This window comes from Oncorhynchus gorbuscha, linkage group LG09 (assembly GCF_021184085.1).
Source record: "Oncorhynchus gorbuscha isolate QuinsamMale2020 ecotype Even-year linkage group LG09, OgorEven_v1.0, whole genome shotgun sequence".
In the NCBI taxonomy this organism is placed as follows: Eukaryota; Metazoa; Chordata; class Actinopteri; order Salmoniformes; family Salmonidae; genus Oncorhynchus; species Oncorhynchus gorbuscha.
Genome location: NC_060181.1, coordinates 41,345,582 through 41,417,324, shown reverse-complemented (window position 1 = coordinate 41,417,324; position 71,743 = coordinate 41,345,582). Strand labels below are relative to the sequence as shown.

The 71,743-nt window shown below is 44.9% G+C and overlaps 3 protein-coding genes, 1 long non-coding RNA gene and 1 pseudogene across 6 annotated transcripts in view; 3 read left to right on the top strand and 2 right to left on the bottom strand.

Moving 5' to 3' along the window:
- The window catches only part of LOC124043635 (exostosin-1c), a 103,641-nt gene extending 93,425 nt beyond the window's left edge, over positions 1-10,216 (top strand). The window contains exons 3-11 of one of the 2 annotated variants that reach the window (XM_046362422.1): positions 2,289-2,396; positions 4,857-4,976; positions 6,234-6,366; positions 6,915-7,033; positions 7,160-7,255; positions 7,691-7,777; positions 7,868-8,028; positions 8,380-8,605; positions 9,522-10,216. In XM_046362422.1, coding sequence (XP_046218378.1) covers positions 2,289-2,396; positions 4,857-4,976; positions 6,234-6,366; positions 6,915-7,033; positions 7,160-7,255; positions 7,691-7,777; positions 7,868-8,028; positions 8,380-8,605; positions 9,522-9,710 — 1,239 coding nt within the window. In that variant the 3' untranslated portion in view covers positions 9,711-10,216. The remainder of the gene's footprint in view (positions 1-2,288; positions 2,397-4,856; positions 4,977-6,233; positions 6,367-6,914; positions 7,034-7,159; positions 7,256-7,690; positions 7,778-7,867; positions 8,029-8,379; positions 8,606-9,521) is intronic. The other variant, XM_046362423.1, reaches the window with a different exon arrangement.
- Positions 10,217-11,428: 1,212 nt separating this feature from the next.
- Positions 11,429-12,751, bottom strand: LOC124043054 (annotated as a pseudogene).
- A 13,982-nt stretch (positions 12,752-26,733) lies between these two features.
- On the bottom strand, positions 26,734-32,594 carry LOC124042819. Of its 2 annotated transcripts, none has more exons than XR_006840205.1 (4): positions 32,456-32,594; positions 31,638-31,914; positions 28,109-29,285; positions 26,734-27,925 (listed from the first exon to the last, which is right to left on the bottom strand). It is a non-coding gene; the product is annotated as an uncharacterized LOC124042819 (long non-coding RNA). The 2 variants fall into 2 exon arrangements; XR_006840206.1 differs by having other exon boundaries at positions 28,109-29,215.
- Positions 32,595-50,662: 18,068 nt separating this feature from the next.
- Positions 50,663-56,187, top strand: LOC124042818 (cell wall integrity and stress response component 2-like). The gene is made up of 2 exons (XM_046360943.1): positions 50,663-50,754; positions 55,165-56,187. The coding sequence occupies exons 1-2, from the start codon at positions 50,698-50,700 to the stop codon at positions 55,627-55,629; spliced, it is 522 nt and encodes a 173-aa protein (XP_046216899.1). The 5' UTR covers positions 50,663-50,697; the 3' UTR covers positions 55,630-56,187.
- Positions 56,188-62,589: 6,402 nt separating this feature from the next.
- LOC124044382 (TBC1 domain family member 5 homolog A-like) lies at positions 62,590-68,843 on the top strand. Its single transcript, XM_046364034.1, has 4 exons — positions 62,590-62,601; positions 65,156-65,291; positions 67,450-67,545; positions 67,650-68,843. The coding sequence occupies exons 1-4, from the start codon at positions 62,590-62,592 to the stop codon at positions 68,111-68,113; spliced, it is 708 nt and encodes a 235-aa protein (XP_046219990.1). The 3' UTR covers positions 68,114-68,843.
- Positions 68,844-71,743: the final 2,900 nt, after the last annotated feature.

Sequence of the window (71,743 nt, the reverse complement as noted above, 5' to 3'; positions counted from 1 at the left end):
CAATGCACTAGCATGGTCCTAGAAGAATGCCAAATACTGCACCCAATACGCTAGCCTGGTCCCAGAGATATGTAACCTGCTTGTGCTGTCTTGTCAACTCCTATGACCAACTCCTGGGACCAGGCTACGAGTACGAATCCACCTCTGAACTATCAAGATGATGGATTTGACGTGGATCGTGTTAGCTATTAGCAGTCATAGCCACACCCTGCCCAACTATCGGATGAATATCCTTATGTTCTGTTCCAACGTGTACAATTTAAGGTTAACACTTAGGATGGTGTTGACTGATTTGCGATAAGAAAAAATATATATATATATTTGGAAAGTATAACATTGAAAGGGTTTACCTTTCATCAAACTCTGCTTCAATAAACCATGTAGTTCATGAAATAATGGTCTTGGACAGACTGTGTGGAATTACCACCCACGTTGGTGTTTTGGCGAAGGAGCTGTCTTCATGGTTTTTACCTACCAATAAACCTCACAGACTCTTGTGTTCCCTGCCCATCTCTCTCTCGGAGTCTCTCAATGGTCCGGAAGCTTCCATAGGGTTGCCAGCCTGCCACACTGCTGATCTGAGCTGAATGGGCAAATCCACTGAACGCGGGGCTTGGCAGGGAAGCTCACTCTCACACAGCTAACTCACTCCTCCTCCGCACTCACTCCCCCGCTCTCTCCCTCCTTCTCCCTCTGTTTCTCTTCCCTCTCTTCCTCTTGTCTCCTTTGCTTTTCCATTTAGGCCAGTCTGAGATTTGTAAGATCTCCTTTTCTCGTTGTGCCAGCCCAAGCCCACAAAAGAATGTGCAATTACCCGTGTGGTATGAAACTTACTGCCAGCGTTCCAACTCTCGGTGCATACACTCCTGCGGGGGCACACACACACGGACAAATGCCTGAGTACACACACACATACACACAGACACACACACAGACAGACACACACACACACACACACACACACACACACACACACACACACACACACACACACACACACACACACACACACACACACACACACACACACACACACACACACACACACACACACACACACACACACACACACACACACACACACACACACTACCCCTGATGCTCCTCTCTTCATCTCCCAATGCAAACAACCAAAAAACAACAACACACATATTCCCACATGCTGAGCACTGGGATGCAGTCAGAGGAATACTTATTAGTCAGTCCGCCTCAAAGCACCCCATCTTTGGGGAAGTGGCTCAGGCGAGCCCCAGGCTTCACGTCAACTCTGGAGGCCTCAACCCTGTTACCTGGAGCGTAGCCTAGTGTATCTTAGTGTTGTCTACATGGCTGCCTGAGTAAGGGCCAGTCTCTGGTGAGGCAACTAGTGAAGCTTCAGACCGCCAGAGGGGGAAGTCATCTGATATCAGTCTGAAGCTGGTTCTGGCTGCTCTCCTGTGATTTAATTAGAAAAAGAAATAAAACCAACAGCCAGGACCGCAGCAGAGAGAGAAGGAGAGAGCTGAAAAAAGAAAAGTACAACAACATCAAAAACCCGGCTGTCAGTAAACAAGGGGATATGGCAACATCAAACTGTTATCCCCCCTCCTCTCCCCATTTCTCTCCTACTCCCTCCCTCTCACCATCCTCCCTGTGGAGTGTACTTAATTAGCAGACTAGGAGTTTGTTAAATCGGTGTGTGTGTGTGTGAAGGAGTGAGTGATGCAGCAGAAGTTTTGTCTCTTTCTCTCTAGGGCCACAAAGGGCTCCTGGGAATGGCAAGATAGTAGCTGTGCCCCATGCAACCTCCCCAAGAGAGTGTCTCACACACACACTGCGTCATTGATTTCATTATCTTCTTAGACTGCCTTATTGAAGTACCACCTGCTAGTATACGGTGCTATGTGTCAGAGACGGAGACTGGAAATCTAGACTACATTTTTTTTTTCTGAACGTCTACCACATGCAGAGCACATGGACAACAGTATAGCATTACCAATTACCCTGTCCGTTTGCCTGTCTTTGTCCACTTGTCACACTGACTCAGCCTTTCTCCTTCTGTTTCCACTCGCTCGCTCGCTCTTTCTCTCTCTCTCTCTCTCTCTCTCTCTCTCTCTCTCTCTCTCTCTCTCTCTCTCTCTCTCTCGCTCTTTATCTCTCTCTCTCTCGCTCTTTATCTCTCTCTCTCGCTCTTTATCTCTCTCTCTCTCTCTTTATCTCTCTCTCTCTCTCTTTCTCTCTCTCTCTCTCTCTCTCTCTCTCTCTCTCTCTCTCTCTCTCTCTCTCTCTCTCTCTCTCTCTCCGTCTAGGCGGCATGTATTCCAGTGTTGCTCAGTAATGGTTGGGAGCTGCCCTTCTCTGATGTCATCCAGTGGAACCAGGCTGTCATAGAGGGAGATGAGAGATTGCTACTGCAGGTAACACCCGATGCACCGCACCGACCCACCGCACCGCACCGACGCACCGCACGTTTCCAGCAGGCCTGGAAGCAATACTGTTTGAACCCAGTTGATACAGGAAATAACGTGACATCCAGCTAGCTAATGAACTGAGAGACAAAATAACATTTTTGGAAAGGACGAATTATGAAATTGAAATTCAAAATGGATTTGACCCAAAACAACGTTAGGCCGCAATGTGCACACACACACACACACACACACACACACACACACACACACACACACACACACACACACACACACACACACACACACACACACACACACACACACACACACACACACACACACACACACACACACACACACACACACACACACACACGCTCGCATGTACGCACGCGCGCACACACTCTTTCCTCTCCCTCACACACTCTGACCACCCACAAGTATACACACACACACGCCCCGGGGTTAGGGATGTGGAAATTGAGTTTTGAGGGAATAAAGCTGGTGACAGGAGGTTGAACGAGGCCAAGCACATCAGAGAGACAGGATATCATTGAGGGGTGAATCTCTCGTTCAGAAATAGAGATGTGAGAGAGAGAGAGAGAGAGAGAGAGAGAGAGAGAGAGAGAGAGAGAGAGAGAGAGAGAGAGAGAGAGAGAGAGAGAGAGAGAGAGAGAGAGAGAAAGAGAGAGAGAGTGAGAGAGAGTGAGAGAGAGAGAGAGAGAGAGAGAGAGAGAGAGAGAGAGAGAGAGAGAGAGAGAGAGAGAGAGAGAGAGAGAGAGAGAGACGGGAAAGGAAAGGAGGAGGGAGGCCCTTTGCTTCCTCAGATTCCAATCATTAGAAGACCTGCTATAGACTAGGTTCTAGGGGAGTCAACCGGCTACCCGACTGGCCTTTAAACATCACTGTAGAAGATGCAGACTTCCCTGCTAGGCTAACTTGATTTAATCATAATCAAATCACATGGCCATTTAGCAGATGTTTTTATCGAAAGTAATCGCCAGTTGTAGACTTACAGGCTAGGTGAGTCAACTGGGTATATATTTAGTCCTTCTCTAGCTAGCTGACACATTCATGGTATTTAGTTTAGGAGAGTGAACGGGGTGAGTGTGGGCTATTTTCATTTGGTGCCAAGGGCGTGACCCCACCCCCCCCTTTATTTTCCTCCAGTACAGCGTAGTGTCATCACGTAACTAGCCTGAAATGTTGGGTTCATGTAAACCGTGTGTGAAGTAAGAGTCCTACCTCTGATGGAAGTAGTCTGCACTATAGACCCAGCTAGGTGAGCTAGGATAGCTGCTGGGCACCTGTCCTGAACCCTAGCTCTCCCTCTGACAAAATAATACCCTTTGTAGTGGATTTTCCTCTGGCTGGGATGAAATAATGTAGCTAGTGTCAGACCTGTCTTCGTCAATAGTACGGGTTATTGACTGTCAGAGCGGGTTGAGTCGAAAATAAACTGTTAGAGGCTGTTTCGGTGGTTCAAAGGGTTTACAAACTTTCAGGTAAAAATGGAGCATTATACTGTAGGAAACAGCTACATTTCATCCTGATGGTTTTATCCTGTTAAATATGTGATTGACCTTGTCTGCTATTCCCTCCCTTTTCTTTATCTCTCGCCCTTGCTCTCTCTACCCTCCTATCCTCTCTCTCACCTTCCACCTTCCCTCTCTCCCTCCTTCCCTCGCTCTCAACTTCCACCCTCGCTCTCTCTACCCTCCTATCCTCTCTCTCACCTTCCACCTTCCCTCTCTCCCTCCTTCCCTCGCTCTCAACTTCCACCCTCGCTCTCTCCTACCCTCCTATCCTCTCTCTCACCTTCCACCTTCCCTCTCTCCCTCCTTCCCTCGCTCTCAACTTCCACCCTCGCTCTCTCTACCCTCCTATCCTCTCTCTCACGTTCCACCACTTCCCTCTCTCCCTCCTTCCCTCGCTCTCAACTTCCACCCTCGCTCTCTCTACCCTCCTATCCTCTCTCTCACCTTCCACCTTCCCTCTCTCCCTCCTTCCCTCGCTCTCAACTTCCACCCTCGCTCTCTCTACCCTCCTATCCTCTCTCTCACCTTCCACCTTCCCTCGCTCTCAACTTCCACCCTCGCTCTCTCTACCCTCCTATCCTCTCTCTCACCTTCCACCTTCCCTCTCTCCCTCCTTCCCTCGCTCCCAACTTCCACCCTCGCTCTCTCTACCCTCCTATCCTCTCTCTCACGTTCCACCTTCCCTCTCTCCCTCCTTCCCTCGCTCTCAACTTCCACCCTCGCTCTCTCTACCCTCCTATCCTCTCTCTCACCTTCCACCTTCCCTCTCTCCCTCCTTCCCTCGCTCTCAACTTCCACCCTCGCTCTCTCTACCCTCCTATCCTCTCTCTCACCTTCCACCTTCCCTCTCTCTCTCCTCCCCTCGCTCTCAACTTCCACCCTCCCTCTCGACCTCCCTCCCTTCTCCTCCTCCTCCTCTCTCTCCCAGGTCCCCTCTACAGTGCATGCGGTGGGAAATGAGCGAGTCCTAGCTCTGAGGCAGCGGACCCAGATGCTATGGGATGCCTACTTCTCCTCCGTGGACAAGATAGTCCTCACCACACTGGAGGTAGCTGATAAGGAGTGTAGGGTCATTAGGCACCAAACGGGAGGAAACGTACTGAAACAGGGAAGGACTATCTGGACCTTGTCCAATAAGAAATGCCTGTTTTTAGTTTTCTGTTGAAAAATGTTTTGCTACCTGGTGTGCTCTAATGAACGCCTCAGAAACTGAGGGAGAGATGGATTCACCTCACGTTCAATTGTATGGGATTGGATTGGATGTTTTGTTCTTGTACTGACGCCAGCTGGTCAAAGTGAGGAAGTGCATGTACTTAAGCAACAGATAACTGCATTTGTATTCTTGAGGTGATTACTTCAGTTTTACACACACACACTTGGCCAGCCCACATGATCATAGATAATTATGGTTTGAACATATGGGTACTTCAGGGTGTTCTAACAGATTAAAATACGTAGCTCCCCTAAATACTCACCTTGTCATATCTCTCTCTCTCCCCTCTCTCTCTCTCTCTCTCTCTCTCTCTCTCTCTCTCTCTCTCTCTCTCTCTCTCTCTTTCTCTCTTTCTCTCTCACTATCTCCCCCCTCTCTCTCTCTCTCCCCCTCTCTCTCTCTCGTTCTCTCTCTCCCCCTCTCTCTATCCCCCTCTCTCTCTCACTCTTGTTCTCTCTCTCCCCTCTCTCTATCTCCCCCTCTCTCGCTCTCTCTCGTTCTCTCTCCCTCCCCTCTCTCTACCCCCCCTCTCTCTCTCTCTCTCTCTCTCTCTCTCTCTCTCTCTCTCTCTCTCTCTCTCTCTCTTCTCTCTCTCACTATCTCCCCTCTCGCTCTCTCTCTTTCTCTCTCACTATCTCCCCCTCTCTCTCTCTTTCTCTCTCACTATCTCCCTCTCTCTCTCTCTCTCTCTCTCTCTCTCTCTCTCTCTCTCTCTCTCTCTCTCTCTCTCTCTCTCTCTCTCTCTCTCACTATCTCCCCCTCTCTCTCTCTCTCTCTCTCTCTTTCTCTCTCTCTCACTATCTCCCCCTCTCTCTCCCCTCTCTCCCCCTCTCTCTATCCCCCTCTCTCTATCCCCCTCTCTCTCTCACTCTCGTTCTCAATCTCTCCCCTCTCTCTATCCCCCCTCTCTCTCTCTCTATCCCCCTCTCTCTCTCGTTCTCTCTCCTCTCTCTCTCACTATCCCCCTCTCTCTATCTCTCTCTCTCTCTCTCTTCTCTCTCTCCTCTCCCCTCTCTCTTCTCTCCTCCCCCTCTCTCTCTACCCCCCCCCTCTCTCTCTCTCTCTCTCTCTCTCTCTCTCTCTCTCTCTCAGATAATTAAGGACCGGGTTTTCTCTCACGTCTCCAGAAATAAGTACATGTGGAACGCCCTGCCAGGGGGCCTACTGGTCCTGCCAGAGTACTCCACACACCTGGCCCACTTCCCCTTCTATTACCTGAGCCTAGGTAAGGAACCACACCAAACTGGACTCGACCGGTTCTGACTAGTTCATACCTACCTCACTAGACTGGCTCATCCATATATCCTCTATAGGGTCTCCTCTGATAAAACAAAAATAGACATTTCATAAAGTTTTTAATTATCTAATATTTGTCTGCTTCAGTAATATGTTACTACTTTCATACTGTATATGCAACGCTGTACTGTGCAAGGTAGATCGTAAAAGTGTTGTTTCCCTGATACATAGCCGGTTGGGATAACTAACTTGGCAGGTTAGGATAAGTAACGTGGCAGGTTAGGTGAATTACGTGGCAGGTTAGGTGAATTTAGCGTGACACGTTATTAGACTGAGGTTAAGGGTAGGAGAAGGGTTAGGGTTAGGCTTACCTACAATGATACAGCTACGGACCAATAGCGAGCATCAATGGGTAGAACTTGACATCAAGAGAGGCCAATATCAGAAAACACACCTAATTGCGGTCGGCAATTACACCCTTGTAAAAGTAGAAATTATTCTCTTTACCTTCTCCTCTCTCCTCATTCCTTCCTGCAGGGGTCAGTCCAGGTCAAGAGTTCACCGCCATCATCCATGCCGTCTCCCCATTGGTCTCCCAGTCTCAGCCAATCATGAAGCTGCTCCAGGTGGTCTCCAAGTCCAAATACTGTTCACAGGTGAGTGTGTTTTAGCGTGTTGGTGAATAAGAGGTCATAGGTAGCAAACAGATTGCTCTACATTGCTTCATTAAGCCTAATAACCCTTATGCTTACTGTGTCACACTCTATTCCCTCCCCCTCTAGATCATCATCCTGTGGAACAGTGAGAAACCACTGCCCCCCAGGAGTAAATGGCCCCCCATGCCTGTCCCCCTCACTGTGACAGACGGTAGGAGGAAGGTGAGTGACAATGACGAGTCACCAAATCCAGGCCACGAGTGTCAAAATGACACACTGTCATTCCTGTCTGCCTCTCTCTGTCTGTTTAGCTCTCTGCCACCACCCTCTGACCGTGAATCTTTGTCACTGCTTGTCATTGACTCGTCCTCTCTCTCCCCATACCAGACCTCAGGGGAGCAGACAGTGTCCCCTGTCATTCCTTCATTCTCCCAACGCACAAACCAACCACATGCAAACTTAACAAGGAATGGAAATGACCATCTCTCTCTCTCTCTCTCTCTCTCTCTCTCTCTCTCTCTCTCTCTCTCTCTCTCTCTCTCTCTCTCTCTCTCTCTCTCTCTCTCTCTCTCTCTCTCTCTCTCTCTCTCTCTCTCTCTCTCTCTCTCTCTCTCTCTCTCTCTCTCTCTCTCTCTCTCTCTCTCTCTCTCTCTGCAGACGAGCAGTCGTTTCCTGCCCAACGTGGCCATAGAGACAGAGGCAGTGCTGAGTCTGGATGAAGATACAGTCCTGCTGACCAGTGAGGTATGACCTTCCTATGCAACGACACACTGTGGTAGAAAACACACACAGACACACGCTTAACCCATCTAACTGTACTCACTCTTCCCGCAGGTGAACTTTGCCTTCTTGGTGTGGATGAGTTTTCCTGAGCGCATCGTGGGCTACCCCCCCAGGAGTCACTTCTGGGACCCAGTGAAGAACGCGTGGGGGTACACCTCCAAGTGGACTAACGAGTACTCCATCGTTCTGACAGGGGCAGCCTTCTACCACAGGTGCTGTAGCCATAGAATCGGCCTCCCCATTCAAGTCACCCGGTCAAATTGCCAGGGTTAGAGGTTCCAAGCCCTTTCTATGCATTCTGTTTCTATGGCTGCAACCTCATGTAGAGCTGAGCAGTAGATCTACTGACCCACAATAGAACCTAGTCAACAAACTAAGAACATTCAACAGATGGTCTATGGGCTGTGACTACTGCATGGGGACCCATAACCCCCATGCTTCGTGTACAGTTCAATATCAATACCCCCAACCGACGACATCTGACAAGTAGATACATACATTGTCTACATCACCTATTTACATCACCTTTGCTGTCTCTCAACCTTCCATTTCCTCTCCATCAGGTACTACCACTACCTGTTCTCCCACTACCTGCCCCCTTCCCTGCGGGCGCTGGTGGACCGCACCTCCAACTGTGAGGACATCCTCATGAACTTCCTGGTTTCCGCCGTCACCCACCTGCCGCCAATCAAAGTGGCCCAGAGGAAACAGTACAAGGAGCTTCCCAGCCCACAGGTGAGGCCACACCCATCAACGGTGAATCTGACCAATGAGCTGCCCAGCCCACAGGTGAGGCCACACCCATAGATGGTGAATCTGATCAATGAGTGCTCATTATGAGTTTTTTTTTCTTTCTTTTCGATATCAAAGCATGACCAGTTGTATTGGTGTCCAAAACAAAGACAGTTAAATCACATTTTAACGAGGGTTAGACAGAGTTACATCACCTTTCCTGCGCTCTCAGGCACAGAATGAAGTTGAATGTTATTGCAGCGAGAACACACAATACTAATCAAGAGCAAACCTTTATGTTCAGATGACCTCGGCTGAAAGTCAGCCCGTTGAACAGCCTCAACAAAACCCTTTCCTGTAAATGTCTGCTGCCAATAATTGACAGTTGCTGATAAGAATGACAACTCTCTTTAAAACGTGACAATACCTTTACTCCAGTCTATTTTAGTGAAGATGAGATTGTCCCAGAAAGACAGACAGTGCATGTCAGCCTGTACGTCACAGACTCAAGGTTATTCCTTCCTACTCTATCAGACTGTCAGACTGTTATTCCTTCCTACTCTATCAGACTGTCAGACTGTTATTCCTTCCTACTCTATCAGACTGAACGACCCTATCTGTCCGACGTGAGATTGACTAGCCATGCTAATTGTAACAGTTCCCTAGTTTTCTGACCGGCAATATACGCATCAGCCACATATCTTTATCAGCCTATAGATAAGATTGAGTTATGACGCCGCCAGTAATTATCTATGGTATACATTCCCACGGTATACAGAACCATAATTCCATTTGTTCATCCCGTCTGTACATTGATGTGATGTGCCATTTTGCGTGCGACGGCGACCTTGGTTTCAAACTCTCCCTCTTTCTCTCTCTCTCTCTCTCTCTCTCTCTCTCTCTCTCTCTCTCTCTCTCTCTCTCTCTCTCTCTCTCTCTCTCTTCCATGTCCTCTTTTCCAATCTCCTCCTAGGGTACGAAGATGAGTGCTCCGTGGGCCAACCCGGAGCACTTTGCCCAGAGGCAGGAGTGTGTGAACAGCTTCGCCAGCTGGTTCGGATACATGCCCCTGGTCCACTCCCAGTTCCGCCTGGACCCCCTGCTCTTCAAGGACCAGGTGTCTGTCCTGCGAAAGAAGTACAAGGACCTGGAGCGTGCCTGACGGACCAACAGACGGATAGAGGAATACAGTGTGGAGGCCTGGTCTGGCGGTTAAATGTAGACAGACAGACAGACCCTGGTGGACTGATCTGATGACGAACGAGGGAGAAAGGGGACCTAAAGCCAAGAGCTAGACTCCACCTCCAGGGGTCTGAGACAGCGCGCTATTTGAGGAGGAATATATGGAGGAGGCCTTATGTCTCTTGTGACTGGTTCTCCGTTGGTAATGGACAATGAACACTTGTTGAAGATGTCAACCACTCCCATTGTAGTCTGAATGGAGGCGGACAGTATTTCACGTCGAAGGAAGGCGCCAAACGGACAGTTGCTGGTGCAGTGCACTGCAGCCGGTGTATTTCTGCAGTACATCTGGGAGTTGGGACAGTCGTAAAGCAATTGATTCATTTCGCATCACGTAACTGTAAGACCAATAAAAACATTTCCCAAGTGCAATTGGTGGTATTCAACTCGCATGTAGACCTTTTCACGTCACAAAGCATTACTCCGACTGCATTCACCCAACCCTCCAAGGTATCAAAGGCAAAGCAAACATTTCTCACAAAATCAGTGTGTTTACAATGTGTTTATTTTGCGGGAAAAGTCTCACCTATTGCTTGTGGTTTCTTTCGAGATCCTGCGCAGTGTTCAAAAATGGACTCCTCAGCAGTCAGCATGCAAGGTTCTCAACCCTTAAGGTAAACAGGTGTGTTGCCCAGCACTCAGGAAGTGAATCGCATTAATGATGCTAAGACACGCACACCTGAGATAAATAGCTGCCATGAGCTAATTTACGATGAGATCCCATTGTCTTCTACTCAGGTCACAGGTGACACTCACTAGTGTTGGAACACGAAGAATAAGGGTAGATGTTAAGCACTGACACTAGATCAGCCTCTTGTTCACTGAGTGGACTTCATAACACTGAATTCAAGTTTATTTAGCTGGTCCTGAGTCAGTGATTATCACCCCCAAAAAAGGCTGAGGAAAACATATGTAGTTAAAAAGATAAGTTAACTCAGTTCGGCCTCCCGGGTGGCGCAGTGGTTAAGGGCGCTGTACTGCAGCGCCAGCTGTGCCACCAGAGTCTCTGGGTTTGCTCCCAGGCTCTGTCGTAACCGGCCGTGACAGGGAGGTCCGTGGGGCGACGCACAATTGGGCTAGCGTCGTCCGGATTAGGGAGGGTTTGGTCAGTAGGGATATCCTTGTCTCATCGCGCACCAGCGACTCCTGTGGCGGGCAGGGCGCAGTGCACGCTAACCAAGGTTGCCAGGTGCACAGTGTTTTCCTCCGACACATTGGTGTGGCTGGCTTCCGGGTTGGATGCGCACTGTGTTAAGAAGCAGTGCGGCTTGGTTGGGTTGTGTATCGGAGTACGCGTGACTTTCAACCTTAGTCTCTCCCGAGCCCGTACGGGAGTTGTAGTGATGAGACAAGATAGTAGCAACTAACAATTGGATACCGCGAAATTAGGGAGAAAAGGGGGTAAAAAATTCAACAAAAACTTTTAAAAAGTTAACTCAGTTCGTTCAATGTCTCTGAAAGCACCACGCTCTAAAGGTAGAAGTTTTGGGTGATCTATCTCACACCAGAACAACAATGGTTGGAAGTACTAGGGCCTAGAGTTTTCTGGGTCAGGAAAAACTCATGGCCCCTAGTGGGAGGGCATTGTGAAGTGCAGTGAGAGAGGGTTGGCGGGAGGGGTTGAGGTCATCTGTGATGTTATTTCCTGAGTGTCAGCAAGGCATTGACGTCCCATAGCAAGTTCCTCATCTGGTCCAGAATCTTAATATCCTAGTTCTTCTGCCTTACCTCCTGTGGGTGGGACCAAGACACACAGAACCCAATTAGAATCAATGAAATGTGCTAGCTGTTGGTTTTCATTCCACAAACAATATTGAAATCAGTGACATAGAGGGGGAGTGGACTTGTCACAAACCTCCAGCACTTCTTGTCTCTCCGGGTTTACAGCTGGACTGCAGGGCTCCACTCTCACAGGGCTCCTCTCCTCTCCTACATATGGCACCAGCTGGAAAGAAGATGCGTTATACACTAAGTTCCTCACGTCACTGACACACGTCAAAACAACTGCACAACAAGTAATATTGTCAAATGTGACATAGACAGAAAAACAGATAGAGCTTGTGTATAGACAGAAAGACAAACCTGTGCTTGATTCACACTAGAGGGCTGACCCGAATCGTACTGTACTGGCTAGGATATTTTATTTTGACATGATCCATTCCAGCATGGTTCCAGCAACTATGGTGAATGCATAACCACGCCAGCCCAGTACAGCTTGGACAGGGTTAATGGAGTGAAAGGGTAATGGAGGGATGCTGTACATAGACCAAAATTGAATTGAGCCCTACCTCTGGGAGTTCTTCCTGCAGGTCAGAGGTCATCTCCACACAGAGCTCATAGAGGAGGCGGAGCTTGCGGAGGAGCAGGGCCAGCGGATGGAGGTGCTCCTGGAGTTTCCCGAAGCGGTCCTGATACACAGCCTGGCTCTGGGTCACCCCGTTAGGCAGCTGACAGACAGGGGGGACAACCACAGAATGAGGCTAAATACTATATTGTATAAACAGTATTACTGTATATTGAATCTCTATGGGGAAACGCTTGATGAGACCGACAGACAGCACAACTCAGTACATCATTCTTTAATGAACCCCCCCCCCCCACACTCAAGACAGATATGGTGGTCAATTTAACAGCAGACATTTAAATGTGACAAGGATTAATACAGATCATATGAAAGCATCATGTATATAATTGATGTGTCCGTCCTTTGGTGAACACGCTATTATATTACCTGTGTGGCTCTTGTGATCTGGAAGATCTTCCATAGTGAGTGTGATGACGTCCTGGACGGTCTCCTCGCTGATGCGACAGAGTAACATGGGGGATCTCTCTCAGGGCTCTCTGAGGGGGCATAGGGAGCTGGATGGGGCCTGAGACGGCACCTAGGGGCAGGTGGTACTGCTGCTGCTGGGGGAGTATCCCAGCCAGACCAAGCCCCTTCTGAAGTAAGGGTGTAGCCATATCGGATCTAGGGAGAGAAAAGGGGAGGTCAAAGGGCAAGAGGGGGTGTGGCACAGGTAAGCACTCTTTTTTTTTGTGTATTTTACCCCCTGTTTCGATCTTGTCTCATCGCTGCAACTCCCCAATGGGCTCGGGAGGCAAAGGTTGAGTAATGCGTCCTCCGAAACATGACCAGCCAAACCACGCTTCTTAACACCCGCCCGCTTAACCCGGAAGCCAGCCGCACCAATGTGTCGGAGGAAACACTATTCACCTGACAACCGAAGTCAGCCAGCAGGCGCCCGAACCGCCACAAAGAGTTGCTAAGACGCGATGAGCTTATTAAAGCCCCCCCCCCGGGCCAAACCCTCCCCTAACCGGGGCAATTGTGAGCAAGCCTACAGGACTCCTAATCATGGCAGGTTGTGATACAGCCTGGGATCAAACCCGGGTATGTAGTGACGCCTGTAAGTCGCTCTGGATAAGAGCGTCTGCTAAATGACTTAAATGTAAATGTATTAGACTGCTGCGCCACTCTGGAGGACTCGCACAAGAAGCTTTTATCAAACATGAAAATCAAAGTAATACTGCTTACTTAACTAACCAAAGATTTGTTAAACCAAGCTAAAGATATTTGGAGAGGCATTTATACTCGTGTGGCTCAGTTGGTAGATAATGGTGCCTGCAACACCAGGGTTGTGGGTTCGATTCCCACGGGGGACCAGTACGAAAAAGTATAAGTCTATGCACTTACTACTGTATAAGGATAAGAGTGTCTAAATTACTAAAATGTAAATAATAACAACAGCGCCCTTGTTATGCTAGCTACCCCAATAATGGACTAATGGAACCTAACGTTACTCCTTATAGCCAAATAGTCCATCTAAACACGAATCGATTGTCAATTGCGGTACGGTTCTAGAAACATATATCCTTCTACTTTCATATCACATTAAAATAATCTCACAAATGTAAAATATAGACTTACCATTTTAACCGATTTTAACAGTGGCAGCCGACAGTCTTTTGTCAGTGACATGTTTGTGGCGTTCTTTTGTTTACACACAAGTGTGTAATTCTATATGGTTATTCTATATTATAAACTGGGTGGTTCGAGCCCTGAATGCTGATTGGCTGACAGCCGTGGTATATCAGACAGTATACTGTACCACGGGGATGACAAAACATGTATATTTATTCCTCTAGTTACATTGGTAACCAGTTTATAATAGCAATAAGGCACCCCAGGATTTGTGATATATGGCCAATATACCGAGGCCAAGGGCTGTGTCTCGGCACTCCGTGTTGTGTCGGATGCCACACCTCATCGAGACTTATTGCTTTATTATAGCATGGCATTGTTGAATAATCCTTTTTGATTGGCTTGAAGGGCATTCTAGAGCCTGCATTATTTCACTATAACGCACGGTATATTTGCGAGATAGAATTCAATGGCTAGTTCATTTTTACATGCATTGTTTGAGCTGCTTTTGAAAGCAAAAGTCAAATTGAAAACAAAATTGGTATTGTTGAATATGATTTTCATAATAGCAAGCTTGGACTGATGGTTTGTTTAGCTAAACTAGCAAGTCTGTTAGCTTCAGTTTGGTAACCACAGCAACTACTATCTATTAAGCTTATCATCTACTTCAGTGGATGTTGAACACATAGTGGCCAATGTGTTAAATTATTGCCATGGCAGAAAAGAGAGAGTCCTCTCTCGTGGCTGTATGTGTTCTCTGGAGAATAATGCAACTCCGTGGAAGGTCAACTTTAACAACTGACAACAGGGTCCAAGGAGTGACGGAGAAGAGCCAGTGGGACCTGAAGCACCATCTATCTTCCAAGGCGTTTTACAAGCCTGGATGACTGTAATGGCATACCAGGAAACACACACAGCTCTTCAGAGAGAATACAAGGGCCCCTCAAAAATAACACAGAGTTTTCATTGCGTATAGCGTACCTGAGTCGTAGATGAAAACACACGTTGTAACGTATTTGTGAAATAAGGCATTTATCTAGTCAATTTTAAGATTTGTTTTTATTCTTTCACAACAATAATAAACATATATATGTTGACATAACTGTAATGTTTTTATATAATTATTTGAAATGTGTTTTTATGGCACAAATAGGGACCAAAGATACTATACTGAACAAATGTATAAAATGCAACATGTAAAGTCTTGGTAACATGTTTCATGAGCTGAAATAAAAGATCCCAGAAATGTTCCATATGCACACAAAAAACTAATATTTCTCTCAAATTTGGTGCACAAATTTGTTTACTTCCCTGTTTGTGAGCATTTGTCCTTTGCCAAGATAATCCATCCACCTGAAAGGTGGCATATCAAGAAGCTGATTAAACAGCATGATCATTACACAGGTGCACCTTCTCCTGGGGACAACAAAAGGCCATGAGCAGTTTTGTCACACAACACAATTCTACAGATGTTGAGGGAGCGTGCAATTGGCATGCTGACTGCAGGAATGTCCACCAGAGCTGTTGCCAGGGACCTGATTGTTCATTTTTCTACCATAAACCACCTCCAATGTCTTTTTAGAGAATTTGGCAGTACGTCCAACCAGCCTCACAACCGCAGACCACGCGCCAGCCCAGGACCTCCACTGAGGATTATTTCTGTCTGTAATAAAGTCCCTTTTGTGGGGAAAAATTCATTCTGATTGGCTGGGCCTGGCTCCCAGCTAGGTGAGACCATGCCCTCCCAGGCCCACCCATGGCTGCTCCTCTGCCCAGTCATGTGAAATCCATAGATTAGAGCAGAATACTTTTTTTTTCAAGTTACTCATTTCCTTATATGAACTGTAACTCAGTAAAATCGTTGAAATTGTTGCATGTTCCGTTTATATTTATGTTCAGTATAGTAAAACAACAAAGGCTAGGGTCTATTTTACTCAATTTCCGCCTAACTGACATGCCCAAAGTAAACTGCATGTTGCTCAGGCCCTGATGCCAGGATATGCATATAATGGAACATTGGAAAGAAAACACTCTGACGTTAGTAGAAATGTTAAAATAATGTAGGAGACTATAACACAATAGATATGGTAGGAGAACATCTGAAGAAAAACCAACCAGATATTGTTTTTGAGAGACCATGCTCTTCCATTGGAACATATAGGGAAATAATTCAATCTAGCTCCCAGTATGCAATTCCTAAGGCTTCCGCTGGGCGTCAGTAGTCTTTGTTCAAGGTTTCAGGCTTGTTTCTTCCAAAACTAGTAAGAAATATGAGTTTTACTATAGGGACACAGACTTGGAAATTCGACGAAGAGGATACGCAGCTGCTAATATCATTTTCCTATTGAACATACTTCTTTCCTTATTTAATATTATAGTTTAATTACATTTTAGGGTATCAGAGGATTAAATAGAAACGTATTTTGACTTGTTGAAACAAAGTTTAGGGGTACATTTTCAGATTCTTATCTTGGCATGTGGAATGAGTGGATTACTCAAATCGTGGGCGCCAACAAAACAGACTTTTTGGGGTACAAAGAAGGATTTTATCTAACAAAACAACACTACATGGTATATCTGGGACCCTTTGGATGACAAATCAGAGGAACATTTTTAAAAAGTAAGTGAATATTTAATCGCTATTTGTGAATTTATGAAAACAGTGCCTGTGGAAAAGTATTTTGATATGGGGCGCCGTCCTCAAACAATTGCATGGCATGCTTTAGCTGTAAAGTCTACTGTAAATCGGACAGTGCAGATAGATTAACAAGAATGTAAGCTTTTAACCGATATAAGACACTTGTGTCATGACTGTCCTGATCAGGTCAGGTTACAGGAGATCATAACCCTACAGATTATCTCTCACCCCAACAGAGGAGGAGAGATCTAGGGGTCTGAAGATGTGGTGGTTTTATGACCCCTCACACCCTTGGTAAATCTTAGGCCACAGACAACATTCCATTGTCCTGTTACTATGGAGAACCAACCTCAGAACATTAAACATGAAATAAAGGGACTTTGGAACAATGCTTTCCGTCAGCCACAATGGTGGTCATGACGATAGATGGAATATGGAAATGTATGTCATTTTTGTTTTGTTATTAAAAGTTAATAGATGACGTTATTACGAAAACATTGTAACTGTAAGAGCTTTCCTAGGATATATTTGATGTTTATATATTGTACTTTGTGTGGAAAATTTCCAAATCAATCAGGACTCCTGGACATGGGAGGAGATTCTGAACGGTAAGGGACCCTGGGCACAGGCTGGAGAATATCGCCGCCCCAAGGCTGAGCTGGAGGCAGGAAATCCGAGAGGCGGTGGTATGAGGAGGCAGCCCCAAAAATGGCGTGGCGAAGTCAGGTAGGAGACCTGCGCCAACTCCCCGTGCTTACCGTGGAGAGAGAGGGACCGGGCAGGCACCGTGTTATGCCGTGAGGCGCACACTCATAGCCCGGTGCAGAACATAGCAGAGCCTCGTATCGGCTGGGCTAGAGTGGGCATCGAGCCAGGTGCCATGAAGCCGACTCAGCGCATCTGGTCTCCAGTGCGTCTCCTCGGGCCAGGGGACATGGCACCAGCCTTACGCATGGTGTCCCCGGTTCGCCAGCACAGCCCAGTGCGGACTATTCCACCACGCCACACTGGCCTGGCTACGGGGAGCATTCAGCCAGGTAGGGTTGGGCAGGCTCGGTGCTCGAGACCTGCAGTGCGCTTCCACGGTCCGGTCTATCCGGTGCCGCCTCCACACACCAGCCCTCCGGTGGCAGCCCCCCGCACCAGGCTGTCTCTCCGTCTCCTCCCTATAGGTGCTCCCGTCTGTCCTGAGCTGCCAGAGTCGCCCGTCTGTCCTGAGCTGCCAGATTCGCCCATCTGTCCTGAGCTTGCCAGATTCGCCCGTCTGTCCTGAGCTGCCAGAGTCGCCTGTCTGTCCTGAGCTGCCAGAGTCGCCCGTCTGTCCTGAGCTGCCAGAGTCTCCCCTCGGTCCTGAGCTGCCAGAGTCTCCCGTCTGTCCTGAGCTGCCAGAGTCTCCCGTCTGTCCTGAGCTGCCAGAGTTGCCCATCTGTCCTGAGCTGCCAGAGTCGCCCGTCTGTCCTGAGCTGCCAGAGTCGCCCATCACGCCGGCGCTGCCGGAGTCTCCCGCCTGTCCGGTGCTGCCGGAATCTCCCGTCCAGTCGGGACCCATGGCTTGGGTCCCCAGTCCGAGGTCGGCGGCGTGTGTCGCCGCTCTTAACACCCACACAGAGCCTCCCCTATAGGTTCAGCTTTTGCGGCCGGAGTCCGCACCTTTGGGGGGGGGGGTTGTACTGTCATGTTCTGACCTTAGTTCTTTTGCTATGTCTTTGTTTTTGTATGGTCAGGGCGTGAGTTGGGTGGGTGGTCTATGTTCAGTTTTCTATGTTGTATTTGCGTTTGGCCTGGTATGGTTCTCAATCAGAGGTAGGTGTCGTTAATTGTCTCTGATTGAGAATCATACTTAGGTAGCCTTTTCCCACTTGTGTTTCGTGGGTGTTTATTTTCTGTGTCTGTGTGTTCCACACGGAACAGTTTCGGTTGGTTATTTCACGTGTCGTTTATTGTTTTGTTTCAGTGTTCGATTGTTTTAATAAAGAGCATGAACACGTACCACGCTGCGCATTGGTCCTCCGATCCTTCCTACACCTCCTCGTCAGAGGAGGAGGAAGACAGCCGTTACACAGAGAATTGCCCTAAAGGCGGTTACGCCCGCTTCTGACCCGAGGGTATAAGACCTGTGAGATAAGAATGAACATATCAGACAAAGTGACCCAAGCCGCAGCCAAGGTCTAAAAAGTCAACAAACCCAAAACGCAACACAAGGTTGAAAACAAAGAAATCTTTTTTTCTATCCAAGCTACGGATGAGTAGCTGTGTCTAAGCGGGTGAATTCAAGCCGGACCATCTAGCCTCCACTCGCCATGGAATCGTGGTATCTACACTGTTTCATTCCTACGCTGTGAGCTCTGCGCTACAGAGCTGTCTGTCCTCAGAAGAGCCCTTCCAGAACAAGGGCGAGGAAACAGAAGCCAAAAGGACACTGACATCATGAGGACAACCAGAGAGTTGCGCCGGAGAAGTGCGTCATTGAGAAGCCTAAACGACCCACGCGGAGCTTCCCATCTGAGACCTCCCACACGTAATTACATCATTATATTCTGACCCATAAGAGCGGCAGCTTGGGGCAAGGCTAGGGTTAAAATAAGCATAGCTGACAAATGCATCCAAATGTACTGTATATTTATCTTGTGTACTTTCTCTTTTTCTCTCTCTTTTAAATCCCCATTTTGGGTGACACGCGCCATAGTGTGTTGGCCCGTTATACTAAGTTCTAACTAATAGCATAGACTGTGTTTTGTGTATGTATATCTTTTTATCATCATTTTGGCTTTCTAGTAAATAAATAATCAACTAAGATTGGTGTGGTACGAACTCATTGGTGGGACCCGGGTCCGTGCAGTTTCCCGGATTATGCGACGTTCAGAATGAGATTGTAGAGGAAACTGATTAATTAGCGACTGTTGTAAAATCGATATTCTGATATTCTTTGAGTTGGTTTGGGAAATAGAAACTCAATAAAACTATTTTTCCCATGGTGCCCCAGGTTAATGAGGTAATAATTGCTCGATTCATTTAATCACGCAATTAGAAACCTTTAATCATTCGATGAGCAACAGTCGTCACATTTACTAATACAACGTCACGGCACTTGTATGTACTTAGATGTTTAATATCCATCATTTGTTTGATTATTTATTTGAATTGCGCGCCCTCCAGATTCCCCCGGAAGTTGCCCCGCCAGCGGGACGCCTAGCCTTATGCAACAGAATATCTGAACTTCATCGTCTGATCTGATTGGCAACGACGTTCAGATATTCTGCGGCATTCAAACGTTTATCTACCAGTATCACTGGGGCCCATGTCTACAACTAAAACACACCCTACAACCTCAAACTGCCACCACAGTAAGTACGTTAGGTTTCAGCAGGTCACTCTATTTCATGGAACTGCCACCACAGTAAGTATGTTAGATTTCAGCAGGTCACTCTGTTTCATGGAACTGCCACCACAGTAATTATGTTAGATTTCAGCAAGACACTCTGTTTCATGGAACTGCCACCACAGTAATTATGTTAGATTTCAGCAAGTCACTCTGTTTCATGGAACTGCCACCACAGTAATTACTTAGATTTCAGCAAGTCACTCTGTTTCATGGAACTGCCACCACAGTAATTACTTAGATTTCAGCAGGTCACTCTGTTTCATGGAACTGCCACCACAGTAATTATGTTAGATTTCAGCAAGTCACTCTGTTTCATGGAACTGCCACCACATTAATTACGTTAGGTTTCAGCAGGTCACTCTATTTCATGGAATTGGAGGTCTACCACGTGAAGTGGCCACTCATTTATTGAAATGTTTTTACTCCAAACACACAGGCTCCCAGTGGAGAAATGGAAACAGTGCCAACGAAAGAGGAGAGGTGTTAATGTTACCTTGATTAAGCAACTCTTTGTGTTTAAACACAAAATGAGACTGAAGGTGACAACTATATTGACATGTACTTTAGCGGGCAAATTGTTCGAAAACAATATTCTGACTGAAGTAGTTATCTTGAAAGAAGTAGCCATCTTTCAGCTAGCATAATATGGACATGTTACGCTTTGCAATGTTAGTGACAATGGATCTAATAGCGCCAGACGTGACAAAATGTTTAGCATTCAATTTTACTAAGTTAACATGTAATTACATTAGGTCAAAGTTCACTGTAATATCCTGTAAACTAGTGTTTTCCATAACTCGTAGCTGGTGTAATATGGACATGTTTTGCATTGTTACTGACAATGTATTTTTCAGATTTTTCAGGGGGGTGCTCAGCACCCCTACTTCCCACGGCTATGTGCTGATCTGAAAGATGAGGTCATTATGCTTCCATAATGTACTGCTAGCGATGAGTGTTAATGTTCTGACTGAGAGTTGGGTCTCTTAAAACTCTCCAGAAGACGCCTTTGTACAATTACTTGTGTTTCTCAAAGTCGGATTTAGCGTTTACTTGTGTAAATTACAGTTAAAAAACAAAGAAAATCAGGAATTCTGTCTAGATATGGATAGCGTTGAATTAGCAAAATAAACCAAGTTGAGTGAATGATTGTTTGTTAGCCATACTGTTACATAGCTAGCTAGGTTAGTTAACGTTGGCTTGCTAAATAATGAATGAAATACTATGAAGCAAGTTAGGTAGTGAAATAAAAACATACATTTCTTTGTTTTTTTAAACTAATTTAAATGTGTTTAGAGTCAACACACTTGCCGTGTTCCAAACGACTGGGATCTCGGAAAACGAGCTCCAACTGGGAAAAAATCGATTTGATACGGTCATCCAACTCAGAATTCCAATATGGCTGCCAATGCAATGCCATATATGGGTATATTTGTGTGAGACTTCTGAACTCAGTAGCTCTACTCTCATTGCGCCTAATGATTTGTTTACATTTTTTGCATCCTCACCCATCTAGTTATTTGTAGCTAGCTAGCTAGTGTTAGCTAGTTAGTGTTAGCTAGCTAGTGTTAGCTAGCTAGTGTTAGCTAAACAATTGCCAGCAGATCGTTTTGTGAATAGAACTTGTGTGTATCGCAATCAGATTAAATTGTATTAAATCTTTTTTGTTGCAAACTAGCTAAGTAGCTATCTATACCTATTTCTAACGAGACATATCTCTTGACTGTGTTGCAGGCTACATGCATATTTATGGTGTTAAACAGGTGTTAGACTAGGTTTTATATTACATTTACCTGCACATGTACCTAGCTACCAGCCTGTAACTATATTGCAGAGTCTTTCAGAGTCAATATCAGAGATTCAACAAGGTTGTTTTGAGACCTAACAAACATTGTTTACCAAAACCAATTTAAAATACAAAAACAACAAACCACAAGATGGAACCACCAGCAAATTGCTTTAGTCACAGTAATTAGCCTTCTCCAAGCTCTGATGCTGCTGCTGGTCATTAGTAGCCTACAATACTTGCTAACTGCCTGGTACTCAGCACTCTATTGTCCCTCTAGTCACTCTGACATCAATGCAAATGTAATCGAAAATCTAATAAAACATTTAACATGAGCCCATGAGCTCATGTTGAGCGACATTTCTATAGGCCTCTATTAAAAAGAGGAGGATCTCATCAGCTTTCTATGGGCTAGGCCTACTATATTTATTTCTCAACTTTCCTGATATTAAGCACATTGCTTATCTTGTAAACAGGAGTATAGCCTACATGTCTGGCATGGAAATGGAAAAGCGTTCTCCGTTCACTAATTACAATTATAATACTAGTGGTAGTTACAGATCGCTGCAACTCCCCACAGACTCAGAAGAGCCATGCGTCCTCCGAAACACAACCCCGCCAAGCCGCACTGCTGCTTGACACACTGCTCGCTTAACTCGGAAGCCAGCCTCACCAGAAAACACTGTACACCTGGTGACCGTGTCAGAGTGCATGCGATCGGCCCACCACAGGAGTCGCTAGAGCGTGATGGGACAAGGACATCCCGGCCGGCCAAACCCTCCCCTAACCGGAAAGACGCTGGGCCAATTGTGCGTTGCCTCATGGGTCTCCCGGTTGAGGCCTGCAGCGGCAAAGCAATGGATCGAACCCAGATCTGTAGTGATGCCTCAAGCACTGCAGTGGCTTAGACTGTTGCTCCACTCACTATTTAAGTGCACAGATGGCATGCATTTTCTCCCGCTGGCCCCGTTTCCAGACAGGTGCATGATAATGGTCCACTCTAAATCAAAACAGATTTCACTCATATTATTTAGTATATGTAAAGACAAGATTAAATCAAGAATAGTCTGAAGGGTAACGATATCACTTGTGAATTATATATTACCACTCGTTGTCACGTTCTGATATTAGTTCTTTGATTTATGTCTTTGTTTTAGAGCGATCGGACCAATATGCAGCGTGGTAAGTGTCCATGTTAATTTATTAGAACAAAATAACTGTCAGGAATTACTAAGGTGGGTGGAATCAGGCGCAGAGAGCAGGTTTCAGTTATCAGACAGTTTATTCTCCATCGCACAAAACAACGGTCAACCCAATACACAGGGTGAATAATCCAATGCAGGACCAAAATAATCCGGAGAATAAAACTCATGAACACCACCAAATAACAGGAATACAAAAACAATCCCACACAAAACAAGGGCGGGACAACCTGCTAAATATGAGGACGCTAATTAAACTAAAATACACACAGGTGAAACTAATAAGACAAAACCAACAGACAAACGAAAAAGGGATCGGTAGTGGCTAGTAGGACGATGACGACGACCGCCGAGCACCGCCCGAACAGGCAGGGGAGCCAACTTCGGCGGAAGTCGTGACAATAGCAAAGTGAATGAAAGAAACGAAACAGTCCTGTCAGGTGAAACAGAAAATAACTACCCACAAATCATAGTGGGAAAACAGGCTACCTAAGTATGGTTCTCAATCAGAGACAACGATCAACAGCTGCCTCTGATTGGGAACCATACCAGACCAAACACAGAAATACAAAACCTAGAACAAAAACATAGAATGCCCACCCCAACTCACGCCCTGACCAAACTAAACCAGAGACATAAAAAAGGAACTAAGGTCAGGACGTGACAGTACCCCCCCCCCCCCCAAAAAAAAAATCTAAACCCATAGGGGAGGGTCTAGGTGGGCGTCCCGGCTCTGCGTACTGGCTCTGGCGCGGGATGTGGACCCCACCATAGTCTTGGCCCACTTAAGTGGCGCCTTTGGGGCGGCCGCCGACCTCGGTCTGGGGACCCTTGCAGCGGGCCAGGAATAGACGGGAGACTCTGGCAGCGCTGGAGTAAAGGAGGACTCTGGCAGCGCCGGAGTGACGGGCGGCTCTGGCAGCACCGGAGTGACAGGCGACTCTGGCAGCGCCGGAGTGACGGGCGGCTCTGGCAGCTCCTGGCTGACAGGAGGAAGACTCTTGCAGCTCCTGACTGACAGGAGGGAAACTATGGTCAGGGTGTGAGTTGGTCAGGGCGTGAGTATGGTCAGGGCGTGAGTTGGGTGGGTTGTCTATGTTCCTTTTTGCTATGTTGTGTTTTGAGTTTGGCCTGGTATCTCAATCAGAGGCAGGTGTCGTTAGTTGTCTCTGATTGAGAATCATACTTAGGTAGCCTTTTCCCACCTGTGTAGCGTGGGTGTTTGTTTTCTGTCTCCGTGTCTTCACCAGAGAGATCTGTTTAGTTTTCGTTCGTTCTACATGTCATTTTGTTTTTGGTGTTCAATGTTAATAAATTATAAACATGGACACATACCACGCTGCATATTGGTCCGATCCTTCATACTCCTCGTCAGAGGAAGACAAATATTGCTACACTCGTGAATGATGCCCAGCATAAGGCACGAAACAATGCCTTTTTTGTGTGACTTTTTCTAATCATAATCGCACACCTCATGTAGCCTAGCCCGTAGGCCTATATGTTTTGATAAGTGGTCAACTAAAATGGCCAAATAATTTCTTAAAATATAGCACATTGATCCGTTTCAATGTTTCAAGTTTGGGGAAGTTAATTTTCACCATAAAGAATGTACCTTTATAATAAAAGCATTACATGCAATATTCTGTCTGCGGTCACTTTTGATAATGGTGTTTTACGCTAATGGAACATTCGCGTTTAGAAGGGCACAACGCAGCACTCCGCAAAAGGCATGGATTTTTTTAGGGTGCATTACAGTCACACGAAGGGGATGCCACCGTGAAATTTGAGGCATTATGAAGTGCTTGTCACATTTTTTCCGATCATCATTGGAGTCGCATCTTGCAGCCTTACAATGTATCAAAAATCGAATCATATAGCCCAACGTTTGTAGCACAACATTAATAACACTAAATGAAGCTTATAGGATGGAGTCAGTTCCCTGTTTCTTTGTTTTAACCGCTCAACACACAATAGCCACGCACGCACTCCATCAAATCATTTTGAGTAAAAATCCTTTCTATTTTATTCAGCTTTGTTCAATTCTATATACTAAAAAATCATATAAAATAAGCAAATATTGTCTGTTAAATGGTTGGGATGATGGGTTGTAGGAAGCTCCTGTTTTCTGATTGGAGACGATGGGCAAAATGATGGGGGGGGGGAGGTCAACGTTATTATGACCGTTTCTATTCCACAGTAGCCTGTCAAGTACAATATTATTATGTTATTTGACAGATATAGTGACAATATAGGTCTGTAAAGAAAAAGGATAAATTAAGGCTAACGTATAATTTGACTTTATCGAACTGAGAATATGTTCAAATAGAATATTGCCTATATTTGTGACTTTATAAGTGTATAAGTGTATTCACAGTGATAAAAGGACTGGATATCTTGTGGTTAACCGGGTCTGTGAAGTCTACAGTGTGCAACCCTTTTGGGTAATGTAGAACAGAAAAGCATTCACACATTTCTACAAATTCTCCAAAATAAGCCATGATCATCTTTGGGGTAAGGGTTTAGTGTGTAATAATTATGCAATAAGGCCCGAGGGAGCGTGGTGTATGACCAATATTCCACAGCTAAGGGTTGGTCTTACTACAACACAACGCGGAGTGCCTGGACACAGCCCTTAGCCGTGGTATATTGGCCATATATCACAATCCCCGAGGTGCCTTGTTGCTATTATAAACTGTTTACCAATGGAATTAGAGCAATAAAAATGAGTGTTTTGTCATACTCGTGGTATACGGTCTGATATACCACAGCTGTCAGCCAATCAACATTCAGGGCTCGAACCGCCACGTTTACAATGGAGAATATACTACATTTGCATTACATTTAGTCTTCATTTCAGCTACCTCTCTTACTAGCCCCTGGGCTTGTTGAGTTGTACTCATTCCACAACCTCTTCTGCAAAATGTTATGATTTAGCTCCTTACCCAAAACCATCTCACCAGGTGCATAATGCCTGCAATCTTTCTGGACTTGCGAGAGGCAGAGTGACCTGATAATGGTGTTCTGGTTCCGCAACCAGAAAAGACCGTGCTTATCTGCTACGATTGCCTCATCCGAGCTCAACAATCTGTATAAGGTTTATCAACATACCGGGCACAAAAATGTTTTTTTAACCTTACTGGAGTCAGGTCCAAAATTATTGGCACCCTTGATTTAAAAAAATGAGCAAAAAAGACTGAATAAAATGAATAATAAAAAACTGAGCTATATTGAATGCTAGAAAAATATGGGGGAAATGATATTCTTTTCGATATTTGCTTAGAGAAAAATATTGATTTTCGATACCTTTCAATACCTCACCTTGCGAGGATAACGGCACTGAGCCTTTACCTAAAATGTTTTATGAGATTGGAGAACACATTGGGAGGGATCTTAGACCATTTCTCCATACAGAATCTTTCCAGATCTTTGATATCCTTCATCTGCGTTTATGGACTGCCCTCTTCAATTTAAAACCACAGCTTTTCAATGGGGTTCAAGTCCAGAGACTGAGATGGCCATTGCAAAATGTACATTTTTTTGTGGTCAATTAACTATTTCTTTGTGGATTTTGAGGTATGCTTGGGGATATTGTCTTGCGGAAAAGTGCCTCCTGGCAGAGGCAACTAGGTTTTTTGGCTAAAATGTCCTGGTACTGGGTAAAGTTCATGATGCCATTGAGCACATCTTGATCAAGGGTGTCAATCATTTTGGACCTGGCTGTCGTGGTGGGGCAGCATGCGTCACGTGTCTCCATGACCCTGTTGGCCGAACCCTCAGTGTTGTCGAGGTCATATGCTCCCCCTTAAGAGTTCAAATGAAAGCAAGTCATATGTCTCCACCAGCCTATATATGATTTTACAAATTTCAAGCTTATTGAAATTACATCTTGAATACTCAGTGTCTCTCTCCCCCCCCCCTTAATGGCCCCCTTACTCACTCAGGTTGTACCACTGATGAACAAAGATTTTAGACAACAGTTTTGTAAATATTTTGTGCCTAACAACTGTTGTGTTAAATGTGTTGTAGAACCTAAGCGTGATTGTGTTTGTTTTTCAGGTTGAAGATGCCCTACATCCAGCCCTCCTCAAGAGTAGAGTGTGTGTATATTTACAGGTATGTTATTTCCTGTGGCTGTAGACCCCTGCTGAATTGGGGTTAGGTTAGGATATTGTGGTAGAAAATACATTTTTCACAGGTTTAGGTGAGGCAGACTCTTCAATGCCACTTTTCTCAACATCTTAGAACCCAAATGTTGTTTAATAAACAATTTGGCTTTGTATTCGCACACATCTATTCCCTGCTCTTAAGCAAGAGGACTGAGCTCATTACATCCCACATGGTCATAATAACTCAAATGAATTCAGCTTTGGCCCGTTCAAAGCCAGGCTGAAACTCTCCTCCAAAATAGTCTTTATCAACAGGGTCATATTGCCCTTTGAGGGTAGAATGTGGTTTATTAAACATCAAGGAGTAAAACTGTGGGTTAACTGAGACCTCTATGGGTTAACCTACTCTTTGGTTTTTGGAGGAACGGTTCTGCATGTAAGTCCATCTCTCGTGAGTTATTAGCTACAATATCTGCTGTACAGAGACTGTTCCACAATGGGGGGGGGGGACTAAAAACACCTGTTGCCAGTCAACGTATATAAGGACCGGTCTAATGGGAGCCCTCTGATCATGCAGGTAACATCAGTGGATCAATTCTCTATATGTTGTCAAGGGGGAAGGATACTGACGATCAAAAAACAACATGTACAGAAATACTGAGATTTTTAAAAAGTACATTTTTAAAAAGCACGAGTGAAAAACACTGACCAAGCTCTGTCCCACTCTCAAAATAATATCACCCAGTAATAAACTGGGTAAGTACAACACCGCTCATTCCGCTCTCCTCTCCTTCTTTCCAGCTCATCCTCCACTCTCACCCCAATCTAGGTCAAGTTAACTTCAACCATTGGCAATGGCATCATCAAGTCCTTCTTCCCTTCTCCAAACATAGGTTCTTAATATGACTGCCCCATCTGGTGGCGGAGTGCTGGAACAACAACTCTTTTTTTCCCGGGCCAGACTGGGGAGTTTCTCTTGAATCCACAGGTAAATTGTGGGAAGGTCATTGGTTGGCCACACTCCAGGTGGCCGGGGGGATCAAATGCAGCTGGTTGGATGGCAGGGGTGGGTACAGTTGGTAGCCCCCCTCAAATGGAGACTCTGAAACAGAAGAGACGGAAAGAGTTTAGGACGAGACACACTGTGATCTTGGAAGTCAAAGCTCTTTACTAAAACTTACTTGTTTTAGTGAGTGAGAACGATCAAGTTTTAGTCCGGGGTAAGACACTTGTTTTGCTGTTCCACTACATGCCATTCTAATATGTCGTGCTGTGAGCCACTGACCTGTGTCTTCCTCAAGCAGCAACAGGTGTCTTCTACAGGGGCAGGGTGGTCTGGCTGGGAGTCTCATGACCTGTGTGTTCCTCCTCAGCCAGCAGCAGGTGTCTTCTACAGGGGCAGGGGGGTCTGGCTGGGAGCCTCCTGACCGGTGTGTTCCTCAGGCAGCAGAAGGTGTCTTCTACAGGGGCAGGGTGGTCTGGCTGGGAGCCTCCTGACTTGTGTGTTCCTCAGGCAGCAACAGGTGTCTTCTACAGGGGCAGGGGGGTCTGGCTGGGAGCCTCCTGACTTGTGTGTTCCTCAGGCAGCAACAGGTGTCTTATACAGGGGCAGGGTGGTCTGGCTGGGAGCCTCCTGACCTGTGTGTTCCTCAGGCAGCAGCAGGTGTCTTCTACAGGGGCAGGGGGGTCTGGCTGGGAGCCTCCTGACTTGTGTGTTCCTCAGGCAGCAACAGGTGTCTTCTACAGGGGCAGGGTGGTCTGGCTGGGAGCCTCCTGACTTGTGTGTTCCTCAGGCAGCAACAGGTGTCTTCTACAGGGCAGGGTGGTCTGGCTGGGAGCCTCCTGACCTGTGTGTTCCTCAGGCAGCAGCAGGTGTCTTCTACAGGGGCAGGGGGGTCTGGCTGGGAGCCTCCTGACCTGTGTGTTCCTCAGGCAGCAGCAGGTGTCTTCTACAGGGGCAGGGGGGTCTGTCTGGGAGCCTCCTGACTTGTGTGTTCCTCAGGCAGCAGCAGGTGTCTTCTACAGGGGCAGGGGGGTCTGGCTGGGAGCCTCCTGACCTGTATGTTCCTCAGCCAGCAGCAGGTGTCTTCTACAGGGGCAGGGGGTCTGGCTGGGAGTCTCATGACCTGTGTGTTCTTCCTCAGGCAGCAGCAGGTGTCTTCTACAGGGGCAGGGGGGTCTGGCTGGGAGCCTCCTGACTTGTGTGTTCCTCAGGCAGCAGCAGGTGTCTTCTACAGGGGCAGGGGGGTCTGGCTGGAAGCCTCATGACCAGTGTGTTCCTCCTCAGCCAGCAGCAGGTGTCTTCTACAGGGCCAGGGGGGTCTGGCTGGTAGCCTCCTGACCTGTGTGTTCCTCAGCCAGCAGCAGGTGTCTTCTACAGGGGCAGGGGGGTCTGGCTGGGAGCCTCCTGACCTGTATGTTCCTCAGCCAGCAGCAGGTGTCTTCTACAGGGGCAGGGGGGTCTGTGACCGAGTCGAAGATATCGCCGAGAAAGGGGGGTGGAGAGAGAGGAACGTGAAAAAAAGAATACATCCAGTTAAACAAGATGTAAAAGACTGAAGACTGGACATACTTAAATTAGGAGTTGTGATGAGGGGGGGGAAATCGATACAGTTACATATCGCAATATTATTTTAAATATGTATCGTATTATTATGACAATGTCCCTTTATTATTTTTGCGCTAATTAGTTGTACCTGCACCAAAACTCCAGTGTTTTTCCATATGCTGAGCAATATGTTTGACACATGGAGTTGCAATAAAATCACAGTATCAAATCGCAATACATACAGAATTGCGAGAATCGCAATACATATTGTATCGGCACCTAACTATCATGATACTTATCCCTGACCGCTGGCTACGTCCCTTCCGTCTTCAAGAGAGCGAGAGTTGCACCCCTTCTGAAAAAACCTACACTCGATCCCTCCGATGTCAACAACTACAGACCAGTATCCCTTGTTTATTTTCTCTCCAAAACTCTTGAACGTGCCGTCCTTGGTCAGCTCTCCCGCTATCTCTCTCAGAATGACCTTCTTGATCCAAATCAGTCAGGTTTCAAGACTAGTCATTCAACTGAGACTGCTCTTCTCTGTATCACGGAGGCGCTCCGCACCGCTAAAGCTAACTCTCTCTCCTCTGCTCTCATCCTTCTAGACCTATCGGCTGCCTTCGATACTGTGAACCATCAGATCCTCCTCTCCACCCTCTCCGGGTTGGGCATCTCCGGCGCGGCCCACGCTTGGATTACGTCCTACCTGACAGGTCGCTCCTACCAGGTGGCGTGGCGAGAATCTGTCTCCTCACCACGCGCTCTCACCACTGGTGTCCCCCAGGGCTCTGTTCTAGGCCCTCTCCTATTCTCGCTATACACCAAGTCACTTGGCTCTGTCATAACCTCACATGGTCTCTCCTATCATTGCTATGCAGACGACACACAATTAATCTTCTCCTTTCCCCCTTCTGATGACCAGGTGGCGAATCGCATCTCTGCATGTCTGGCAGACATATCAGTGTGGATGACGGATCACCACCTCAAGCTGAATTTCGGCAAGACAGAGCTGCTCTCCCTCCCGGGGAAGGACTGCCCGTTCCATGATCTCGCCATCACGGTTGACAACTCCATTGTGTCCTCCTCCCAGAGCGCTAAGAACCTTGGCGTGATCCTGGACAACACCCTGTCGTTCTCAACTAACATCAAGGCGGTGGCCCGTTCCTGTAGGTTCATGCTCTACAACATCCGCAGAGTACGACCCTGCCTCACACAGGAAGCGGCGCAGGTCCTAATCCAGGCACTTGTCATCTCCCGTCTGGATTACTGCAACTCGCTGTTGGCTGGGCTCCCTGCCTGTGCCATTAAACCCCTACAACTCATCCAGAACGCCGCAGCCCGTCTAGTGTTCAACCTTCCCAAGTTCTCTCACGTCACCCCGCTCCTCCGCTCTCTCCACTGGCTTCCAGTTGAAGCTCGCATCCGCTACAAGACCATGGTGCTTGCCTACGGAGCTGTGAGGGGAACGGCACCTCAGTACCTCCAGGCTCTGATCAGGCCCTACACCCAAATAAGGGCACTGCGTTCATCCACCTCTGGCCTGCTCTCTTCCCTACCACTGAGGAAGTACAGTTCCCGCTCAGCCCAGTCAAAACTGTTCGCTGCTCTGGCTCCCCAATGGTGGAACAAACTCCCTCACGACGCTAGGACAGCGGAGTCAATCACCACCTTCCGGAGACACCTGAAACCCCACCTCTTTAAGGAATACCTAGGATAGGATAAAGTAATCCTTCTCACCCCCCCCTTAAAATATTTAGATGCACTATTGTAAAGTGGCTGTTCCACTGGATGTCATAAGGTGAATGCACCAATTTGTAAGTCGCTCTGGATAAGAGCGTCTGCTAAATGACTTAAATGTTAAATGTAAATGTAATGATAATATTATATTGTGACGTCCCTGGAAATTCCCAGCTCTAACCAGGAGTGGACAATCTTAGGCCAATTTATGACTAGTCCATAATGTAATTACTGCCAATAACATAATAGTTGTTTACATTGCTAATGTAATAACCAGTCTCCTGGCCCCGAGCGAAAGATAAAGAGAAAAATAAATAGATAGCTGTAGTACCCATGATACTATAATCCACACCAGCCTCCCCGGTTAGGTGGTTGTCCATCAGACGGTACATCAGAGAGCTCAGACCACATAAACAGACTGAAGGAATGAGTGTGTGTGTGTGTGTGTTCACCAGGTAGGTGGAGGCAGCAGGTGGCTGTGTGTGTGCAACTGCGTGCTGGTGTATGTGTCTATATTAGGACTAACCAGAGACTTGGAGGCTGCGGGATGATTGTAAAGGCACCACCACACGTTCATTTAGATGTCGATGTACTGAACGAACAGCGCCGCCCGCAGGTCGAGGACGAGCGAGGAACTCAAACAGTTGGCCGCTGTCCAACGTTGAGGTCATGGATCCGGGAGGGACGGACATGTTCCGGAGTGATGATGGCCGAGGGGGGCATAGCCGAGAGACCCACATAAACCTATGTGTCTGTAGCCTGGTCATAGATTTGGGCTCTTGCCAAGTGAAATGTAAAGGCCACTACAGAGACGGACAGAAGAAGAAATCAATAAAGGACAGGGTGATGTTCCGAAGGCACAACACGTGAGAAAAACAGTGAAACGGGAGGTACTGTCTGAACTTGTGCAATATCAAATGCTTGTTTCGTTTTTTTCCCGTTGCAACACGTTTTGTTATTGTGTGTGCTCTAATGAACACAACCCAGCTTCAGTAAACATCAATATAGGACAGCATCAACAGGGTTGAGTTCAGGTGGATGACAACGTACACGTTGAAGATAGTAGTAGGCCTAATGTAATGAGTAGAGATGATATGATTAATTGCTAGATCTACTTGGCAGAGACGCATAAGATAATATCTAGACAAATCATTTCTTTCTGAACTTTCAACAATGTTGTTTTCTACTGAACACAGCCTGGGCACACACACACCAATGAGAGTAGACCTACTGTGTTCGGACGTTACACATAACATGTCCATATATGTCATTTCGTTGGCAGCATTATTGGATTTTCTATCCGGTGATGTCCCTGGAACCCGGACTGCGTTATATATACCTCACCTTCCAACCTGAAGATCACTGGAGTCATGATTGAATTTAGAATTTTTTCAGAGTTCCCAGTTCTTTTGATCACGGCCACTGACTCTTTCCAACAAGACAACCGTGTTAGCTTTTCTAACACATCACTTCCTGCTTCTAGGGGACTGCAGTAGTACATTTCTTCACTAGGGGGTAGTAAAAGCATAGGGAGCAAGGATAGTGAGGGACAGCCCATATTTTTGAGTTTGAGGGAAAGCATAAGAAAGAAAAGGGGGTGGAAGACGGACATTGGCGGTAAAATGGCAGACAGGAAAGAAAGGAGGAAAGAGGAACGTTTGTTTAATTATGGAGTGTTGGAGTGCACAAGCCTCCTAGAAGATGGTGGACAGAAAAAAAGTGGATCCTTGCCTAATGGCGGATCTCTTTGTGGTTTCAGGGTGGGTGAGGAAGGAGTTGGGCGCAGTTGAATCAGTGAAGGTAACCTGTAGTGCTTGTGATATTTGTTTGTGTCTCTTCTGATCAGAGGGAGCGGGCGTTCCGTGTCACGCAACTTGGGCAAGATCTGTTTCTTGCTTTGCTATTAGGAGCAGGGCACCATTGAAAGGAGTGACTTCTGGGGGTAGCGTTAATTGTGTAGATGGAGCAATTGAAGTTGAAGATCCCTGGTGTTTGTGACGTCCGCCGTTTGGTGCGTCGCAGACCTGGTGGGGAGCGTGGTGAAACAGCAGTGTCACTGTCAGTCCTTTTTGAGTTCTGAGTCAGAGTCTCTACCTGACAAAGTCATGTTAGGATTCATCAGTTATCCTGTTAGACTTTTTGTGCCAAATCCGCTGCGTTGTTTCCGGTGCAACATTTATGGTCATGTCGCAGCAGTGTGTAGGAAGGAGATTCCAAAATGTGGGAATTGTGCAGGCGGGCATGGGGACAGAGGATTCGGTCGTTTTGGTGGACAAAGCTGTGTGTTTTAACTGTAGGGGTACTCATGCTGCTGGGGAGTCAGAGTGGTGGCCAGAGTGGCCAGAGTCAGGGTAGTGGCCAGAGTCAGAGTAGTGGCCAGAGTCAGAGTGGCCAGTCAGGGTAGTGGCCAGAGTGGCCAGAGTCAGGGTAGTGGCCAGAGTCAGAGTAGTGGTCAGAGTGGCCAGAGTCAGAGTGGCCAGAGTCAGAGTAGTGGCCAGAGTGGCCAGAGTCCGAGTGGCCATAGTCAGGGTAGTGGCCAGAGTCAGAGTAGGGGCCAGAGTGGCCAGAGTCAGAGTAGTGGCCAGAGTCAGAGTAGTGGCCAGAGTCAGAGTAGTGGCCAGAGTCAGAGTGGCCAGAGTCAGGGTAGTGGCCAGAGTCAGGGTAGTGGCCAGAGTCAGGGTGGTGGCCAGAGTCAGGGTGGTGGCCAGAGTCAGAGTGGCCAGAGTCAGAGTAGTGGCCAGAGTCAGAGTGGCCAGAGTCAGAGTAGTGGCCAGAGTCAGAGTAGTGGCCAGAGTCCGAGTGGCCAGAGTCAGAGTAGTGGACAGAGTCAGAGTGGCCAGAGTCAGAGTAGTGGACAGAGTCAGAGTGGCCAGAGTCAGGGTAGTGGCCAGAGTCAGAGTAGTGGCCAGAGTCAGGGTAGCGGCCAGAGTGGCAGAGTCAGAGTAGTGGCCAGAGTCAGAGTAGTGGCCAGAGTCAGGGTAGTGGCCAGAGTCAGGGTAGTGGCCAGAGTCAGAGTAGGGGCCAGAGTGGCCAGAGTCAGAGTAGTGGCCAGAGTCAGAGTAGTGGCCAGAGTCAGGGTAGTGGCCAGAGTCAGGGTAGTGGCCAGAGTCAGAGTAGTGGCCAGAGTCAGAGTAGTGGCCAGAGTCAGGGTAGTGGCCAGAATCAGGGTAGTGGCCAGAGTCAGGGTAGTGGCCAGAGTCAGAGTGGTGGCCAGAGTCAGAGTGGCCAGAGTCAGAGTAGTGGCCAGAGTCAGAGTAGTGGCCAGAGTCAGGGTAGTGGCCAGAGTCAGAGTAGTGGCCAGAGTCAGGGTAGTGGCCAGAGTCAGGGTAGTGGCCAGAGTCAGGGTAGTGGCCAGAGTCAGGGTGGTGGCCAGAGTCAGAGTGGCCAGAGTCAGAGTAGTGGCCAGAGTCAGAGTAGTGGCCAGAGTCAGAGTGGCCAGAGTCAGAGTAGTGGCCAGAGTCCGAGTGGCCAGAGTCAGAGTAGTGGCCAGAGTCAGAGTGGCCAGAGTCAGGGTAGTGGCCAGAGTCAGAGTAGTGGCCAGTGGCCAGAGTCAGAGTAGTGGCCAGAGTCAGGGTAGTGGCCAGAGTCAGGGTAGTGGCCAGAGTCAGGGTAGCGGCCAGAGTGGCCAGAGTCAGAGTAGTGGCCAGAGTCAGAGTAGTGGCCAGAGTCAGGGTAGTGGCCAGAGTCAGGGTAGTGGCCAGAGTCAGAGTAGTGGCCAGAGTCAGAGTAGTGGCCAGAGTCAGAGTAGTGGCCAGAGTCAGGGTAGTGACCAGAGTCAGAGTAGTGGCTAGAGTCAGAGTGGCCAGAGTCAGGGTAGTGGCCAGAGTCAGAGTAGTGGCCAGAGTCAGAGTAGTGGCCAGAGTCAGAGTAGTGGCCAGAGGCCAGAGTCAGGGTAGTGGCCAGAGTGGCCAGAGTCAGAGTAGTGGCCAGAGTTAGAGTAGTGGCCAGAGTCAGGGTAGTGGCCAGAGTCAGGGTAGTGGCCAGAGTCAGAGTAGTGGCCAGAGTGGCCAGAGTCAGGGTAGTGGCCAGAGTCAGAGTAGTGGCCAGAGTCAGAGTAGTGGCCAGAGTGGCCAGAGTCAGAGTAGTGGCCAGAGTGGTGGCCAGAGTGGCCAGAGTCAGAGTGGCCAGAGTCAGAGTAGTGGCCAGAGTGGTGGCCAGAGTGGCCAGAGTCAGAGTGGTGGTCAGAGTGGCCAGAGTCAGTGGCCAGAGTCAGAGTAGTGCAGAAGGTTCTGAGGCAATGAAGAAAGTAGAGGAGGATGGGTCAAGGGTGTGTGATTCTGAGAGGATTCCAGTGAGAGGTAGATTGGTGCCTGTACAGAGGGATTGGCCAACGAGTGATTTATGCCTTGGTAAGGTTGGATTCTTAGCGTTCATAGCAATGGTTATCAACTGTACCACAGAAATGGAACGTAAATCACAGAAAATAGATGGTGGCAGCTGTATTTGGGTATGTGAGATTTGACTACAGAAAAGACGTGGGGTGAGGGGTTGTGTCCCATCGTCCCATGCCGTCGGCATGGTGCAGTAGCAAATAGGGTCAAAATAGTGGAATGGGGTAGTGGGTTTTTAATGAGTGTAGGTGGTGGTGTCTAGGGCCATATTTCACTTTCTTAGAGGAACAATACTAATGAAGAGAATTGAATGTAGGAAGGCCGTGACTGGCCTCACACTCCAGTGCCGTTGGTGTCGGTGCACGCACCTACTAGTTGGATGGGATCCACCAAACAAATCCCAAAGAAGAAGAAGCATAAAGAAGAAGCATAATAAATCACAATTTCCAGGCGCAATGGGTCCGATCCGTGTACTGTTCGTTCAATCTATATTCAAACTTAAACAACAAAGATGGATAATCACCCTGGACAACACCCCGTCGTTCTCTGCAAACATCAAAGCAGTGACTCGCTCCTGCAGGTAGAGTACCACCCTTCCTCACGCAGGGAGCGGCGCAGGTCCTAATCCGGGCACTCGTCATCTCACGTCTGGACTACTGCAACTTGTTGGATGGGCTACCTGCTCGTGCCATCAAACCCCTGCAACTTATCCAGAACGTTGCAGCATGCCTGGTTTTCAACCATCTCAGGTTCTCCCATGTCACCCCGCTCCGTCGCACACTCCACTGGCTTCCAGTCGAAGCTGGCATTCCACAAGCTTGCAGCAATAGGAACTGCCCCTCCCTACCTTCAGGCTATGCTCAAACCCTACACCCCAACCTGAGCACTCCATTCTGGCACCTCTGGTCTCTTGGCCCTCCCACCCCTACAGGAGGGCAGCTCCCGCTCAGCCCAGTCCAAGCTCTTGTCCGTCCTGGCAACCCAATGGTGGAACCATTACTCTCTGGTGTCGGCAGGGTTAGCATCGACTACTCTCTGGTGTCGGCAGGGTTAGCATCGACTACTCTCTGGTGTCGGCAGGGTTAGCATCGACTACTCTCTGGTGTCGGCAGGGTTAGCATCGACTACTCTCTGGTGTCGGCAGGGTTAGCATCGACTACTCTCTGGTGTCGGCAGGGTTAGCATCGACTACTCTCTGGTGTCGACAGGGTTAGCATCGACTACTCTCTGGTGTCGGCAGGGTTAGCATCGACTACTCTCTGGTGTCGGCAGGGTTAGCATCGACTACTCTCTGGTGTCGGCAGGGTTAGCATCGACTACTCTCTGGTGTCGGCAGGGTTAGCATCGACTACTCTCTGGTGTCGTCAGGGTTAGCATCGACTACTCTCTGGTGTCGGCAGGGTTAGCGCAAAAGCACTCTGTGACAACTGCCGACGTAAAAACAAAAAAGGCTGTGGGTAATTTTGATTGATTGTAGTAGAAGTAGAAGTGATGTCCTCTTAGGAAGTAGCAGTGTCAAAATGGCTGGGATGTCCACCGTCCTCTCCCCCCTGAACACCTCCCCTCCCACCGTCTTCTGTCTGCCGTCTGCACCCCAGCAAATCAAACATAACCTCATCCCCAGGCTATTGTGCACAGCGCATGTTAGCCTGGGATATCAACCACTCAAGGTTGGCCTTACAGGGAGTGACCATAGAATTCCACGGGACCTACTGAGTAAAGTACTTGTCAATATTTCATTTTAGCGAATTACACGAATACCTCTGTGCTTTTGGTGTGCCTGTGTACAGGGGAGAGTTTGTTGGTAGATTGAGCAAATGTCTATATCCTGGGACATTCTCCCGGCACTCTGTATTGGCTAACGAAGGAAGGCCAAGTTGGACACGTTGGCCCTCCAGACTCTTCGCGGTTGTGGGGCGGAAGTGTCTGTGAACGAAGGCAACAGGCAACAGTAAAAGTGTTGATACAGCGTGCAAGGGTATGACACAGTCTGCCTCCTCACCTTCTCACCTCCTACACACACATATAAACACACACAAACAAACACACAGTTAGTGCCTACATACACCTTACAGACCATGCAAACACACACAAAGAAACATCAGTAAATCGAATCGGTTTATCGGTGCAAAACTTTCAGCCTTTCTATGTGGAAAATGATGACCAAGTGTGTGTCTGTGTGTGTCTGTGTGTGTCTGTGTGCTCAGGGATTGTAAGGGACTGTACTTCAGCATCTAGCAGCTCTATGGAGAATGAAGATTCCACACAAAGAGTCAAATACAAAATCTATTTAGTTAAACGCACACTGCACACTGTCCCTGTCCCTCTCTAGAAAAACAGAGGGAAATACGCTGAGCGTACCAAACATTAAGAACACCTGCTCTTCCCATGACATAGACTGACCAGATGAATCCAGGCTCTTATCCCTTGGTGCCTCTTGTTAAACCCACTTTAGTCAGTGTAGAGGAAGTGGAGGAGACAGGTTAAAGAAGGATTTTTAAGCCTTGAGGCGATTGAGACATGGATTGTGTATGTGCCCTTCAGAGGGTGAATGGGCAACACAAAAGATTGAAGTGCCTTTTATTGGGGTGTGGTAGTAGGTGGGTGCCAGGCGCACCGGTTTGTGTCAAGAACTGCAATGCTGCTGGGTTTTCCCCACTCAACAATTTCTTGTGTGTATCAACACGGGCCAGCATTCCTGTGGAACGCTTTCGAAAACTTGTATAGTCCATCCCCGACGAATTGAGGCTGTTCTGAGGGCAAAAGGGGGGCGGTGCAAGTCAATTTTAGGAATGTGTTCCTAATGTTTGGTATGTCATTATACTCTAGTATATATAGAGTCGTACCATGCAAAGTCAGGGAAGGACAGAAATGTTGTGCCTGCCTATATGTGTAGTGTCACTGTCAACACTGACAGCTTCAATCTCACCCAGTGGTGCAGGTGTAGTGGTGGCCATACGCAGGCATACGCAGTATGCCCACCTATTTATATACAGATATAAAGTATACTCACCTTTTACTCACTAATTGTCATTGAGAACAATTGAATGATTGAACAATTGAACCATACATCTTAATTCCGTTCTCCTCTGACATTATTAGGGGGAAGACTAGCTATAGATAGCTACCAACACCATAATAGACAATTGCTGATAATTCATTCATACTCACCTGATGGCAGAGAGAGGGTGATGGTGAAAACCTGTTATGCCAAGCCGTGTCAGTTGGGGCTGGATAGTCTTGAATGACAGTGTACACACACACACAGACAGACACACACCTGTTTGACATGATAGCTAGATAGCTTTTAATATAAGCTCCCTGTCTTGTCTGTCAGTAAAGCCACCAAGCATTGAAGCAAGGCAGCTAGCTAGTTAGCTTGCTAACTAACTAACATTACTTGTTGGTGGCCCTTTATTATAACTAACCTGGCGAAAGCTAGCTAGCTGGAGGGATGGTCGGGTAACGTTTGTCACACAGTTTTTCCTTTGAAAAACCACTAGCACACGTATCCTGTTGCACCCCCTCCTCTCCACGCCCATACCGTGTCGGTTCATTAAATACATTTTGTGCACAACATTAGAAAAACGAATTCATGCAGTAGAAACAGCGAGGAACAGGAAGAGAAGCCCAACTCGGCTGAAAATCTGTCTCTATCCAGCAGGTGGCATTTTTTCATTTTTTTTGTATGGCGGTCGATGAGAGAGTGTCGAATTTGGTCAACAACAAAAATGTGTGGCTTATTTGCTACGTGAGGTTTATTTGATCGAATAGAAGTTGCATCATTCTTAAGTTGTTACGAGTGTACTGATATAAGTAGGACACGTGACCTCCTGGCAACTACGAGGTCCACACTTCATATTGGAATTGTCTAGAGATGGCTATGCATATTCATGCTATGAGGCTAGTAGCATAGCATCTCTCTCCATTGAATACAGGCAGTTGACGTCAACAACCGTCATTGAATATTCAAAAAAGGATTACAATAATGAGATATGTCCACCAATCCAAAGAAAGGGTAGGCGGGAGCTAGACAATTCGCAGTGCTGCTTTGTGGACAATGATTCCCATTGTTAGGAAGGAGAGACATTTATTTTTTCCAGTATATCCATAATCTTTGGTCGAAATGACTATCCATCTTCGTTGTTTAAGTGCGGATATTGACTGAACAAACGGTACACGGATCCGATCGGTTACACGGTCAGATCTGTACATGGATCTGATAGGTATACATACGGGTCAAATCTGGCCTACAAATGATGATGTGTCATACTCTAAATGCAGTAATACTACCCAGAAATATGCTTTGTCATTAAGAAAATACAATTTTTATTCTATTAATTATGTCACAAGTTTAAATATTTTAAATATTTTGAAAATACATGTCTAACTATCAATTCATTCTCTCCCACCGCACCTGTCCCTTGGCATTACATTGGTGACACAGGTATAAATAAATACATTCTAACAATCCTGTTACTTTATTATTATTATTTTTTCACTTTAGATTTGTCTATAATGGCTGCAAGTACAATAGAGAAACCAAATGCACAAAAAAGGCTTGGTTGTTGAAAGTGACATATTGTAATGAACACGAGGGGAGACAGAGAGCTGGTTTCAAGCGCAGGAGGTGTTTATTGCAAAGGACCACAGGAGGAAGCAGGTAGCTGGGTCTAAGGGCAGGCAGAAGGTCATACACAGGGGGTCCAAAAGGGGCAATGGTACAGGCAGGGAAAAGGCTAGTAACGTAATCCGGGAGATCAGGCAATAGCTAGATAACAGGAAATCCGATAAAGGCTAAAGTACAGGCAGGGAATAGGCAAAAGGAGTCTTGTTTGTGAGGCAGGCAAAAACTATCATACACGGGAGGAGTAAATCACAGGAAACCCAGCGTTCTGAAGGACGTGTGTCACAAAACAAACAAATGCCTCACAGTGATGGGGTGCAAAGAACTGACCTGAATTGTGTGTGATAATGACATACAGGTGTGTGAACAGGTGATCAGAATTCAGGTGATCTGGAGAGTGAGCTGCGTTCAGGGGATCTAGGTGTTTGAGAGTGTGAGCTGGAAAGGGAGCTGCGTTCAGGGGATCTACATGTTTGAGGGTGAGAGTTGGAAGCAGACGTTACACAGCTAAACAGAGAGGGAGGGAGTTAGCCATGCACTTTAAAAAGCAGAATTTGCATCTGAACTGTCTCACCACTCTTAAGGTCACGGTGTACAGGAAACTCGTGCCCGTAAATCACATCACAGGAACAAATTCAATATAAATGTTGTAAAATATCATGCTTTTCAATATATAACATTTAAGGGAATGCTTCAAGTGATATCGTTTGTATTTCATGTGAGTTCATGCAACATATCCGTGTTAAAGGAACTACCACACCTTGGGGGAATGTTAATGATCAAGTGAAGCTTAAGTTGTGTTTGTGGAGGAAACAAACTTTGTTGACCAACCCCTTCCCTCCCTCTTTCTGATCTTCTTGACTGCATTTCACTGCCTCAGAGCAAAGAGCAGTACATTGTTTTAATTAGGCTAGATTCGGATAGCGTTACTAATATGACATACCAGCCATTCACACGCTGTAAAAAGGAGTGTGTAGGGCAGAGAATCAAATATATAAGATAGATGCAGACAGTTGGCTATTACAATATTACCTGTTTACTCAAAAAGGCAGCAGCTCTAGGCCTACTCAGCCTGTCTGTCTCCCTTTCTATTTGTCTTGAGTTGAGCTATCGCTCATTAATAAGGATTTGCCACAATAAAGTGGAATTATCCCCAAAAAGCAGTGAAATGAGATACCTTTTTTTTTTAGAATATTCTTTCTTTAAATAGTATCAAGCGAGGCATAATGCTTCATCTGTTGGCACTGAAAGCACAGATAACATTGTGACAACTTGTCCCATACAACATGCCCATAGATCATTTCTTCGTCCGACATGGTGGGATCTTTTTGTGTTGGTAAAATGTATAATGCGAGAAACGCCGGTGGAAATTGATATGATAAACCACGATATCGAAGTAAACCTGAAGTTATACGATGAAAATGGTGTGTGGTCATCCCAATACGTCTCGGGAAATCATGCAATTTATGAGGCTACAGATGAAATCAGATGTGATGAATTTCACAGGGTGGTGAAAGTGCAAGGTGATCTTGATGCTTCTCTCCTAAAATATCGAGGGTCTTATTCTGGTGACATGATGATCGGTGCTCGACTGCCGTTTGACAAATACAAATATTCTCGCTTTTATCCATACGAATCTCATGTAGACGATACTCGCACAGCCTACACACACTGTGTCTGCGATCTGTTGGCTAAAGCGCACGTGCCAATATGAGACTAGGTACATTTGCTTGTGACAGAGCTATTTGTAGGGTTGAAAATGCGGTGGAAACATTTAGATTTTTATTTGTTACATGAAAACTGAAGCTAAAAGTAAATGTTGTGTGCACGACGCCATCTCGCGCTGATTTGTATCTGCAAAAAAAAAAGTTAATTTGGTGGAAACACCACTGGTGGGACAATGCTGATATTTTCTTCATGTGGTTTTCAAAGTATTTGCATGAAAATTGATCGGCAATTATATGGAAACCTAGCTATAGACATAAAAGTGTCCTGTACCAGGAAATGTGTGTGGGATGATAAGGCAGGTGATAAGGCTCTCCTACAAAGCCTTTGCATTGTCCAACAGTGCCTTCATACTTGGTGTGAGTACAGTGTGTTACAGGGGGGAAAAGGCATTTCCCTCTTCAACCCTGCTGTGTCAGTTCCACCTTAACAGGTGAGAAATGGAGGGAAACGTGTTGTGGTATTTCTCCATGGACCAAAACCAGTTGAATCTCTCCCTCTCTTAACATACATGCTATTTGGAGCATGTTAACGAGGTGTTGACCTACCACTCTCATTGGCTTCCAGGCAAACAACTCGAATGCTAAACTATGGCTAAGGAAACGGACACAGTCTTGAGTTGGTGACTTTCCAGATACTTAGACTACACTCTGCTATAGTATCTGTACCATGTACTTATTTTTTTCAATTTGGATGAACAGTCCCTTTAAGTTACTTCCTCGGTGACCCCAGTGACCCCAGTGACGATGACGCATAAGGAAACTCAAACAATACGTTTTTATTGCATTGATTTTTACAATCTGAGATTCAATCAATGTTGGCCAGGAGGAAAGTTCTCCATATGACCCGTGTTAGAGCAAAACATGACAAAAGCAAGGACATCACCGTAAGAGCTTAATAATTATCCAAGCGCTAAGTTATGGTTAATGAAATTATAATGAGTGCTATTTGTCAGGAGTAACGTTAACTTTGCCAAGTCACGGTTCATTTCATGGCAACCTCCTCTTTGCCTCTCATAGGTAAAGGAGTGTCTTCTTTGGTAACAGGTGGTTTCAGTGAATATGAATTGTCATTATCCAGCCCGGTATCAGTTTATATGCATCACATTGTGACCCTTTTACAAAAAGATTTTGGTTGCGATCATTATCTCAGGAAATGCAAACAGTAAAACACTAATAGGAAACTATACCACAGTAGCATACACACTTACTGCTAACTAATTCTATGCAGATAATTGAGAACAGGGATTTTGAAAAAAAAAAGACCAAAATTAGTTTTTGGTCAAAAATTCCTTGTCATAATATTAACAGTCGATTATTACAATTTTGAGAAAACAGTTGGGAGAATGTAACGTAATACACCAGGAGTCAGGAAGCAGGTGCAGAATGTGAGTTTAATAAGGAAACGCCACAGATGAACAAACATGAGCCCCTTACAGAATGTGCGACAAAGCAATTATTACCCAATGACTGGTCTCACCAGAGGGCTGAGTAATCACAGGGAAAATGTTGACCAGGTGTGCGCAATGGTGGGGAGAGTGTGTTGGTTTTTATGGTCGCAATTACAGGTTCAGTCCACTGTTGGTATATCCTGGAGGTGATTTGAGGTTAAACCCTGAATAGAATGAGAACAGAGGTCAGTCAATGATGATGCATTTTGTTAGAGGTCAAACACACCATCAGAACTCCTACAGCACCCTTCAATATTTACCACATTTCTTTCCGTGTTACAGACCTTTCAAATGAACTGTAATTATGCTATAATATCAGTCTGTTTTGGTAGAAAACAAATCTGTTAACATTATTTACATGTTTAATGATGTTTTGGTAAGAATTAAGTTGATATTATGCTATTATTGTGGCTTTTTTCAGTACTTTCTTTTTGTGGTCAAAATGACCACCGTTGGTAGTCCATGTATGTAAAATATGTTGGTAGTATTGTTCTAAAATATGATACTTTTTAAATAATACACATTCTAATTGTAAGGTACTGGATAGGCGCGTCTCCTATATTCCTTAAAGGTAAATCTATACTGTACAAAAATATAAACGCAACATGTAAAGTGCTGGTCCCATGTTCCATAAGTTGAAATAAAATAATTGTGCATTTCCATCAGCACAAAAATCGTATTCCTCTCTTTTAGTGCACTAACATCCCTATTAGTGAGCACAAGATAATCCATCCACCTGACAGGTGTGACAGATCAAGAAGCTGATGATTAAACAGCATGTACATTACACAGGTGCACCTTGTGCTGGGGTTTTGAGGGAGCGTGCAGTTGGCATGCTGACTGCAGGAATATCCACCAGAGCTGTTGCCAGAGCATTTAATGTTAACTTCTCTACCAATGGTGTTTTAAAGAAATTGTCAGTACGTCCAACCGGCTTCACAACCGCAGACCACGTGTAACCACGCCAGACCAGGACCTCCACATCCGGCTTCTTCACCTGTGGGATCGTCTGAGACCAGCCAACCGGACAGCTGATGACACTACAGAGTATTTTTGTCTGTAATAAGCCCTTTTGTGGGGGGGGATAATGCTGATTGGCTGTGGGTGGACCTATGCCCTCCCAGGCCCACCCATGGCTGCGCCCCTGCCCAGTCATGGGAAATCCATAGCTTAGGGCCTAACGCATTTATTTTGATCAGTAACAATTCTGAGAATGCCTTAAGTGATATTTGTTTGTATTTCATGTGAGTTCCTGCAACATGTCCATGTAGAAGGACCTCTAGCACCACACCTTTAAGGAAGCTTTAGGGATTGTTCTTGATGAAGGTACATTTACTCTAATCTGCCATATCTCAGACAAACCAGCCAATCTTTATGACCCTATTAAGTTAACAATGGACTTTAATGCATTATCATTTGTCATTTTCATGCTTTGTGTGTTTTTCTTTCACACGGTGAAGTTGCATTTATGGAAGAAACACAACTTACTGTACCAATCCCTCCCCTCCTCTCTACCTCTGATGTTCTTGGCTGCATTTCAGTGTGTCAGAGCAAAGAGCAGTTTTTTAAATTTGACATTGGATTCTGACATGATAAATCAACTATTCATACACCGTAAATAGAGAAGCATTTAGGGCAGGAAATCAAATATATGAGATTGATACAGATAGTACGAGATACAATTTGGTAAAATACTGTATATTTCCAACTAACAACGTGTTCTTCACTAACTGTTGGGATAGCTACTGTAGTGTCATAAGTAGCACCAGCAGCAATGGTAGCTACTATTATGGAATGCGAGCAGTGGCTTATCTCTCTAATAGACAATAAAGTGCTCTATACCAGGTAGTGTGTTTGGGATGACTCTCCTACAAAGGCTTCGTCTACTGGGCACAGACGTCAATTCAACGTCTATTCCACGTTGGTTCAAAGTAATGTCAATTAAACTACCAGCGTGTGTCCAGTGTTTGCTTTGTCCAGCTGATATGGGTCACGGTCATTGAGTCAGGAACTGCGAACAATAGCAGCTGATATCCTAATTTAAATAGAAAACCATATCGGAGACATATTACAATTTTGAGCAAACAGGTGGGAGAACTAAGCACTGCCAGACATCAATGTGGTCCAGACAATCCATGTTGCTTTTTGTGGTCACATTCCAGCCCATGTGGTTTGGTTTACAGTGCGTTTGGAAAGTTTAGACTTTTTCCACATTTGTTACAGTGTTATTCTAAAATTGATTAAATACATTTCTTGCATCAATCTACACACAATCCCCATAATGACAAAGTGAAAACATGTATTTAGATTTGTTGCACATTTATCAGAAATAAATATAATAAAACCTACATAAGTTTGCTATGAGACTCGAAATTGACCTCAGGTGCATCCTGTTTCCATTAATCATCCTTGAGATGTTTCTACAACTTGATTGAAGTCCACCTGTGGTAAATTCAATTAATTGGACATCATTTGGAAGGGCACACACCTGTCTATATAAGGTCCCACTGTTGACAGTGCATGTCAGATCAAAAACCAAGTTATGAGATCTAAGGAATTGTCAGTAGAGCTCCAAGAAGGGATTGTGTTGAGGCACAGATCTGGGGAAGGGTACCAAAAAATTGAAGGTCCCCAAGAACACAGTGGCCTCCATTATTCTTAAATGGAAGAAGTTTGGAACCACCAATACTCTTCCTAGAGCTGGCTGCCCGGCCAAACTGAGCAATCGGGGGAGAAGGGCCTTGGTCAGAGAGGTGATCAAGGTCACTCTGGCAGAGCTTCAGAGTTCCTCTGTGGAGATGGCAGAACCTTCCAGAAGAACAACCATCTCTGCAGCACTCCACTAATCAGGCCTTTATGGTAGCGTGGCCAGACGAAAGCCACTCCTCAGTAAAAGGTACATGACAGCCCGCTTGGAGTTTTCCAAAAGGCATCTAAAAGACTCTCAGACCATGAGTAACAAGATTCTCTAGTCTGATTAAATCAAGATTGAACTCTTTGGCCTGAACGACACACATCATAACAGGAAGAAACCTGGCACCATTTATTTGGTGAAGCATGGTGGTGGTGGCAGCATCATGCTGTGGAAATGTTTTTCAGCAGCAGGGACTGGGAGACTAGTCAGAATTGAGGGAAAGATGAACAGATCAAAGTACAGAGAGATCCTTGATGGAAACCTGCTCCAGAGCGCTCAGGACCTCAGACTTGAATGAAGGTTCACCTTCTAACAGGACAATAACCCTAAGCACAGAGCCAAGACAATGCAGGAGTGGCTTCAAGACAAGTCTCTGAATGTCCTTGAGTGGCCCAGCCAGAGCTCAGACTTAAACCCGATCGAACTTCTCTTGCGAGAAACTATCCAAATACAGGTGTGCCAAGCTTGTGGTTTCATACCCAAGAACAGTCGAGGCTTTAATCACTAGGTGCTTAAACAAAGTACTGAGGAAAGAGTCTGAATAGTTATGTAAATGTATTATTTCCATTTAAAATGTTTTTTTAATTAGCAAACATTTCTAAAAACCTGCTTTTGCTTTGTCATTATGGGTATTGTGTGTAGATTGATACTTTATCAATTTTAGAATAAGGCTGTAATGTAACAAAATGTCAAAAATGTCAAGGAGTCTGAATACTTTCCGAATGCACTGTATCTGATCGACTCTCTCAAATCCAGGTTCAGTCACTGTTGGTTTTTCCATGGAGGTGATTTCAGGTTAAACTCTGAGTAGAAGGTTGGTGATGAAGTTTGCTGACTTTTTATTAGATGTCGAACACATCAGGCAGGTTGTCGGGCAGCACAGTAGCAAGCCGCTCCCCTGCCTGGCACAATAATAGACCTGGCTGTGTGCTCGACGAACTGCAGGTCCTCTGGAAACAGGCATTACGTTCATCCGAGCCCAATACCCATTTCAGACAGAAGATATAAGGCCATGTTAATATGACCCGCTTTCAAACAGCCGTTTATTTACCATTTTCTTGCCCTTTCATACATATCAGTGGGTAACTGGTAAATTGCGAGCGGTGGCGGGTGTTGTTAATGTCACGCCTTGGTCTTAGTATTTTGTGTTTTCTTTCTTTATTTGGTCAGGCCAGGGTGTGACATGGGTTATTGTGGTGTGTTTTTTGTCTTGGGGTTTTGTGGGTTGTCTAATTAGTCTATGGCTGCCTGAGGCGGTTCTCAATCAGAGTCAGGTGATTTATCGTTGTCTCTGATTGGGAACCATATTTAGGCAGCCATATTCTGTGAGTGGTTTCGTGGGTGATTGTTCCTGTCTCTGTGTTTGTAGTCACAAGATAGGCTGTATAGTTTTTCGCGTTTCGTTTGTTGTTTTGTATATATTTGTTATTTCATGTATCGTATAATTTCATTAAAGAACATGAGTAGCTACCACGTCGCATTTTGGTCCGCTCCTCTTTCACCAGACGAACGCCGTTACAGAATCACCCACCACACCCGGACCAAGCAGCGTGGTAACAGGCAACAGCGACAGCAAGAGCAGCGAAAAGAGGAACGGACATGGGAGGATGAATTGTTCGGAGAAGGACCCTGGGATCAGCCTGGAGAATATCGCCGCCCCAAAGAAGAACTGGAGGCGGCGAGAGCTGTACCTACCTAGCCTTGCACGTCCTGTGCCAGCCCTGCTCTCAGGCTCTCCAGTACACCTTCACGGTCCAGTCCATCATGTGCCACCTTCACACACCAGTCCTCCGGTGGCAGCTCCCCGCACCAGGCTTCCTGTGCGTGTCCTCGGTCCAGTACCACCAGTTCCAGCACCACGCACCAGGCCTTCAGTGCGCCTCGCCTGTTCAGCGCAGCCTGAGCCTTTCTCTCTCCAGTGCTGTCGGAGTCTCCCTCCTCTCCTGCGCTGCCGGAGCCTCCCGCCTGTTCAGCGCAGCCAGCGCTTTCCTCCTCTCCTGCACTGCCGGAGTCTCCCGCCTGTTTAGCGCAGCCAGAGCTTTCCTCCTCTCCAGTGCTGCCGGAGTCTCCCGCCTGTTCAGCTCAGCCAGCGCTTTCCTCCTCTTCTGCGCTGCCGGAGTCTCCCGCCTGTTTAGCGCAGCCAGAGTTTTCCTCCTCTCCTGCGCTGCTGGAGTCTCCTGCCTGTTTAGCGCAGCCAGAGCTGCCAGCCTGCATGGAGCAGCCAGAGCTGCCAGCCTGCATGGAGCAGCCAGAGCTGCCAGTCTGCATGGAGCAGCCAGAGCTGCCAGTCTGCATGGAGTAGCCAGAGCTGCCAGTCTGCATGGAGCTGCCAGTCTGCATGGAGCAGCCAGAGCTGCCAGTCTGCATGGAGCAGCCAGAGCTGCCAGTCTACATGGAGCAGTCAGAGCTGCCAGTCTGCATGGAGCAGCCAGAGCAGCTAGATCCGCCAGTCAGCCATGATCTTCCAGATCTGCCAGTCAACCAGATTCTTCCAGATCTGCCAGTCAACCAGACTCTTCCAGAGCTGCCAGTCAACCAGACTCTTCCAGGTCTGCCAGTCAACCAGACTCTTCCAGATCTGCCAGTCAACCAGACTCTTCCAGATCTGCCAGTCAACCAGACTCTTCCAGATCTGCCAGTCAACCAGACTCTTCCAGATCTGCCAGCCAACCAGACTCTTCCAGATCTGCCAGTCAACCAGACTCTTCCAGATCCGCCAGCCAGCCAGGATCTGCCAGAGCAAACTACCTGCCTGAGCTTCCTCTCAGTGCTGAGCTTTCTCTCAGTGCTGGGCTTTCCCTCAGTGCCCGGCTTTCCCTCAGTGCTGGGCTTCCCCTCAGTGCTGGGCTTCCCCTCAGTGCTGAGCTGCCCCTCAGTCCCGAGCTTCCCCTCAGTCCCGAGGTTCCCCTCAGTCCCGAGCTACCCCTCAGTCCCGAGCTTCCCCTCAGTCCCGAGCTACCCCTCAGTCCCGAGCTGCCTCAGTTCCGAGCTGTCCCTCAGTCCCGAGCTACCCCTCAGTCCCGAGCTGCCCCTCAGTCACGAGCTGCCCCTCAGTCCAGTGGGGTTCTGGGTGAGGACTATTCGGCCATGGTCGGCGGCGAGGGTGAATTATCCCAGGATGCGAGGGGGAGGAACTATGACATTTATGGAGTGGGGTCCACGTCCCGAGCCGGAGCCGCCACCATGGACAGACGCCCACCCGGACCCTCCCTATGGTTTTAAGGTGCGTCCGGGAGTCTGCACCTTAGGGGGGGGGGGTTCTGTCACGCCTTGGTCTTAGTATTTTGTGTTTTCTTTATTTATTTGGTCAGGCCAGGGTGTGACATGGGTTATTGTGGTGTGTTTTTTGTCTTGGGGTTTTGTGGGGTGTCTAATTAGTCTATGGCTGCCTGAGGCGATTCTCAATCAGAGTCAGGTGATTTATCGTTGTCTCTGATTGGGAACCATATTTAGGCAGCCATATTCTGTGAGTGGTTTCGTGGGTGATTGTTCCTGTCTCTGTGTTTGTAGTCACAAGATAGGCTGTATAGTTTTTCGCGTTTCGTTTGTTGTTTTGTATATATTTGTTATTTCATGTATGGTATAATTTCATTAAAGAACATGAGTAGCTACCACGTCGCATTTTGGTCCGCTCCTCTTTCACCAGACGAACGCCGTTACAGTTAAACTATGGGGGCCTGTTTGCATTTCAAACTAGGGAAGTGTTAAACAGTGGACGTGCTACTGAATTTACGTGCAAAAATGCAGAGAACCGTTCACACAGCCCGGATACCTGTATTTTGATTACAGGGTCTGTGAAAATGCAGGAATCATGACTAGGTCTTTAGGTGGGTTTTAATTTGCCCTGCTTTCTTCCCCCTACCCCTTTTAGATACAACAAAAAGAAGCAAGCGTGGTCACGAAATGGACATTAAAAGTTCTCTCATGCGAACCTCCACTGCCACCAGAACGCTAAAGCCATGTACACTGTTACCTCCTCCACTTCAGTCCACACAATGTTTCTTGACTGCGAGAGAGGCCCAGGTCTGACTTGAACTGTGGTGCAGTACAGATGCCCTGTGGTAGGGAACACGTTCAGTGCTCTAAATTCATGTACATAGCATCGTTCTCTATAGTCACGATAAAAAGGTCCCATAGTCAATAGTTGTTACAGTACGTGGGACTAGTTGCAAGACTAATGCATTCCTAAGCAGAGATGCTGCCTATCTAGTCGAATCACATTCATCTTCTTTAAGTGTCCTCAACCTCAGCTACCCCCCTGGGCCATGTCATGTTATGTTCACAACACATCACTCATTTGCTTCCTGTTTTTGCATATCGGGCACATTTCAGTATCTGCTCTCTCTGTATCCAAACCCTAATGGAGCGAACTGGCATCAGTCCATTTACTACGTGATTATCGTGACGTAAGACGTGCCCAGTTGCCGTGACAATGGGACCATATCACTTTTAGGGACCTGGTAGTATAAAAAGACATAGAGAAGTCCGGGCTCTGCCACACAGACAGGGGGAAACCGCTGAAGACCGACTGGGAGAGAGATGGGGAAGTTTGTACTGGTTACCTGTCTGGCCTTTCTGCCATTGGTTCTCATTGAGGTAGGTGATGCTGTGTACTGTACTGTGTCTTTGTTCCCCTTTAAAGGCACTGGTTGGCACACAGATTCAAGCAAGGTTATTCTATTACATAGCACAATCTGGAATTTGTCTCTTTAAATTGGTGTTTGCTGTAGCTAAACATAATAGTTTTAAATTTAAACATTGACTCTGATTATTTAAAAGATAGCAAACAAAAGTGAGCTGTCCACAAGCAGTTTCTTTGCTTTGTCAAATTAGTTCTGTTTTCATTTTCAAATCACAGTGAAGGGAACAGTATTATATTACACACCCAAATGTAATAGATAATAATAATAATAATATATACCATTTAGTAGATGTCTTTATCCAAAGCGACTTACAGTGATGCGTGCATACATTTTACATATGGTTGGTCCCAGGATTCAAACCCACAATCCTGGTCTGGCAAGCTCCTTGCTGTACCTACTGAGGTCCCGTAAACCGATGATTTTAGTAACCTAAAATTAATTATTATAGGTAATGTAGACAAATGACATGATAGGATAGCATTAATATATACTTGGTCTTACTAACTATACATAGTCAATGCCATCAGTGACAGTGATAAGAAATACACCAGGTTTTATGGGGCATTTTCATACTATACATAATTATATTATTTGCGTTATCTCACTTCCTTCTGTAAAGTCTTATAGGATTGTAACAGCTATCAATTGAAACCAACTGCAGTCCGTATGTAAATATGTTGTTACGATCTAATGTTATGATCTAATTGTCTAATGTTGTTATGGTCTAATGGTCTAATGTTGTTATGGTCTAATGGTCTAATGTTGTTATGATCTAATGGTCTAATGTTGTTATGGTCTAATGTTGTTATGGTCTAATGTTGTTATGGTCTAATGGTCTAATGTTGTTATGATCTAATGTTGTTATGATCTAATGGTCTAATGCTGTTATGGTCTAATGGTCTAATGTTGTTATCGTAGAATGTATGCACACATGACTGTAAGTCGCTTTGGATAAAAGCGTCTGCTAAATGGCATATATTATTATTATTATATTAAATAGACATGACAATATTAAAATCATGCATATCAGTTGATATGATATCGTAACAATACAATATGTAGGCTGCTTAATGATCTGGGTTGCAGTAAACGTGTTCAACCCAGAGCTAGAGAGCACAGAAAAAGAACATAGATCCTCTGGGCACTAGTGCTTGTTTTGTCATTTGTCTAATGAACAGTGTTTGATCACTACAGCGTTAATCTGAGTGTTCAAAACATTATGAACACCTGCACTTTCAATGACAGACTGACCAAGTGAATCCAGGCGAACTCTATGATTCCTTATTGATGTCACTTGTTAAATCCACTCCAATCAGCGTAAATGAAGGAGAGGAGACAGGTTAAAGGATTTTTTATATTGTGTGTGTGCCATTCAGAGGGTGAAAGGGCAAGACAGAAGATTTAAGTGCCTTTGAACGGGGTATGGTAGTAGGTGTCAGGCGCACCGGTTTGTGTCTAGAACTGCAATGCTGCTACAGTTTCCTGTATGTATCAAGGATGGTCCACCACCTAAAGGACATGCAGCCAACTTGACGCAACCGTGGCAAGCATCGGAATCAAGGTGGTCCAGGATCCCGTGGAATGCTTCTGACTCCTTGTAGAGGTGCTTTGAGTGTTCAAATTGGATGAAGTGCTATTTATAACCAACCAAGGCAACAATTCCCTGTCACCAATCTCTCCTCTCTCTTCGGGGCGGCAGGTAGCCTAGCAGTTATAAGAGCGTTGGGCCAGTGAAAGGTCACTGGTTTGAATCCATGAGTTGACTGTGTGAAAGATCTGTTGATGTGCCCTGGACTCTAATTGTCCCTGTAGGTCGCTCGGGATAGGAGCGTCTGCTAAATGACAAAAATGTAAATGTGTCTGTGATTGTGTATGAGAAAGCTCGGGTGAGAGGAGATGAAGAGATAGGGCTAATCTGTAAAAACAAAACAGACTGCTAGATTAGACCAGATGAAAGGCAGAGGAGAGAGTGAACACTTATGTAACACTGAGAGTACAGACTGCAACTGTCAACCAATGCGAACCGGAGCCAAATGCAAAGTAAGTGTGGCTGGTGCAGTCAGGTAGGGTCATGGGTGGATGACCTTTGGTGGCATAGCAGTGAGTCATTGTCGACCACTCGGAGACAGAGTGTGGGAGGACTTTATCTCAGCCATCAGACAATTGGAGCCAATCATCGGCTAAAGGCCGCTATAAACACAACGACGGTGCGTCGTTTTCACATGTATTTCTTTATACTTTGCGTGGCTCAAATTTTGGAACGAACCACATTCGACGCTCTGTAGCGTGAAGTGTGAAGTGTGTAGCGGCCTTAACACAGTCCAGTCTGTCCAGTCCCCAACCACCTCTCACACATCACCACAATGGATGCTTACTGTGGGAATGTGCTTTTTATCAATGCATCTTTGCTTGAAATGAATTGGCATAATAATTAATGACGTAGATATGAAATGACAAATTATAATTTAATATTGGTAATGAAGTAATTTTTTTATTTTGTTATTTATTTCCCCTTTATTTAACCAGGTAGGCCAGTTGAGAACAAATTCTCATTAACAAATGCGACCTGGCCAAGATAAAGCAAAGCAGTGCGACAAAAACAACAACACACAATGGGGTAAACAAATGTACAGTCAGTTATGCCTGTAATCATATGACGACTGACATTACATTTAGATACATTACCATTTGTGCATCATGACATAGTTCATATAAGGGCGCTATAGTAGGGCACCTCAATTAGCTTATTGGTCGTTGCTTGTTTCATAAATTACAATGACATGATGTACATTGCCTTCAAAATGTATTCATACCACTGGAATTATTCCACATTTGGTTGAGTTACAGTCTGAATTCAAAATTGATTTAATAGATTTGTTTCTCACCCATCTATACACAATACCCGATAATGACAAAGTGAAAATATGTTTAAAATTAAATATAGAAATATCTCATTTACATAAGTAGTCAACACCACTGAGTCAATACATGTTAGAATCACCTTTGGCAGCGATTACAACTGTGATTCTTTCTGGGTAAGTCTCTAGGAGCTTTGCACACCTTGGATTGTACAATATTTGCAAATTATTCTTTATAAAATTCTTCAAGCTCTGTCAAATTGGTTGTTGATCATTACTAGACAGCCATTTTCAAGTCTTGCCATAGATATTCAAGCCAATTTAAGTCAAAACTGTAACCTGCCCACTCAGGAACATTCAATGTCATCATGGTAAGCTACTCCAGTATAGATTTGGCCTTGTGTTTTAGGTTATTGACCTGCTGAAAGGTGAATTTGTCTATCAGTGTTTGTTGAAAAGCAGACTAAACCAGGTTTTCCTTTAGGATTTTGCCTGTGCTTAGCTCTACTCCGTTTCTTTTTATCCTAAAAACTTCCCTAGTCCTTGCAGACGACAAGCATACCCATAACAGGACGCAGCCACCACCACGCTTGAAAATATGAAGAGTGGTACTCAGTGAGGTGTTGTGTTGGATTAGCCCCAAACAGAACGCTTTGTATTCAGGGCATGAAGTTCATAGCAGTTTAACTTCAGTTCCTCATTGTAAACAGGATGCATATTTTGGAATATTTTTAGTCTGTACAGGCTTCCTTCTTTTCACTCATTTAAGTTAGTATTGTGGAGTAACTACAATGTTGTTGTCCATCCTCAGTTTTCTCCTGTCACAGCCTATCAAACTCTGTAACTGTTTTAAAGTCACCATTGGCCTCATGGTGAAATCCCTGAGCGGTTTCATTCCCTTTCGGCAACTGAGTTAGGAAGGACGCCTGTATCTTTGTAGTGACTGGGTGTATTGATACACCATCCAAAGTGTAACTCATAACTTCACAATGATCAAAGGGATATTCAGTGTCTGCTTTTTTATTTTTACCCATCTACCAATAGGTGCCCTTCCTTGCGAGGCATTGGAAAATCTGGTCTTTGTGGTTAAATCTGTGTTTGAATTTCACTGCTCAACTGAGGGACCTTACATATAATTATGTGTGGGGTACAGAGATTAGGTAGTCATTAAAAAATCATGTTAAACACGATTATTGCACACAGAGTGAGTCCATGTACTTATTATGTAACTTGTTTACATTTAGCAAATGTTTACTCCTGAACATATTTAGACTCGCCACAACAAAGGGGTTGAATACTTTTGACATTTCAGCTTTTCATTTTTTATGAATTTGTTTAAAATAAATTGGTATCGTGTGCAGGCTCGTGACACAAAATCACAATTGAATAACTTTTAAATTCAGAATGTAACACAACAAAATGTGGAAAAAGTCAAGGGGGTGTGAATACTTTCTGATGGCACTTTAGCTATATCTGATTGATCTTTTTCCTCTGATCTTTGACAGGCTACCAACATAACTACCAGCACAGCTGTTATCCCCACAAACATTACGACAGTACCAGCAACTATCTCCTCAAACCCAGTCAGCAACCAACCCTTAACAAACACCACGTTTCCAAACAATTCCTCCATGATGACAACCTCCAATAACAACATCAGCAGTAATGTCACCATTGAACCTTCGACCACACCTGTCTCCAACCATAAAACTACGGCGGCTAGAACCCTGGGCCCACAGTCCACACACTCTACTCAAGTCACTTACATCGCCACCACCGCAACCACCCAAACCCCCACAACCCTGGAGTCCCTGCAGACCACTGAGTACACCACAGCAAACCAAACCAACATAACTGCTACCAGCCATATGTCACCAACACACGATGGAGGTACATCAGCCCTGCTGGGCTCTTGCAGTCTCCTCCTGGGGCCCCTGATCTCCATAATGATCCAAATGGTATATGACTAAGAACACAGCCCTGCGGAAACACTTTACTGGCCCATGTTTCCCGTTTCCTTCTACAGATCTTGACCTATGAAAATGCACTCTAAAAGAGTACATTGCTTCACATGAATTCACTAAGAACTGTGTGCAGTGTCACAGGTGCAGGCTTCGTAATAATGAAGAATAATCATGGAAAATGAATAATAACAATGAATAATAATTACGGAGTTGCTATTTAAAAAGTGGAAATTGTAGTAGGTGAGCTGTGTATACTATTTGTTAGGCATGGGCATGTACCTTGCTAATGTCACACACCTTGCATTTATTGTATGAAGGAGCAATGAAGTGCTTTGGGACTGAGAAAGACAGATTGAAATGACGAGCACTGAGCCCCCCCCCCCCGATTCACCACTGCCAATGACTGGTGCCCCCCCACCATGAATATTTTTATCACCCATACGCAATATTCACAAAAACATAATCAGGATCACAAGCTACAAAAATTCTTACAATTGACATACGCATAGGACATGTGAAACGTTTGATTGTATTGTAGTTGTGAATAAAAAACATACTTAAGTAGTACCATTGTACTGTATTGTATTACCATTGTACTGTATTGTATTACCATTGTACTGTATTGTATTACCATTGTAAAAAAATATATATATATATATTTTAATTTTGTCCTATATATGGGGTAAAAACGATTGCATTTAAAGGGTACAGCAACATTTGAAATATGGTTATATGACAAAAAGTGATTTATCCATTGATCTTGGGAGACAATGACCAAAACAATATTGCTTGGTTTTCTTCATTTACTTACCCCACAGCCAGCATTAGCATCGCTGTTAGTGAAATACTGGTAGTGGTAGGGCCTATGGCAGGATGCCTCAAAAAGCATGCCTAAATCCTCAAAGTCACTTCAAACCAAATGTCATATCAACACGAATAACGTAACACGTTGCACATATAGAATATTGGATGATATTATAGAAATAACATCTATAACATTTCCCTTAGAATAACCCAAAATCTGAAAATACACACAAACACAGCACTATGTGTACATTTAGAGGGAAGCTGTTTTTTGTATTACAGTTCTACCTAGTATTCATACCACTGACAGACTATTTGAGCTGTTTTGACTGCAACTAAGCATATATGTAAGGTCATTTGGATTTGGTACCAATTATACCATAGGCCAGTATAAGGTGCTCCATCTATAAGGTGCTCCATCTATGCAGGTGATCTGTCTGGTTAAAATGACTGATGTAGGTCCCCCTCCACCCTCTGATAATAGGTATAACTTAATATCATGATTCTAGAAAAACCTAGATTCAAATAAAATCTTGTTTTTAGATTTTCCCTAGAATAACTACGGGTTGGTTGTTTACTGACACGTGCACAACCATGTCGAAAAACAGACGGGGTTGGCTTTGTGAGGACAGACGCTGGGAGACAGGAAGCAAGTACAGGGAGTGACTATTGAATAAATAACCAACGTGAAACAAAACAAGGACAGCGTCTGGACAGGGGGGACAAAATGACATTAATGCAGACACGGGGAAGAAACTGAGGAAGTGACAGATATACTGGAGGCAATTAATAAGGTAATAGAGTCTAGGTGAGTCCCATGAAGCCCTGATGCGCGTAATGGTGGTGATAGGTGTGCGTAATGATGGCCCTCGAGCGCCAGAGTGGGGGAGCGGGAGCAGGTGTGACAGCCTTAGACTGTTGACAACATGTAAACATTTTCTGTCTCCAAAGGTTTATTGAAAACATAAAAATATTTGCACAATGAGAACTTGTGTCTCAAATATATCGGTACAGTTGTTGGTTAGCTAGCTAGCTAATTTTTGACATAACATCAGCCAAAACACCTCATAACAACACATGGTATCAATAACAAGATACAAAGAGCTGAAACTAGCCACCGCCGATTCCCACAAGGCAGCCTCTTGTCATTGTTGCTAGCTATCTGACCGTTTAGAATCATAACAGCACACACCTTCCGGTCACATCGACTTGAACTCATCATTTTTGTGAAGTTTTCAGCCAACCCATCTATATAGCTCTCTGTGTAGATTTACATCATATCTGAGTTCTGTTTTGCATTTCTATCAAGTATTTATACCATTGGCAGACTTTGTACACGTGTTTAGCAGATGTTATTTCAGGTGTAGCGAAATGCTTGTGCTTCTAGTTCTGACAGTGCAGTAATATCTAACAAGTAATATCTAACAATTTCACAACATATGCCCAATACACACAAATCTAAGTAAAGGAATGATGAATTATAAATATATGGATGAGCAATGTCAGAGCGGCATAGACTACGTTACAGTAGAATAGTATAGAATACAGTATATGTCAGGATTTGGCCAGGGTTGTTCCGGTTTTTGGTCACTAGATGCCCCCATTGTGCCTTTTGACCTTTTGTTTTCCCTTGATCCCCATTATTATTTTCACCTGTGCCTCGTTTCCCCTGATTGTATTTAAACCCTTTGTCTTCCTCAGTTCTGTGCTCTGTGTTTGTATGTTAGCACCCAGCCCTAGTACTCTGAGAACTCTTGTTGATCCCGGTGGACTCTCTTGTGGAATTCTGTTTTTTGTTCTTGTTTGTTTGTTTTTTTGAGTATCTTTTGAGGCTTTTTGTGCTATACCTTCCACCTTGTGCATTTACCTTTTTGTCTTGGAGGATTACCTTTGTTCTTGTGGAATTCCTTTTGAGGTTGTGGAGTTACATGTTTTCCTGAAGAACTTCACTTTTTACTTCATTAAATACACCGTCTCAAGTACTGCTGTGTCTGCCTCATCTTCTGGGTTCTGCCGACTATTCGTGGCTCAGTTGGTTAAGTGACTGTTTCTCACTCCGGAGACCCGGGTTTGTAACCGGGTCCTGACAGTATATACATGGGTAATGCAAGATATGTAAACATTACTAAAGTTACATTATTATAGTGACTAGTGTTCCATTTATTAAAGTGGCCAATGATTTCAAGTCTGTGTATACAGGCAGCAGCCTCTGTGCTAGTGATGGCTATTTAAAGTCTGATGGCCTTGAGATAGAAGCTGTTTTTCAGTCTCTTGTTCCCAACTTTGGTGCACCTGTACTGACCTCGCCTTCTGGATGATAGCGGGGTGAACAGGCAGTGGCTCAGGTGGTTGTTGTCCTGGTGTCAAAATGACCCCAAATGACTTGTATTTTTAATAAGTCCATATTGATAAAGAAACACTGTACCATAACTTATATCTAATAAGAAGAAGTTGATTGACAAAGTCATGAAAAAAATCTAAGAATTGAATAAACCACCTTTGGACTATGACCAAAACTGTGCCTCTGGAGTCAGAATGACCCCAGTCAGCAGTCGTAACTGATGATTAACGAGCAATACAAACACAACACAAACTCAAACAAAATGCTTATTAGGAGGACAGGCCCAATTCAAGAGAACATGAAATGACATAGTTACACTATGAATTGTGGAATAAAACGACAATTTAAGAAAATATATAATATGTTTATTATTTTCCAATACAAAATAAATGAAAAAGACAGCAATACAAACCTTGACATTCATTGTACTGTTGAATGGGATGGCCAATTTAGAGGACAAAACAAAACTTAACTCACACATACACAAAATAAAACAAAATCCTATTAGGTGGTACATGTATAAGAAGACAGCATATAGTCATTACAAGCAGTGTAGTTAAGCCAAAAACAAATATTGAGTGGAGTACAGCACAGAGTAACAGCAGATCGTCAACCCAGTTATGAAGCGGGACTAGACCATTTATCCAGTATCGGCTGCCATATTTTGTAGAACACTGGACTTCTATTGGAGGTATTGTATCGAATCTTTTCCATATGTATTACAGTCCCTAAATCCTGTAACCACATTTCAAAGGTGGGTACAGTATCCAGTTTCCAAAATTGCAATATGAGCCTTTTGGCTAATATCAAATCAAATCAAATCAAATTTATTTATATAGCCCTTCGTACATCAGTTGATATCTCAAAGTGCTGTACAGAAACCCAGCCTAAAACCCCAAACAGAAAACAATGCAGGTGTAAAAGCACGGTGGCTAGGAAAAACTCCCTAGAAAGGCCAAAACCTAGGAAGAAACCTAGAGAGGAACCAGGCTATGTGGGGTGGCCAGTCCTCTTCTGGCTGTGCCGGGTAGAGATTATAACAGAACATGACCAAGATGTTCAAATGTTCATAAATGACCAGCATGGTCGAATAATAATAAGGCAGAACAGTTGAAACTGGAGCAGCAGCACAGTCAGGTGGACTGGGGACAGCAAGGAGCCATCATGTCAGGTAGTCCTGGGGCATGGTCCTAGGGCTCAGGTCAGTTGAAACTGGAGCAGCAGTATGGCCAGGTGGACTGGGGACAGCAAGGAGTCATCATGTCAGGTAGTCCTGGGGCATGGTCCTAGGGCCCAGGCCAGTTGAAACTGGAGCAGCAGCATGGCCAGGTGGACTGGGGACAGCAAGGAGTCATCATGTCAGGTAGTCCTGGGGCATGGTCCTAGGGCTCAGGTCCTCCGAGAGAGAGAAAGAGAGAAGGAGAGAATTAGAGAACGCACACTTAGATTCACACAGGACACCGAATAGGACAGGAGAAGTACTCCAGATATAACAAACTGACCCTAGCCCCCCGACACATAAACTACTGCAGCATAAATACTGGAGGCTGAGACAGGAGGGGTCAGGAGACACTGTGGCCCCATCCGTGGACACCATATAATAGAGTACAAAGAGAGACAGCCTTCTCTTCCTGGTTATTCCCATCAACTGTACCAAACGGAGAGATCAATGGGTCTGGGGCTAGAACTCTATCGAAGGCTTTAGATAAGTAATCAAAAATGAGAGCCCAGTTAGCATGTAACTTAGGACATGTCCAAAACAAGTGGGTCAACGTCCCCTCACCCTGCTTGCACCTCTCACACAGTGGTGAGGTGTCCGGGAATATTTTATGCAGTTTCACTTTTGAGTAATGTGACCTGTGTATCACCTTAAACTGTACAAGGTTGTGTCTGGCATTCACTGAACTGGGGGTTTATATTCCTGAGAGCTTCTACCCAGTCCTCATCTGAGATTTCTGAACCAAGTTCTTGTTCCCAAACCTGTAGCACATCATACAGTCTAGAGACTGACCCTTTTGAATGGGGTTTGACAAGGATCAGGCTATCTAATGTAGGATTATTTGGCTGCCACACTGTGGTATATGTGTCCTTAAGACATTCCTGATTTGGAGGTATCTGGAAAAATGTGTTGTTGGCATGTTGAACTTTCCCTGTAATTGTTGAAATGAAGCTAACTGACCATCTATGTATAAATGAACAATTGTTGTGAGCCCCGTCTCCCTCCACTGTGAAAACACCATATCATCCAATGCAGGGTGGAAAGCATGATTCAGGCAAATTGGATTGTCAATGTAAACAGTGGGTATGTTAAGAAAATACCCAATCTGTTTCCAGATCCTAAGAGTATGACAAATGACTGGATGAGAGTCATAAGTGGCTTTATTCACATATGATGGACTAATAACAAGTGCAGGGAGTGAGGAACGTTGACAGGAGGCCTGCTCAATTAAAAGCCAGGAAGGCATATGGTTCTGTCTCATCGCAGGTAAACTTTCCCTCCAGAAAGACACAATGTTCAGATTAGCAGCCCAATAATACAGTTTAAAGTGAGGAAGGCCAAAGCACCCCTATACCTTGTACTTGCAAAAATGCTTCTTTGAAATTCTGGCTGCCTTGTTTTCCCATAAAAATGGAATTACTATTGAATTCAGTTTCTTAAAATAGCTTTGTGGTATGAAATTGGGTAGACATTGGAAGAGGTAAAGAAACCTGGGTAGGACAACTGTTTTAATAGCGTTTATACGACCAAACATCGGAGAAGAGTTTTCCAAAAATCTATATTTAGTTTATTAAGCTGATAAATGTTCATGTCCCAAATCGCTTTCAGTAGCTGATCAAGGTCTCTTGTCACTGCAATGCAAAGGCTTGTGAACTTGTCCATCACTGTTCTAAATGGGGTAGATTGCAGAAATTGCATATTCACAGGCCGTGATATTGGCATTAATTTGCTTTTTTGCCAGTTTATCTTGTAGCCAGAGAAGGAGCCGAATGTATTTATCAAGTTAAGTAAGGGTGGAATAGAAGTTTTAGGCTTGGATAAAAACAAAAGAACATTGTCTGCATATAGGGACATTTGGTGCTGCGTGTCTTTTATTTGAACAGAAGCTATATCGGCACATGCCCGAATGCGAGTAGCAAGGGGTTCCAAGGCTATAGCGAAGAGAGCAGGCAAAATAGGGCACCCTTGTCGGCAGCCCTTGAACAGTCGGAATGACTGCGACATTTCCTGATTGGTTAGCACGGACGCCATTGGATGTGCATAAATGATTCTTATCCAATTAATACATTTCTTTCCAAACTCGAAATGCTCCAGAACCGACATCATGTACTTCCACTCAATCTGATCAAATGCCTTCTCTGCGTCAAGAGCTATTACCACTGCCTCAACCTTATGATCGTGATACATTACGTTGAAAATTGTAGTAAATTGTAGGATAAAAACCTGTCTGGTCAGGGTGTATGATGTCAGAAATATATTTTTTCAATGGGTTTGCCTAAATGAAACTACTCTTGAATACTCTTACGGACAATAGTTGTTAGCCTGATAGCAAATCAACTATTTGAGCTGTTTTAGGAGTTTTAGGGAGATTCTGTTAACTTGGAAAATGAACCAAATTGAATTCGGAAATTGGGAGAGAATACATGTACTGACTTGTTGAAAAAATACTTTTTGTGGTCTTGCAACCCATGCAACAATGTAGCATTGTGGACCGCAGAAAGATTCAGGCAGCCAGACAAAGGGTTTCATGTCTCAGTCATAAGGAAACAGGTGAAGTGGTGAGGGAGCCATTCTAACGACTTTCCGTAGCTTGGAGGGTGGCATGGATTACCAAGTAACTGTCATGTATAATCTGGTTCATGTTTATTTATTTATTTGTATTTATCCGTTATTTTGCCAGGTAAATTGACTGAGAATGTTACGCCCCTGAAAACAGGGGAGAAATAATCACGAGAGTGATACGGTATTGTTTTCTCAATTCAACTTTTAGTTCAATGAGAAAAGACTGCGATTTCCCCAGGAAGATGGGTGGAGACCAGAGCAATCGATCTCCGGCTCATAGTTTAAGGGGATTTCGTAGATCACAGATTAACACTTTTAGGCATCACAAAATAAAGTATACAATATAACGTTTACACATTACTCACAATTCGTACCCTTTGTATGCTTGACAGATTTTAACTTTAACAAAATTATATGAATGTTATCAATCTCTATCAACTAATACTGAATGCATCGTTTTAACCTTAGATGTTTTAAGATCCTCACATACTATGAACTTACTTATACTTTTTAACCACTTGCTCCTACCTGGCACGCAGGCATCCCATCTAGAGCTCTGGAAATGCAAATGCGCTACGCTAAATGCTAATAGTATTAGTTAAAACTCAAACGTTCATTAAAATACACATGCAGGGTATTGAATTAAAGCTACACTTGTTGTGAATCCAGGCAACAAGTCAGATTCTTAAAATGCTTTTCGGGGAAAGCATGAGAAGCTATTATCTGATAGCATGTAACACCACAAAAGACCCGCAGGGGACGTAAACTAAATAATTAGCATATTCGGCGCTACACAAACCGCACAATAAAATATAAAACATTCATTACCTTTGACCATCTTCTTTGTTGGCACTCCTAGATGTCCCATAATCACTATTGGGTCTAGTGGTCAGAGCGTTGGACTAGTAACCGGAAGGTTGCGAGTTCAAACCCCCGAGCTGACAAGGTACAAATCTGTCGTTCTGCCACTGAACAGGCAGTTAACCCACTGTTCCCAGGCCGTCATTGAAAATAAGAATGTGTTCTTAACTGACTTGCCTGGTTAAATAAAGGTTAAAAAAAATATAAAAAAATCTTGAAATACTGTCCATGTATTTCTCAACCAAAATATCCGGTCGGAGAACGGAAGAAATGGGCTGTCTCTTGTTCGTTTGACCAAGAAACAAATCCTAGGCAAATGACAAGACTGTTGACATCGTGTGGAAGCCGTAGGTACTGCAACCTCAGCCATATTTAATGTCTTTCGCCCATAACAATGGGTTGAAGCGGCGGATGGATATATTTTTCCACTTTCAGTGATCAGATTTTCCTGCACTTTTCAATGAAACGCACGTTCTGTTAAAGCCACAGCGGTGATTTAACCAGTTTTATAAACGTCTGAGTGTTTTCTATCCACACATACTAATCATATGCATAAACTATATTCCTGGCATGAGTAGCAGGGCGCTGAAATGTTGCACGATTTTTAACAGAATGTTAAAAAAGTAGAGGCTAGACTGAAGAGGTTAATATATAACAGGCTATGAGTATTTCCTTTAACCTGTCACAAGAACACGTTCTCATTTACAGCAACGACCTCGGGAATAGTGACAGGGGAGAGGAGGGGGATGAATGAGCCAATCATACCAGATTAAAGCGCTCACATTTTCCTCAAGGGTTCAACATATTGTTATAAACTGGGTGGTCCGAGCCCTATAATGCTGATTGGCTGAAAGCCGTGGTATATCAGACGATGACAAAACACATATTGTTACTGTTCTAATTGTGTTGGTAACCAGTATATAACCGCAATAAGGCACCTCTGGGGTTTGTGGTGTATGGCCAAAATACCATGGCTAAGGGCTGTATGCAGGCACTCCGCGTTGCGTTGTGCATAAGAACAGTCCTTAGTCGTGGTGTATTGGCCACATACCACACCCCCTCGGGCCTTATTGCTTAGTTAGCCGAAGTATCTGGTCCGTTATGTATGCATGTTAGAAGTGATAAGCAGCGTCTAGCCGACATGAGGTCGACTCAACACCTGTGTGAATCTTAGAATCTAATCAGGTAATTGTTTTTTCCTGGTTACTAAGGGGCTTCCCAAATGAAACCCCTATTGCCTATAGTGCACACTACTATGGGCCCTGGTCCAAAGGGGATCGATGCACAATCTCAAGCACTTTAAAATGGGCATTCATCTCCATTGTTACTGAGGTAGACATTAGCACACAATGTCTGCCAAAATCTACACAGCACAACGTAGAATTATTACAAGTATCAAACTACAAGGCAGGTAAAATCAAATATGAAGTCAAGTTTATTGGTGCAACATTTTCAATGCCTGACATCATCGACATTGTTACTGCTTGAAAATATATTATATTGCACGGAACAAGGAAACAGAGATACACAACATAAAATTATAGATTCAGACAGTGTCCTTGAGAATTAATGGGCAGGACTTTGGCAACTTTGCATTTATTGTCCTCCTTATCTAACGTAAGCTGGTCAGGGCTGTTTCCTGGACAGCCGGTGTCTAAGGTGGGGAGGGTGATTTTGACACATTATATAAGACCAGGCTCACTTTCAGCAGGAGTCTCTACACAGCCAGATCAGATCAACGATAGCAAACCCAGGATAGTCAACCCAGGACAGCAGTTTCCTCTAGTATCTGGCCCACGAGACACCTCGCCTTTCTGCAATATGAAGTGCCTGGTTCTGGGACTCGGCACACTGGCCTTGCTGGCATCCACCATGGCACAGGTAATGAATGTACTTATTCCTTATTCAGAAATAATAGCTGAACAAGTTTTAAACTTAAATAAAGGATGGAGAGATGGGGAGACCTGATTCAACCTAGAGTGTTTGGTGAACTCAACAATTCTGATTATAGCTGATGCAGTATGTTGAAATTTGAGGTTCAATAATTTGAGGATCATTCAATGAGTAAATGTAGTTATAGAACAGTGTTTTTAGTTGGACTGTTTATATGCTCCAAAGTGACATTAGGTCAGGGGCGTTCAACCTTTTCATGCCCAGGGACCCCAATTCAGGCCAACAGTCAAACCAGGAGCCCCTGTCATATATTTGCACCAATATGTTGGAAAATTGCTATGTTTAAAATGGATAGCCTAAGGGTCAGTAAAAAAAAATTACAACTCCAGGTTTCATTTCTTTTTTTAAATGCACCCCCTTCCCAACATAAAAAAACATTTTCACATGACCCTCCCCTTGTACTGTAAAAATAAAATTGCACACCCTTCCCCCTCATTGAATTAACTCAAAAATAATGATTATGACCAAAAATAACAATACCTGTGGAGACCCTGTGTTTATAAATGTGGATGCCGACTTTGCCACTACAGCATGCTTTTGTGGCACAGTTGATGCCACGCAGGGCTACGGGCCAGAACGTTGAGGGTTCACCAACCACCACAGCTAGGGGGAAATCAGATTTTCTAAACTTGGTGGTGCGAGCCCAGGATGCTGATTGGCTGACAGCTGTGGTATATCAGACCGTATACAATGGGTATGACAAAATATGTATATTTACTGCTCTCCGCCTTGCGTCGCGCTTAAGAACAGCCCTTCGCCGTGGTATATTGTCCGTATACCACACCCCCTCGGTATTGCTTAATTATATAAAATATATGCAACAAATGTATATGCAACGAACAGCCAATGCACCCAAAAGCAAAGCATACCGATTACTTCGGGCGCTCAACATCATGATTTGCTGTTTCAACACCACAATCAAAATGACTACGAATATGTCAATCTCGACAAAAAACAAAATACATCCCTCCCTACCTTATACCCACTAGCAAAGGCTTGGCTTGACAATCTCCGAATGTCATTCAAAAATGTTTGGGTTTTGTAACATACATGAAATAGCTGGTGCACAGTTTGGATGCTGGATTTATATGAGAGTGGAGTGGACAACGGTGAGCAGGTAGCCTACATGAGACGTTTGAAGTAGCCTAACCCAATTAAAACATTGTAACTGGTTGTGTTTTAAAAAAAGCTAAACGACAAATATTTAGGCTATTTTGATGTGTTAGGTTCTAGGTGTGGGAGGAATAGCCACTCGGATCGGAGAGGAGGCAGAGCGCGCATTGAGTTGCCGGAATAACTGGGCCTGCAGGGATTATATGTGGCCACATTACTTTAGGACGATTTGGGAGAATGATGATCCCCAACAGACAGAAATAAAACCAGACTGGCCTGCTGCTGTGCCTTTCTAGACCGTATAAACTGTTGAGAGTAGACCCACAACTGATCCAAATCGAATGAAACATTCAAATCACAGAGCGTTTGCGCTGTTATTCAAATTATTTATGATTTTTTTGCAGTTTACAGCCTAGAGTAGAATTTTATACTCGCTTGAAAACTATTATTAATTGCATTGAGGTGTTGTAGACAAGTCTAAGTAGGATCATTTTATTGTCCCTAAACAAGACCAATAGGGAAGTTTTTTTGAGCTGCGTGTCTCATGTCTTTAATGAGCAACGACATGACACACCTGCCTCTCTGATGTTTGTCAGCTCCTCCCCTTGTTTTTGTGGATTGACATAGAAAATTGTCTCGCCTTTGAATGATTTTATGTGTGGTATGATTGTTAGTTAGACTATCGGAGATCTGGACCAACGATCCACCTACCACTATTGCCACTATGAATGGTGGATAGAGGTCAGGACAGACGGTGAGACTGGCAGACTATATTGACCTGTGGTATTATAGTAAGTGTGTGGAAAAGTGTAGTGCATGCAAACAGATTAGGACATTTGGCAAGCATGCAAGAAGTAAAACCTGAAAAGTTATATTGTAATCCCCTCCAGTAATTTTCGAATGGTCCCTAATTAATTTCAGTTTCAAATAGACATGGGTAAATGAATGCTTAATGAACAATTTCATCCGACAGAATTCTACAATAGGACCAACAACAGACCAACAGAATTCTACAATAGGACCAGCAACCGTCACAACTGCCACAACCGCCACCTGGCTATCCACACCAGTAATTTTCAAACTATCCCTAATTCATTTCAGTTAATAGACACGGGTGAAATAATCCTGAATTAACATATAGCCTAATGTAAATACTTCAATTTCATTCAACAGAATTCTACAATAGGACCAACAACCGACCAACGGAATTCTACAATAGGACCAACAACCGACCAACAGAATTCTACAATAGGACCAACAACCGACCAACGGAATTCTACAATGGGACCAACAACCGACCAACAGAATTCTACAATAGGACCAACAACCGACCAACAGAATTCTACAATAGGACCAACAACCGACCAACAAAATTCTACAATAGGACCAACAACCGACCAACAAAATTCTACAATAGGACCAACAACCGACCAACGGAATTCTACAATAGGACCAACAACCGACCAACAAAATTCTACAATAGGACCAACAAATTCCACCACAACCACCACAACCGCCACAACCACTCTCACCACACCAACAGGGGGCAGCCATGTCTTCAGTTACTCCCTGACTCTACTGTTTGGTTCGACAGCCAGCCTGATAATACATTCACTATGGCATTGAGCGCCACATAGAGGGCAAGAGTCACATTGACTGCACCTTTCTGAGAGTGTTAAAGGGTAACTGGGATTCTGGCAATGAGGCCCGTTATCTATTTTCCCAGAGTCAGATGAACTCATGGATACCAGTTTTAAGTCTCGGCGTGCGGTTTGAATAAAGTTGCTAACTTGCACAACTGTTAACTTCCTTTTAGCTCAATGACTGCTAACGCTAGTTGTTAACTAGCGCAATTGCTAATTAGCGTTAGCGAAATGACTGGAACTTCCTGTCATTGTGTTAACACTAGTTAGCATTGGCATTAGCATTACCGCTAACTTCCTTCATACAGGACACAGAGACATAAAAATGGTATCCACAAGTTCATCTGATTCTGGGAAAGACGATAAAGGGCACCATTGCCAAATCCTAACGTATCCCTTTAAAAACTGAATAAGAGCGTAGGAGAATAATCTTTCTCTCAATTTGTGTGTTTTACAATGACCTGCTGGAGGTTTGTGTGTGCTCTGTGTATTTCAAAATGTAGAACTGAAACACTGGTTGATAGGGTTGCAATGCCCAAAATTGGTGTATACTAATGTTTTATAGTCAATCAAGCGGTGAGTTCCTTTGCTATGTATACAAGTGAAGTATTCATGTGATTGCCTTCGGACAAAAATAGGTCATTATACAAATGGTAAATTATATAATTTCTCATTGTACAAATATTGAAATGTACCCAAATAAAATATTTTTTTTGTATTGCTATTTGACCGAGTTAAATATTTACATATACATTTATTCAAATCCCGATATTGTATCACAGTAAATAGGTTATTCGGAATTACTCTTGCTTTTAATCTTTAATATCAGTTTCATTGTTCTGCTTTTCAGGGCACTTTAAGATTTGTGTATAAAAAAGTATCCACCACAAAAGTTCCTTCACAGGTGAAAATAAATGCATTCTAATTTAATATAAAGGTGAAGTTATTCATTAACAATGAAAGAATTATAAAGATCCATAACATGCTATGTGACGTAGCAATACAGGTACAGAAGGACCATTCGTTCAATCACATTTAGTGATAAAGCCCTTCTTACATCAGCCGATGTCACAAAGTGCTGCACAGAAACCCAGCATAAAACAGCAAGAAAGGCAGATGTAGAAGCACGTAGCATCGGAAAAAAACTCCATAGAATGGCTGAACCTAGGAAGGAACCAGGCTCTGATGGGTGGCCATATCTATGTCATCAATGCTAACGTTTCTTTGCTACCTGTCAACTTGACGTTTTTTAAAACTTTTTAATTACCGTTTATAATTGTTGTGTTTTCCTTCGCTCTACTTTTTTCATTCACCTTTTTCACCCCGGACACTTTATCTGGACGTGGTTCGTCAGGACCTCCACCAGCCGAAGCTAAGTAGTAACATTAAACCTTCTAATTGTATTTGGAATCAGTTCCGTTTAGCCTTTAGCCTCCGAGGCTTTTCTCTATCAGGCCCAATCAATCAGAACATTTTATTTCCTCCATCTTTGAATGATGGGGCTTTTGGCATTTGGCACTCACTAGGCCTCTCCTCGCTAGCCCAATTATTCTTTGATGATACATTTGCCTCTTTTTCTCAGCTGCAGGAAAAGTTCAATCTCCCCCAATCCCACTTTTTAAGCTATCTCCAGGCTAGAAACTTTGTCAGGGCTAACACACCTGGATTTCCCAATAGGCCTGCGAATACAGCTATAGAGAGCATCTTGGAGCTGAACAAGCTTCCTAGGGGTGCAATTTCAGATGTATATGCAATCATTCATGACTTACAGAACCCTTCTTTGGTGCCTTTAAAGACTCGATGGCAAAATGATTTGGGGGAGGAACTTGGGGAAGACGCCTGGGAATCTGTGCTACACAGGGTGCACTCGTCCTCTTTTAGCACTAGACACAGCCTCATTCAATTCAAGGTGGTTCACCGTATCCACTGGTCGGGGGCCAAACTTGGAAGAATATTCTCTGATTTTGATCCTACCTGTGTCAGATGTAAAGTGGAACCAGTCACACTGTTGCATATGTTTTGGGACTGTCATAAACTGTCAGGTTTCTGGGAATTAATATTAAAATGTTTCTCTGATATATATGACACTGTTATAGATCCGTCTCCCCTTACAGCCCTTTTTGGAGTACGGGCCCATGGGTACCCCCCTATCAAGAATCCAGTCGGACACTGTTGCTTATACAACTCTTTTAGCTAGACGGCTAATACTACAGAACTGGAAGATGGCAGCTCCCCCATCTTATAAATATTGGGTGAGGGATGTGTTATGCTCTCTGAAACTAGAAAAAGTTTAATTAAATTCACGTGGGAATCCCAAACTGTTTGATGAGGCTTGGGCTCCATTCCGGTCTTACTTTAAACAGTCCATCCTCTGATGGCATTCCAATTAATACTAAAATAAGTCTGTGACTTAAGGGTTGGAGGAGCTTCTATCTGTGTTTTTGCTGGGGGGGCCATTAAGGTCCATGTGCTTATTGATTGTGATCCGCAGATGCCTTGTTCATCTTGCCCAGGCAGAGACTGAAGTGTGATGGTCGTTCTGTGGCCATGACTCTCTGTGAGTGGTTGCATTTCTCCACCCTTATCCCTTGACTGTTTACAGGAACAATGGTGAGGTGTTTGCTCTGTCCCTGTACTATAGATTGCCCTTTAACCTCTGTAGCCTTCTGCCTGGTGTGTTTAACGGTATCTTTAAAGCTATTTTTTTATTTGTATTTATATTTGTATTTTTTTTCTAGTTGAGTATATTATTTATATTGCTTTGTCTTGTCTGTGTGTGTGTGTGTGTGTGTGTGTGTGTGTGTGTGTGTGTGTGTGTGTGTGTGTGTGTGTGTGTGTGTGTGTGTGTGTGTGTGTGTGTGTGTGTGTGTGTGTGTGTGTGTGTGTGTGTGTGTGTGTGTGTGTGTAAAACTTAATAAACAGAGTTTTAAAAAAAAAATGTAAACCCTAATTGTAGTCGCTGTACACATAATATACAGGAGAACAATCGCCTTATGGTGAGGATAGCCTTGCTGCAAGCTCAGCTTCAGGCGCAATCATTAGGTAAGAGTAATTTAAGCGTCTGTGCCACTAAGCACAAATAGTAGTTTAAATCCCCTCGCACAGTCCCCACAGCCTGACAATTTTCTCATGGCTTCTGAGTTCCCGCTCAGCCCAGTCAAAACTGTTCGCTGCTCTGGCCCCCCAATGGTGGAACAAACTCCCTCACGACGCCAGGACAGCGGAGTCAATCACCACCTTCCGGAGACACCTGAAACCCCACCTCTTTAAGGAATACCTAGGATAGGATAAAGTAATCCTTCTCACCCCCCCCCTTTAAGATTTAGATGCACTATTGTAAAGTGACTGTTCCACTGGATGTCGTAAGGTGATTGCACCAATTTGTAAGTCGCTCTTGATAAGAGCGTCTGCTAAATGACTTAAATGTAAATGTAAATGTTCTGGAAGGAAATGCTGTAGAAGGAAGGAAGGAAACCCTATATATAGCCACCCTGCCAGCTTAGTGGAGTCTGCCACTAGCACAGTCAGTGTAGTCAGCTCAACTATCCCCATTGAGACTGTGTCTGTGCCTCGACCTAGGTTGGGCAATGTTCGCCTTCGCAATCTCACTGGAATAAAGACCTC

Excerpts from the sequence above, each read along its gene's own strand:
- LOC124044382 (XM_046364034.1), top strand. Across the intron at positions 65,292-67,449 it reads TGGCATCCACCATGGCACAG|AATTCTACAATAGGACCAAC; the intron begins GTAATGAATGTA and ends TTCATCCGACAG. Across the intron at positions 67,546-67,649 it reads CCACCTGGCTATCCACACCA|AATTCTACAATAGGACCAAC; the intron begins GTAATTTTCAAA and ends TTCATTCAACAG.
- LOC124042818 (XM_046360943.1), top strand. The coding sequence starts at position 50,698 with ATGGGGAAGTTTGTACTGGTTACCTGTCTGGCCTTTCTGCCATTGGTT. Across the intron at positions 50,755-55,164 it reads TGCCATTGGTTCTCATTGAG|GCTACCAACATAACTACCAG; the intron begins GTAGGTGATGCT and ends GATCTTTGACAG.